The 63,979-nt window shown below is 39.0% G+C and overlaps 2 protein-coding genes across 6 annotated transcripts; both read left to right on the top strand.

The window, feature by feature from the left end:
- The first annotated feature begins 15,481 nt into the window (after nt 1–15,481).
- Nucleotides 15,482–42,008, top strand: LOC119653610 (vacuole membrane protein 1-like). 5 transcript variants are annotated; one of them, XM_038058373.1, is made up of 6 exons: nt 15,482–15,986; nt 23,016–23,347; nt 35,823–36,097; nt 36,160–36,441; nt 36,499–36,802; nt 40,006–42,008. In XM_038058373.1, the coding sequence occupies exons 2-6, from the start codon at nt 23,018–23,020 to the stop codon at nt 40,441–40,443; spliced, it is 1,629 nt and encodes a 542-aa protein (XP_037914301.1). In that variant the 5' UTR covers nt 15,482–15,986; nt 23,016–23,017; the 3' UTR covers nt 40,444–42,008. The 5 variants fall into 5 exon arrangements, with proteins under 5 accessions (XP_037914301.1, XP_037914300.1, XP_037914304.1 ...); XM_038058372.1 differs by having other exon boundaries at nt 23,012–23,347; XM_038058376.1 differs by lacking the exon at nt 23,016–23,347 and having other exon boundaries at nt 15,484–15,986.
- Nucleotides 42,009–52,439: 10,431 nt separating this feature from the next.
- LOC119653389 (60S ribosomal protein L22) lies at nt 52,440–55,447 on the top strand. The gene is made up of 3 exons (XM_038057940.1): nt 52,440–52,549; nt 52,807–53,391; nt 55,083–55,447. The coding sequence occupies exons 1-3, from the start codon at nt 52,538–52,540 to the stop codon at nt 55,347–55,349; spliced, it is 864 nt and encodes a 287-aa protein (XP_037913868.1). The 5' UTR covers nt 52,440–52,537; the 3' UTR covers nt 55,350–55,447.
- Nucleotides 55,448–63,979: the final 8,532 nt, after the last annotated feature.

Genomic DNA, 63,979 nt, shown 5'->3' with positions numbered 1-63,979 from the left:
TATCAGTTCGGAAAGTATCCGAGACCTTTACTTTGATACCCCACATGGCTTTATCCTGTGAAAAAGTGGGATTTCATAGTTCCCATCTGTCCACTAAATTTCGTACGGATCGGTTTAGCCATTTTGGAGAAAATTGCGTGTGACAGACAGACAGAAAAATACTGAATCGATTTTAATAAGGCTTTGTTTTACACAAAACCTTAAAAACAAGTTTTGTTTTTATTGTTTTTTATATCAAAAATTCTGGTAATTACATTATTTTGATCATAGCTCCGTTATTATTTATCCCACTCACTTCTATCCATTTTAATGAGCTTTTCAAGCACTTTAAAAGAGTTTTAGATCGATTTCCACCAAAAGTTACTCATTTTGCGTTATTCGACCTTGAATATATCAATTTTTTTTTTTACATTTCGAATTTACGTTTGAAGAGCCGCTCTGTCCATATTGTACCTACAAAAAATAAAAAGATTCATGTTTTTTTGTTATTTAATTGTTTTGCTTCTACTTAGTATCATTTCTGTATGAAATGCATGGTATTTTGAGTTATTTGCGAAAAACCGTTGAAAAAAATACAAACGACATGTTTGAACTTAATAACTCGCTTAGAATCGAAATTCCCGGTTAGCCAAGTCTGCGCTCTAGTATCTGAGAGGGGCGTATTCCAACCCAAATTAGTTGCTGAAAGGGATTATATGTTAAATTTTCCCCGCACAATTACGAGGGCCACAAAGCCAACAGAATCCCTGGCCACCTCATTAAGCTCTTACCGATTAGTCTGAGATGATTTCAAAAATGGGAGATCCCTTTTGAACTGGAGCTTTTCGGAACCTGGATACCATTACAAGCAAGCACCGATGTTAAAAACTAGTCAATCACTTGCTCGGCAAACGAGACGGAAAACTTCATAATTAGCTCCACCATACCCATCTCGTTCGATTTACACTTGCGCAGTCGAAAATACCCTGCTGAGAATACAATCAATGTCATGAACCATTTATATCGCCTCCTGTTCGTCATCTAGGCTTAATATGAGATCGTCCACGTAGAATGACGAGGGAATAGCATCTCCTACGGCTAGGCTCAAATATGCCACGCGCTCCAAGAGCGCACTGCTGCAATGCTCGGATCACATTGTATGGACCTGAGGCAATTCCATGCACAGTGATCGCCAACTAATAATTTTTTAGAGGATCTTTTCGGTATTTTCTCCAAACGATTTGCTGACAGTCTCGATGTTCAGGTTTCACCCAAGCCTAGCCAAGCATCTTCGCGATGTTTGCGGATATTGCCACACGAAATTGGATCGGATCGGAGGATAATGTGAAGTAGAGACTGACGGATCGTGGGCCCACACCACTTCACGTTGTTCGATGAATTGCCATTGGACATTGATGCCGAGGCGTTGAAAACAACTCGAAGCCTCTGCTACACAGTGTGGTGTGGGATGTAGTAACCAGGAGCCTGCTCTGGAAGTGAATCGATACGCAACATGTGCTGTAAGTCCTCATACTCCCTCATAAAAGCTACGTACTTCTTCCGAAGCTCGCGGCTAGAAGCCAAACGCCGCTTCAGATTATAAAATTGCCTTAATGTTGTCCAATTCAATTGGATTGGATTATTGCGGCAAAGCTTATTATTATTATTATTATTATTAATGTTGTATGCCGTAAGCCACCTAAGTTGGGCACTTCTGCTCGGAATGGCAACCGTACAACGTAGCTAACATCATCATTGCGAAAATGGGTGTCGGTAGAGATGGGCACAGTGATGTTCTCCTCGTGATAGCCAACATCAGCCTTGAAAAAGATCATCGATGCGTAACTCCTTGTCACTAAAGTGCACAGTAAGCGACTGCGCGAGCGTCTGTGTTGTTGGTATTGCAGAAGCTGGGCCTAACGTCATTCGGATAAATCGAGTTGCCTGTGCGCAAAGTTCGCCGGGCTAACCGATGAGAAGACCAGAATCCATGACGAGAACCCAAATATCTGTTTCGAGAAGGACGTTCATTCTTGCTGATTCCCCGAATGTTAGGTCGGTCAACTAAAGTCCTTGAAGATCAAGATTGACAATAAACTCCGACTATAGTAAAAGGAAAAAGAGGTTAACCAAGCTAAATGAGCGAACCAGGTGTTGCTCCAACGTCTATCACATTCATATATTGCTGCCCCATTTCTGCCAATCACGTAGATTCGAGCTGTATCCAAGAGGACTGCTGCATAATCCCTCGTCATAGAGAAAATCAAAGGCTTCCCTGATGGAAACGGAATCCGTCAAATCGGATTCGTGGATACGCCCTGCTGCCGCTCGACGATATTGACTTCTGGAACCTGTTGTTGTGCTGGAGATGGGGTGTGGCAGAATATCATATGATAGCGTTTCCCGCTCCGCGAGCAGCCACCTGCTCAACACCCTTTGTATGGATGACCCGATCTGATTCGGTTAAAGCAAAGGTTTAGAGTTTGGAGTTCTCCGAACCCCTGCGCCATCGTTCTGCCTTCCAAACGCTGATAGCGATTAATCCGGTGGGAACCTTGGTTGAAGGTGCAGAAAGAGGGCTCTCCTAGCGCCAACGTAGTAGTGTTCCGCCGATGAAAGCTGGTTGAATGATAGTATTACTATTTCTGAAACGAGACTATGGGCATCCCAAAAACTCGATAACTTAGCAACAATGATTGTGACCGCTAACGCGTCCCACCGGAAGATCAATGACTGGCAGAGCACCAAATGTAGCCTACACCACATCAGTCACCACCAATAATAACCGGAGCAACCCCTATCTCGCCGCCTTTATGTTGAGGAATCGCGTAAGGTAGAAAACTGTGGTGAACATATCCTTAAACACCAGCCAGTTGTGCAGTACCCTGTCAAAGGGAGAAATTGCCCGCGGATGAAGCTTAATATCCTGACACCCAGATGTGTGTGGACTCTGCTGAGGACACCGCCAAAGCTTCCAGTGCTCGGCGAAACATAACTCGCAGCCGAGTATACTGTGACTCCTCATGGGCCTTCATCTCCTTCTCGTCTATTCCCTCTGATTAGCATTTTCACTTGAGCACAAGACAAACCCGACTCCAAAACGTAAAGGAAAGTTAATTTTCTTTGCGCGTAAACGGACGCAAAAACTATATAGGTTAGTAGGTCACTCGTGATAGTGACTTTGGCAAGAATTAATGTTTCAAGCAATTTCGTAGCCTACATAACGACGAAATTTATAAACGAACACAAAGTAGATTTCCAAATGTGCGTATATTCCTCGACAACGATACTGAATTGTATTCTAAAGTAAATCGAAATAAGATGGTAGAAACCTGAGCAGAACATCCTATTCCATTCTTCTGCGTCATATACCATTAAAGCGACTGACCTATCAACATCGTATGCCTATGAATTTCATTGCATGACATAGCCAGCAATGCAATAATGCATGCCCTTTCTCAATACGTGCCCAATTCACTACTACTTCTGAATGTTAACGACAGTCAACGGAGAGCTTTCAAATTAAAGTGTTCATCAGCTTCCATGTGCTGCTCCAAGGATTTTTTACGCTCCAAGAAACTTTGGCAATCTCAAATTGATGCCGATATTGAGGCATTTGCAATTTGAAATTTTAGACAAAATAGGGAAGGTAGATATTTTTTTTGGGAGTAGGGTATGCATTTACGCAAAGAGTGTTGGACTCCCGCAACAGTACGCTGTCGGACTACCAACTAAACACCTCCCTGTCATCAGAGAACTAGCCTGGAACCATTTGACACATTACTTCGGGCTAGCCCTCCCGCTCTCCAGGCTTTGGGAGCCTTCAAGTCAGGGAATCCCTTTCACCAACGGGAGGGGAGGGGAGGAAGGGGGTTGTTAGTTCAGGAAACCCCTTACTATTCGATCCCTCCACCGGTCGACTTCAATCTTCTTCGCAATAAAAAGAGTCCGAACATAATACGCAACACGATTCCAGCTACTAGCGCTCTTCGGCATCTCTTTGACAATGTTGCCTGGAGAGGTCATCCCTGTGTCTGTATAAAGCTCGTCCCACCTCTCGCAAGAGAAAAAGGTGTGTTTAGCGTCGTCCGCCACTCTATTGCAGAACACACAATCAGGAGTTCGCGCCTTCCCAATCCTGTGCAGGTAAGACTCCACGCCCGCTTAGAAGTTGAGTAAAGAAGTAATCAATCTCACTATGCATTCGATTCAATCACGGGTCTAAATTGCCGATGAGCCGTGCAGTCCATCTGCCCCTTGGCTCATATTGCCAAGAGAGTTGCCACTCGGTAAGGGTGCGTTGACATCCATTCACTGTGGATCTTCCTGCTCTGAACCCTAACTGGCTTGGGGATAAGTCCCCGGCAACGAATCTACCCCTGATGAACTTCTCGAGCACTTTCCCGGCCATGTTAAGCATACACAGCGATCGGTACGCAGACGAGAGCTCCGGGTCCGCTTTACCCTTGTTGATCAGCCCGAGTCTGGCCACTTTACAGCGACAAAGAAAAATGCCCTCCTTTCAAGCAAGTGTTCAACGTCTCAAGCAGCAATTCTAGCCGTTGGCGGAACACCAGTTTGTAAACTTCCGCCGGGATGCCAGCAGGGCCTGGCGTCTTCTTGTTCTTCATAGTGAAAACAGCTTCTTCGAGCTCTCTCATTGCGAAAACGGGTCAATCCTCGACACTTTCCGCGCTATTTACATAAACCCGTACAGGATGTCTGGGGAACAATGCTCGTACAATGCTGTCCATCTAATCGATACTTAATACGCAGGACCTCCGCCAAGTCCCCACGGGTCCTCATTCACCTCGTTGATAAGGTTCTGCCAGCCGCAAACTTTGCTTTTATTTATAGCGCTGTGGAGTCTCCTTTTTGCTGATCTATACTGTGCCTTCATGGCACATGCCTCTTCGTTGGCGTGCAAACTTTGTACCGAAGGGCGGAGCTAATGACACTAACTTCGTAGGTCGGCAATTTCTGCCGTCCACCAGTACACGCCGTCGTTATCAGGTTCATCACTGAATTTACGACGGTGTCAGCTGCGACGAAAGTAGATATAGCACTGTTAATGCGATAATTGATCAAAGCCTTCAATACTTCAATGCAGATATGAAGAGTTCGGTTACCATATAGACTGACGACCTTAATTTTGTTGATATTTATCTTCTCAAGTTGCTTTCTTCTCCAAATCCAGAACTATTTGGCCAATGCCCGTGTCGCAATGAGAATGCAAAGGGATATCATCAGCGTAGTCGAAGTATTTGAAGAAAGAACTCGGATTGCGAGAGCGGCTGTATTTAGGTTAGAAGGTCAATGCAGAACAACCTCACAAGCGAAAGTAAACAACCATCAAGTGATTAAATGTGGTCAGTTGAAATCTAATTGAACGTATGGCAGACCTTAAGCTGAAGAAAGCTACAAACCCCTCACCGTTGTCGATACGGTCCCATCACAGGTCTGAACAAGGTAATACCAGAGGCCACATTGGCATTCAGATCACCCATTACAATCGGAATATCATCTTAGGAAGTCTCTTCTAGACCACATTGAGTTGCTAATAAATGGAATCCTACTCCTCTTTAACGGAAGCCTCTATTGCTGCATAGGAATGTAACAAATGAGATGTCCTTCATTTTGAACCGGTACTTGCAGTCAATATCCTGTCTAATTTTCGTTCCCAGAATATAAAGGCGAATCTTGCATTAGCATTAATCTGACGCCAGATGCATGCGACAGGATTTATGAAGTAGTTTTTCATCATTTCACAGGAGGAGGAGCCACCTTCCTAGTCCTTCTGGGGTTAGGGTTGAAAATTCAACCTTTACCACAAAATGCAACAAAAAAATAATTCGTATAATTTGGTCTTCCCCTACTTCCTCCACAGGAATTCAAAAATCCATTATTTCAGAGTAACTAGGCTAGTAACTACAAAGATTTTCCCCGGGGTCCCCGATTTTGATCACCATCCATAAACATAACTTGTTCACCTAATTCTCAACCAATTACTCGTGTCTTTCATTCTCTGACGACTAGGATTTTAGGACATGTAACCAAGATTAATCACAAACAAGCAACACCCTTTCTTCAAAAAAAGAAACAAATAATATGAACCGATCCTAATAATTCTATGATGTCAGATGAAAATGATCCATCTTGGCATCGTTTTCGTTATCATTATTTTACTACGGTTAGTTCACTTTCTCAGTGACCACTTTTAACCCTCTGTTAAAAGACTGTTTCTAGTCTAACAAAACCTAAATGAGCGTTCAGGTGATTACATCCGCATACCTGCCACACAACCTATCTTATAAATTTAAGAATTCCAATGTATCTTTTTGCCTCCACTAAGTAGAAAGGCATTTCATTTTCCTCGAATTAATGAAACCGTATTGTAGAGGTACATGAGGGTTGATTTTTACAACCCTCGTCTGATTTTGCTTTACTTCTCCACAGAAATTTCATGAAATGTGCAATAAAAGTTTTGCAATTAAGCAGCTCAGGGGTTCCAATTGTTAGGTGAGTATTTGTCTTCCAAGAAGGTAATTATCTGTACATAGTTTAGGAGTTCAGAGCACCTAAAATATACCAGACGATTTCCATGAGAAAAATACACTAGTTTCTATATTAGACCTCGCCAAGGATTATTTATAATCATGAATACTTTTGAGGGCTGTTACGGGGTTGATGGCGGAAGTAATGTCGATCGATGTATATGATGCCGAAAGTCTTCAGACGGAGTATTAATTAGTTATTTTTAAAATCAGTTTGCTGTCCATTTGTCTGTCTGGCTGCCATACCCACTACCTCAGTTACTAACATCGCCCTACGTTGAGTTTAGGGGTCCAATACATGTTTTGTTACCACCGAATATAGTCATGTGAAGTATCAAATGGAGGGTCTCAATTAGTACTTTTTGAAGCGGATATTAATTTTGACATTACAAAGGGAAGGAGTGCGGGGTCCGAAATGGGTCAATTATTTCAAGGACCCATTCTCAGAAACTACACAAACGGAAAGTCTGGAAAAAAGCATGGTGGTCGGTAGGCCTAATAATACTCCCCATTATACGTATTTTGAAAATTTACTGGGAACCCCCTTAAGTTCGTCATAGATCCGCTAAATTGCAGCATCGAGTAGCCAACTATTCTTACATAAAAAATCAACGAAACCTTTCATACCTGAAGCGCCAAGCTTCCGGTTTTCGACTTGTTTTGACTTTTTAATGTCATTATTACGATTTTTAGCTCTGCCCGGATTTAATTTTTGCCTACGAAAATAAAGTTTCTTTTGGTATTCGCCCTTATCAAAGGTTTTATTTTATCCTTTTTCCTTGATTTTCTTTACATTGTATTCAACAAACGGTACCCGTACGTTACACTCTTGTAAAAAAATAAAGCAATGATAATTCTTTTCACCGCCTGTCTGAACACTTACGTTTTCCATAAAATGGTGTCCGGATTCCCATTTCGGTAACTGCATGTTGTATAGATATAATTATAATTTCAACAAGAGATACGCACTAGAATACACTCTTGCAAGAGTCCAGATTGGCCATATCGTTGCTTCGTATGTATAGTTAGTATTATTATTCTGTTAAGGAAAAGTCGCACCGCGTCTTTAAAGAACTATTGTGCCGCTTTTACTGGTTATAGTGTACATATTGATCATAGTATCTCAAGCAGGCCTGTAAACGTCAGGAGCTTTAGTATCTTCCCTACTTCCAGACCTTTCAGCTTTACATCTGGTATCAAGTGTTCTCCCAGATGCCTCGACCTACTTTGCACAAGCGCCGACACTGTCCCAGGACGTATATAGAGGTTTCGTGATACTCCTCACGAAGCCTGCAAGCAATGTTCGCAGTTATCCCTAGCTTCCCTAGGTGATAGTTTAGCCGACAATGACCAGTGAAAATTCCCGCTATGATTCTGAGGTTCTTTTTGGTGAGATTTAAGCAACCCTTTGTGCGCATAGGTTCGTATCCCCCAATAAGCACCCTGGACTTCTCCATCCCTGGTAGGCCCGCCCAGTATAGCTTATTCAACCGTTCCTCTTCATTTCTTAGAATTATAACCGCTTCCAACTCCACAGAAGGGTTTTGGCTTGTGTAAAGGCGTCCCTGCTCCTTTCTTGGCTAGTTCGTCCACTACCTCGTTGCCTTCCAACCCAGCATGGCCTAGAACCCAAAGTATCCAGACCTTGTTGGACGAGCGGAGTGTATTCAGTCTCTCAAGGTATTCCCACGCCAGTTTAGAGTTCACCTGGTTGGACCTTAGTGCCTTGATCGCTGCTTAGCTATCGGTGAGAATAGCTATGTTCTGCCCCCTGTAGTTCCTTTCCAGATTAAAGGAGGCACTTTTGTCTATGGCGTATATTTCCGCCTGGAATATGCTGGTGTACCTGCCCATTGGCTCAAAGTACATTTTCCTTACACCAATGACACCGGCACCCGCTCCCTCTGCTGTGAGAGATTCGTGAGTGTACCAAGTAATCTGTTGCTGGTTTAAACCGTATGTCGCAGCCACGCTCTCCCAATTTGCCTTGTTACCCTAACGTGTTTCAAACTTCTTATCGAAGTGAAACCTCGTTGTCATGTTATCCCTTGATATCAGTAATTCGGGATACTGCCTAGAAAGAATATCAATCTTCCTTCGATTTAGGCAGCTCTTCGCCTCACTCATACTACCGGCCATCCTGAATATGGCCCTCCTTGCCTGCATATGTATGTGCAGATGGGGAGGGGTTAATCCCAGAAGAACCTCCAGGGATGCCGTTGGGCATGTCCTCATTGCCTCACTGATACACACGCAAGCCAGCCTTTGGAGCTTATGTAATTCCCTGTCTGAGTTCGGTTCTTTCTGCTCAGATTACCGCTCCATAGGTAATCATTGGCCTTACTATTGCAATATATATCCAAAGTAGTATCTTCGGGCTGTAACCCCATTTTTTTCCTACTATGGTAGATCCAAGTCATCAAAGCCCTCGTGACTATGTATGTATGTATAGTTAAAGACAAAAGTGCTCATATATGAACCAGAAAATTCAGAACCCCAGAAACCCACTTTTATTAGGAAAGAATAAAATAAAACTCATTTTTAAGGTCTTGTATAAAACATAACAAAGGCTTTTTCAAATCGATTCACTATCTATACTTTTTCTCTAAAACAACTAAACCGATCCGAACGAAATTTGATGGAACTATGAAATGCCAGGCATACAGTGAGTGACATGAATTTACGTGGTGTTTAAAGGGGGATGTGGAACATTTTTTCACCAATTATAGTTATGTGGGGTATCAAATGAAAGGTCTCGATTACACGAATTGAATAGTGAGTCAGGAGTCTAAATATGCATATTTAAAGTGAGATAGGACTCATTCTCGAAAACTACCCAACCCAAAAATCCCAAATATGGTCATATGGGGTATCAGATTAAAGGGATCGATTAGTACTTTCCGAAAATGATCTTTTTAGTGATATTAGGTGAAATATAGCGGAGTGAAAGCTCAAAATGTGTGTCAGAGTGAAATTATGCGGTGTTTCCAACGATTAATTAATTGAAGTAATAAAAACTTGTTGTTTCTTTTTCGTTGGTGTGGGTATTTATTCTTGCAAATACCGAAGTATTATAAATATTTATTCTTGCAAATACCGAAAATACCGATATTTCGGTATTTGCAAGAATAAATACCCACACCAACGAAAAAGAAACAACAAGTTTTTATTACTTCAATCAAAATGTGTGTCTCACAAAGTGCAACAGGTTTCGTTCTCAGAACCTATCCAACTGAAAACTCTGAAAAAAATTACGGGGGTGCATCTATAAGATCTCCGATATCTGCACAAATAAAGGTAATAATAGTAAATTACAATATTTTGAAAATTTACCCGAAAACGCCAATTAATTTCGTCCTAACATCAGTTTTGTCGATAATATAAGACATAATTCTGGAAAGTGTGAAAGTAATCCAATCCAACTATTATTAACAAAGTTATTGAAAATCAAAGTAATGCACTTCATGAAGACTTATTGCACTCTAGGCCATCTATGATGTCATCATCATGTGTATAAAGTGAACTTATATGAACGGAAGGGTCCATGGAGACTCTTTCGTTTTTATTTTGTAGCTTTCTTTAGTTATTTGAATATTAGTATCAATTACTGGAAACAGGCATGTGTATATGTATATGTTAATGAAATTTGCGAATAGGGTTCAAAAGGATAAAAGAGTGTGTACATATGTATTCTTTCGTGCACAAAGTAAAGTGGAAATGCGTGAAGATGCTTTAGATCAATTTTTTGCACATTATTTATGTCTTTAATATGTATGTACATATGCATATTCTGATATTATGACGGAATATTTTGTATTCTTAACTATGTACGAATGGAAAATTGAGTGCTGCTCATATAAGATGAACACAAAACCTTTATACCTGAAACGGCGAGCTTCCGGTATTTCAACTTGTTTATCCATATTGATATTCGAAAATTCAAAAACAACGATATTTCACTAAGAACAATAGAACAAGAAAAAAGAAAGATAAAAAAAAGATACAAAAAAAAAAACATACGTGGTATACCCAAGGATAGTGTAAAAATATTAAAAACAAGTCGGGAAACCGGAAGCTGGGCGCTTCAGGTATGAAAGATTTTGTCTATTTCTTTTATAAAAACATTTGAGTGGACATTTGTCCCATTAGAACCTGGCACGTAATATATCCATATGTTATATGAGAATATCCATTTTCGGGTGATACTTACATTCGAAGTCTTGAATTTGTAAAGAAGCGGCAACTTTGACCTATTATAACTTTGTTAGTAATAGTGCGATTTCCCCAAACTGGGGGGGGGGGGGGGGGGAACTTAAGGGGGGTTTTGCAGTTAATTACTAAAAATTATAGTAATATACTATTATTAACTTAATCTGAACAGATATCGGTATGAGTATTTCAGACCCTAGGCACCATTTAGTGGCAACCTTTTTTCAGATTTTTTCGGTTGGCTAATTTCTGAAAATGGGTTCGTGAAAAAATGATAAACTTTTGAATCCCGCACTCCCTACCTTTCCAACAAATATCAAAACTAAGCTATTAAAACTATTACTTCGGAAAGTACTGACCGAGACCTTTCATTTGATATTTGACGAAAAAAATATTTACAGCCGCCTTATGCATGTGTGGGAACCCCCCTTAAATTCGACGTAGAATGATAAAGGTCACTGTATGCCTTAGAGTTCACAGTTCCCACCTCCCCACCAAATTTGGTATCAATCGCTGTAACCGTTTCTGAGAAAAATGCGTGTGACAGACAGACAGGCAGTAAACCGATTTTAATAAGGTGACGGTCACGGAACCTTGAAAAACCATAAGACAACATTAATGTAGTCATTGCGGCATCACTAAAACTAGACTTTCAATTTCTTCTGATGAAATTTCGGCCATTATTCACGCGAAGTATCTTTTAAAGATTACTTGCGGCTCACTTTTTGTTTTGTAATTTTATGCTTCAAAAGTTCCTAGCATTGGAATTGCGGAGACAGGTAAAGCTTTTTTGGTGTATAATAAAGTAGCCAGTCCTTCACATTATGTGCAGTATGCTCCAGATAATCGTCTTCTTGGAGAATCCACTGCTCTCCAATTCATTATAACTTCAATAAAAGCGAATCGAAAAAACTCACTGATTGCTAGATTCTCGGAAACCATAACATAACCTCTATTATGCTTTACAGTTGGAAGAAGATTTTCCGATAGCATTGCTGAGCGTACCAAAGAGGCTTCACTCCAGGCAAATCAGCAACAGATTAGATTTTCTCTCTGCGGCAGGCGATGGAAAAACTGTTGGAATATGGACAACAGTTGCACCACCTGATCATCGACTTTAAAGCCGCCTATGATAGCATAGCCAGGGTAAAACTGTACACGGCCATGAGAGAATTCGGTATCCCGACGAAATTGATAAGACTGAGTAGGCTGACTCTGACCAATGTATGAGGCCAGATAAAAGCAGCAGGATCACTTTCAAGACCATTCGACATCAACAACGGTCTACGACAAGGGGATGCGCTATCATGCGTCCTCTTTAACCTGGCCCTCGAGAAAGTGATCCGTGATGCTGAGGTGAATGCAAGAGGTACGATCCTCTTCAAGTCCACCCAACTACTGGCCTATGCTGACGATATCAACATCATGGGAAGAACCACCCAAGACGTACAAACTGCCTTCATCCAGATCGAGCAGGCGGTGCGAGATCTTGGGCTGCACATCAATAAAGCCAAGACAAAATATATGGTGGCAACGTCAGCACCGAAGACGAATCAACCAACAACATCAAACCGCACTGGTCAAACACAAACACGAACAAGAATAAGGATAGGAGACTACAACTTTGAGACCGTTGACAATTTCTCCTATCTAGGGTCGAAAGTCACAACCGATAACAACTACGATGATGAAATCCGCGCACGGTTGTTGTCAGCCAACAGAGCCTATTTCAGCTTACAAAGACTGTTCCGCTCGAAACGTCTCACCATAGGGTCAAAGCTCTTACTGTACAAGACTATGATCTTGCCAGTCCTCATGTATTCCTCGGAAACTTGGGTTCTTAGCAAGAAAAATTGCGAACTCTTGGCCGCGTTCGAGAGAAGAATCCTCCGAAGAATTTTTGGCCCCCTACATGAGGATGGACGATTCCGTAGCCTACACAATGACGAAATCTATGAGCGATACCATGACCGTCCGGTTGTGGATAAAATCCGGCTCAATAGGTTACGGTGGGTGGGTCACTTAATCCGTATGGATGAAGATGATCCCACCCGGAAAGTCTATAAGGGCAATATCTATGGTAGGAAAAGAAGATGAGGCAGACCCTGCCTAAGATGGAGCGATGGCGTGGGCCAGGACGCCAGACAGCTGTTAGGGATATCGAATTGGTGGACCTCGGCGCAAAACCGGAATGTCTGGAATTCCTTATTAAGGCAGGCCTAGACCGGATACCGGTTGTTGCGCCGTTGATGATGATGATTGCTGACCGTGGTTTAATTATCATTTTCGAAGAAATTTACTTGAGTTTCATCTGTGAATAAGACTTGCAACAATTATGCAAAATCTATGCTGGGCTTCCTGTTCCTTCCTACTAATAAATGATTTTGTGCAAGGTATTCTACTATTATAACCCCCAGAATGAATAATTCTATGAATGATTTTCGAATAAATAGCTTTCGCCACGCGTTGTGGCTGCTATTATACAGCAATTCTCTGATTTTTACCCAAAATGATTCTACATTCTCGACTAAAAAGATCTTTTGGCAGAGCGCTTTTCGCTTCATTTCCCCTGTATTTTATATTTCGTAATGATACGTTAGGTGGATGAACCTTGTTTTAATCAACTAAACCACCAATTCCACGATGAGATTTCCCAATTTTATATTGTTAATGAATGAAATCTTTAATTTCCATATTGATTTCTATCAATACGGAAATTAAAAAAATACGAACATTCAACTTTTGGGATAGTGCTAAATATTTATTAATTTTTTTATAGAAATGGGGCGTATAACAGCTTTTGTCCTGAACTGTATATCAGTACTTGGAAATCTAAGTTTTGCTTGCTCTTGATGTGCAGAAGGTCACGGTAACGGAAGGTAACGATAAAAAATATATCCGGTTATGGTTTTACACAGGGTTGTATTTGATGTTGAAATTGCCTTTTTTATATTCTAGACAAAACCTTGTTAGAATCGATTCAATGTCAGTCTGTTCGTCCGTCCGTCTGTCTGTTTCTCTATGTGTCTGTCTGCCTGCGTATCTACCACACCTGATTTATTCAAACACAAAATTTGGTAAGATGTGGTCTCTGAATCCCTTCACATACAGCAAGTGGCGCCATTTGGAGTTGTGCAACTTCCCATACATGCAAAAGGGGTGTGTAATTTTTGTTTTCACAGTATGTGGTCATGTGGAGTATCATATGAAATTAAAGTAAAACTGATATTATTTTTGACAGATGAAACATAGGGGAGTGAGGGGTCAAAATGTATCCTCCGAAAAGTGTAAAAGGTCTCGTTCAAATTACAATGGTGTGCCTATACAAAGTCTAGGCCTCAAAAACATCTTATTCCAATACCTGCTCAAATAAAATTAATAACTGCTATTTCCTTAAGTTCATCCTGGAAGTACATGGTACCATCATAGGTAATAACATGATACACAAAAATACAACTATTATTAACAAAGTTATAGAAGATCAAAATTATGTATTTCACGTGAATTTATCGCGATCTAAGACATGAATGACGCCATGATCACATAAAGTCAACTCATAGGAACAGCGGAGTTGGATATATCAAGGAATATTATAAAAGCTATGTATGAATGGAAAAACGTGCATACGAAATTTCTCACACAAGATGAACACAAAATCTTTATACCCGAAAAGTCCAGCTTCCGCTATTTGACTTGTTAAGACTTAATCTGGCGTTATGGCGGGAACCTGAACGGAATCGGTTGAACAATAAAATTTTGTCCAATTTCAAAAGTTAAATTTTAAAATCGTCTTAATTTTTCTACTTAAGCTATCGAAAAAACTTACTTAATCTCAATAAATCTCAGAAATCCTAATTCAAGCCGTATAGCCATAGCTGAGTATAACGATCATTTTGAAAGAAACATGATTAAATTCGGTCCGGTAGTTTGCAAGATAAATGAGGGGAAGTTTTGGAAAACGTGATTTCGAGGTAAACGCGTCCAAAGTTTCAAAAGGTGTTTGCGACCATTCAGAATGTAAAACCCTGTTAAGTTTAAATGCAGTTTTTTTAAAAATTAGTCTAGAGATTAAAACAGGAAAAGAGTCAAGCAAATCGGATTAAAAAAAGCGCCAATACAGTTCATATGATAAATGTGCTGTTTTGTGTTTTCTCGTTAGTTAGTTTTTGTATAAAATTTCCTGACTTGCATTCACGAAAAAAAACTAGTTTCGACTTGAAATTTTGAAGGATGATTCTTCAAACTACATTATATCAAATAAGCAAAACAACAACAAAAAAGCAAAGAAAGTCTGAGTGTCCCCTTAAATAAGTAAATGTAATTATGAATTTAAAAAATAATCAATAGTTATTCTCCGCAACGTGATATTTTTAGGTGATTAGACTAACAATTTTGCATATCTGTAATTACTTATTTGTTCTACATATACCGATACTGTGTTTCCCCTTTTAGAACACAACTTAAATAAGTTGAAAGCAAGTTACAATGAGAGCATGGTTTATAAAATCTCAACATCAAATTATTCCTTTCAAACCAGCGCTCTTAGCATGAGCCTATCGATAATGAGCTCATTTTCTCGAAATTTATATTATCACTAAACGATTAACATTTTCGAAGACCACAACCAATATCAATGGTCAGTCATAACCAAAGTGAAATTTCCTAGGGAAATTTCCCACTCATCGGCGCCAGAAGCGGCAAAACACGCGAACTACGGCTGTCAAACACATCATCCGACATTCGCTTTCATTAACGACCACAAGGAGTGGGAGGCAACAGTGACACAGTGTAGAAAACGGTCGATTGACGGGAAGTGATGTCGCGACTTCTGTGAAGGGAAAGGGTGGACGCTTTAAGGCATTCAATTGTTAAATTGTTCACTGGAAAACGACGACCCCAGACCTAGTAGTGGGTGCTCACATAAGCTCAAAATTTTAGTGGTAAATTGAACATTTTCGAGGTTGTTTTGTGCGAAACATTATTGTTGCCCAGAAGGTTGTGCGCGTGCCTCTTTCGGAAGAATGAACTTCGATCGAATGCGGATGCGGGTCGTGTTTTGACAGAAAGTGCGTTATCAGCAGCAGACACGAAGCAGTTTCTAGTTTCATTGTCATCTGCCTGCATTTAATCGGGCAGCAGTAATCGGAAGGTTGCCGTTCATTGCCGCCAGCGAGAAGACAAAGACGGCATTGGCACGAGTAACAAAAATCGAGTGGTGATAGGAAAGTTGCGCGTCCGAGATAGGTGAGTTGTCACAAACTGCAGCCGGGTGCATTTGCTGGGCTTCCAGGCCAACGCAATGACGGCGCCCCCGTACCAGGAAGTATCAATCGCGGCACTCGCTTTTAGAGCCTCGCATTAAAGCGAGGGCTTTCTAGGCCTACGGCGATCAGGTGATCGCAACGACGGATACATCCGCTGTCAGACGTCGTCTTCAATTTACAATGCAGGCCTCTTGTTTGGCGTCACTAGAAAGTAATCGCCATTAACTGGATCGTGTGAACTATTAATCAAGGCATCAACCTAGTTTTCTAGTGTGTTCACACTTGCAATTTTCGAATCAGTTGAAAAGCTAAAGCAAGAGTAGATTTATTGAATTTCGAAAAGTAATATAATGAGCACTCGTGAGTGCTTTGACCCCAGAAACTAAAGTGGAAAACATATTAGACGAGAAACGAAAAACAAATCGCATCGGCAATTTAGAGAATCCTTCGTTATTCTCTATTCGCCTATTAATTGAAAAATCATTGTATTTTCAGATTACTTGATACTAAACTGATTCACATCTGAAAATTGTGTTAACCCCCGGAATCTGTCGCTCCTTCTCGATGTTAACTCTCCTCTGCTTATACTTGTAATGTTGGGCTGCTTAGCATTTGCCAGTAAACCATCCTTTTTTAAACCCATAAAACCAACTTTCTGGCAGGCTACAAACTAATCCACATTATATCTGAAAGATCTTTTCGTTATTCCTTCGAGTACATCAAACAAGTAATCGAGGATTACTTTGAGACGATATGCGTCTCGCTATAATCTCAATGGAATGCAAGGGACCCAGTGAAATGTCTAATTCTCCACCAATAAATTCTACACTAGACTATGGAAGTACCGAATCTTATATTTGAGGCAAAATTGTATTCATGAGGAATTCTTCTGTTTGTTTACCCAAATCCAAATTGAAATTCTTTCGCACTTTAACCAATTCTTTCAGTTCTGCATGGTAACACCGATTTCCCCCTAAGCGGCTTGATGATTTCAATGCTTTGGAAATCCTTTATAAGTGTTTCGTCTCGTATCGGGTGTAGCAATAGCTAATATTTCGCATCGTAAATTATTATATATTCTCGATGCACAATAAAATTGTACATACGTTTTAACTAATTTCCACACCATCTGAACATTTTATTCATTCATTGCAACAGATCACAACGATATCCTACAATTTGAATGTCGATTAAAAACACAACTTAAAACATGCAAGGTTTTGTTTTCACTTCACTCCTGCAATTTCCTTTCCCAACCGTCTCGATTCTGCGATCATACTCTCTAGTTGACAAAATCTAGTATAGTTTTGCTGAATATTTGCCGCTTGCTATATGGGATACACTAGAGTCTTCTTTTCCTGAGAACTTACATGAAAGACTTTTGATAAACTATATTTTTGATTCTTATCTTGTTACATACAAGTATCTTAAAGGCAGTAAGACTATATAGAGGAGGTTCAATTCCCAGCGACTTCTTGCAAGTTTTATAGCGAAGGAAAGTCTTGCACATGTTCAACCGCGACAGGAGTTGCGTGGCCAAAATTCCGCGCATAAGCGCTGGTGTTAGTGTCGTGTGTGGGATGCAGTGCATTGATGTTCGCCCACGTGGTTGCGAGTGCATGGCTACAAGTTGCTCTGAACACGTGGCATCATGTGTCATAACAACGGATATTCCACAGCTGTTTATGGCTTTCCACATCCCAGCGGGAACCAAAGGCAGTGCTTAGTTAAAGATTCATTTCGAATTAACTGGATTAATGAATCTTAATGGAATCACTGAGCAAATGACGCTTAAAAATTCATCTGTGGAAACTAGGTGGAAACAAACACGTGTAATATTCTCGGATAAGGTGAAGAAACGCACATGAGAAAACCATCTAGGCGACATCGACACATCAATACCACCCGAAAGGTGCACAATAAGATTCCATGCCCCTTTGCCGCCGAAGTTGCTCCTCCTGTGTATAGTCTTCTTTCGTAGAAGCATACAACCATTCTATAGGGAGAAATCCAATGATTTTAAAGTGGTTAGCGGTAGCGATAAGTTGATTGAACTGTGATATTTCCAGTTACATCTTCACTGTCATGGAACATGTGGTGAAAAGTGTCGCTATATTGTTAGGGGCCGATAGTTTCAAATCCTCGTTGATCAAAGTCCTCATTTTGGGTCTATCATTTCTGATATGCAAAATCGAGCATTCTCCGTCATAACTGATAATTAGAAATCATTCAGGTGGTGTAGTATAATAAACACAAGCTGAGGAGCAACCTGTTTGGACTGAGCAGATAATTGGCGAAAAATTTAATCATTTGTTTCTGGAGCGTTGTACGGCTGATGTATTCCAGACGTTGTGTGTGATTGACCGTATTAAAATACTCTGACATGTCAAACGCCAACAAAATCTTTCAATAGCAAGGACGTGTGAAATATAGGGCATCCATACAGTCTCGGATTCCAATGACTGTGCTTCAGTTTCATTATTATCTTAAGTGCTGTTCAAGTAATAAGCCCACACCAGCGGGACAGTATAAATATCAACACAAACATCCAAGGCAACCGGCATTTGAACCCGGGGTAACGAGATCAAGAAGCTGGCGCTCAACCATCCAGACCACCGCGCCCCTGTGAATTTAGGATATTGTAATAGCTTATGAAGCCGTAGAGGCTCTTTTTTATCCTCTGGAATCCATGTTGATCATGGAAGAGATGATATTGGTCACAAATATCGGGAGGTACAGCGCTCCAAACGTTTTGTCACCAGGCGATAATAAGATAATTGGCATTAAAATGGAAATTACCTTTCGATCATCTTTTCTGAACCGCACGCATGCAGTTGAAGTCATACGCCGTCGAAAAAATGTCGATTCTCTTACTATCGCAAACGATCCTTAATTTCAATAAAGCTTTCGTACGACTGACAGCAGTTGCGCCTGTTTCACAAAGCTCGGTCATTAGAAAATGTTTAATTAAAATCGTGTTGCATGAAGCGATCTTTCCTCTTCCGGACAAGTTGCTTTGAGAAAAATATTTTGAGCTTTGTATCGGGTGCTAGACGCTGGATGTCCTGTGTAATAGTGCCCATGAACACTGACAAGAACTCAGAGCCGTTTGTATATACTTGCAACATTTTGAGCTTCGCAATAAGGCCTCTAATTCATGTTTTCTTTGCAAAACTTCAACCGTCGTTTAAGGTGAACTTCTTTTAAGCGCGATAAAATCTGCATTTTGCTCCTTCCAACTTTCGGTGGAATTTTTTCGTAGATATCGACAGCCGCAATTGAAGATTGCTTTTGGGGTATCCACGAGTTCTGATTTTTCGTAATTTTTTTTATTATTATCTATTGATCTCTATTTTTCACCTTTTCAACCTCCGCTCTCTGAAGGTCGCTTAGCTTTTTTTCCAACAAAACATACTTTACCTTCCTTGTGTGATTTGAACTACGTGGGAACACGAAAGATCTTTTCGGAAAGTATTCATTGAGACCTTTCATTTAGTATCTTGCATATTATAAATAAACAATTCACAAAGTCGGAGGGGCTCGATTAACGCTATTCAAAATTATGATGCCCATTCTGTGTAGACTTTCAGTGTTAATGCTTCCAACAAATTATTTGACAAAAAATACAATTATTTTCGTGTATTTGGGTGTAGAAAACAGGTAGGGAATCGATTTAAATACAGTTTTGTTTTAAGCAATACCTTGAAAAGCTTGATTTTTCGGTTATGGGTTTAAACCCATTATCTAACTTAGTGAATCAAGAATATTGTTAAAGAGCACCGCGATCCTTTACAAAACAAATTGTTGAAAGTACAACGTGCTTTAGAGTTCGCATAAGTCATTTTTTTCTGTCAATTTAAATCGAAAGTATACAATCGATTTCATCGAGTTAATCTAAATAATATTGAGTAACAAGGATTCATCGAGTTTCCCTAAAAATCTACAAATAGGTCCAATTTCATTATTTCATAACTATATTCACGTCCAATCAATCGTGCACGTTCTTTTTTAAAAAGAAAAATCATTTGCTATTGAGGAGAGTATAAATTGTTGTCATCCGGTAGGCAACTATTTCTAGGACATGTTTCCAATTAATTTAACTTGACTTCATCGTTTACTAGTGCAGTGGATTCCCAGACGAAATTTAATTAATTTAAGCGTATAAAAAATCAATAGAAATAACCACCAACAAAACTGTAACAAGTTTAGACTCGTCATTAGACTGGGTTCCATACCATGGAATTATGTTGTTATGTTTTCGCAGCTGTATTAGGACGGGTAAAGTGCCCTAGTTGAGGCTACAAGTTGCGTTCGTAGCCACATTTATGTACTTGCTTTTCTGTGACCTTTTTAATTTATACATATGGGTGTATACTCCGAACTCACATCTGTAATGCTGCAATGATTACCTAGTGCACTTTGCAGAGGAATTAGGGTTGTGAATTAAGATTTACTTTCGTAAATCCTTCCAAGTTACGAACATAATATAACGCCATGCATGTGACGATTTCTAATTTAGAACAGAAATGGAAAGATGTTAATTATCGAAATAATTCTACATGCAATTTTAAGCTACTGAATGCAATAATGACATGTAAACAGTGAAAAGTCTGAGACAAAATGAGATTTATTATTCATGTAGTTTTCAATATGTGTAATACGCAGTTTTTATACTATAAGAAAATTACTTTTGCCACAAAAATACTTGAGAAATATTTACGCAAAACATACCACATTTTACAATGTCACTTATCGTGAGTAAATTCATTGAGTTTACTTGCAAATTGTTTCTTGCTTCTAATTTGCATGACCACTTTGTATAACTTCTGAATGTCATAAAAATGTCTACATTTTTTCGTTTACATGTTTCTATATTGAAGGTTACATAACAGCCCAATCAATTCAAATGATCGAAGTAGGTATTTAAGAATTGACCAATTATTTCTGATCAGCGTAGGGATTGGCTGAGTTTTACTTGAACGGATCGATTCAAGTTAATCATCTTGTGCGAATCTGTCTGTTGTACTGTTTAAAATATTACAGCGATTAATTAATTAGCAACTGCAATACAAGACAAGAATTAAACAATTGTCTGGAAACATAATCCTTAATGGGGTTGCTAACACCTAAACAATTCGATATTTTTGTCTCGTTCCACACAATGAATGGAGTTAAATACTTTCGGAATAGAATATGATTAGAAAATATGTATAGTACAAATGAAAGGATTTAAAGTACTGATTAACTTACAGCAAAAAAAAAGAAATTGTAAGTCGAATGACCGACGAGTTGATCGCCCCAGGAACACATGGCATGTTTTTTAGTCATTGAACTATATTTGGATTTATTTTAATGAGTTTATCGCAAACCATCGAAATTTGGATAAAAATACTTCAATGCAGCATCATGATTGCCATTGCAAACCATAGTTTCCGTTCCTTTCCAAGCGCTCTTAATAAGCGATGCTGAATTCAATTTTACAGAACAAATGATGAGCTAGACCGATGTGATCTGATGTATGCGTTCAATGGAAAATATAATGGTAGACTAACCGTTTCGGAACCTTAACCAGCCCTTATAGGTCCAGCATATTTCTTTCTATGATTACGTTTCAGAATGTCCTTCTTTGGCCCGGCCCCTTCTTTCGGTCGTTAACTTGTTACAAGTGAATTCGAGGACCATTTTATCCAAAGGATGGCTTTTATTCTGCAATACTTGTGATTCACACTCATTTCCTTAATTGGCTGCACTTTTATAACTCTGAGATCACCTTTAGAAAACATTTTGCTTCGCATTCTGCTGTCTTCGGGAACGGTCTGAAGTTTTGCCGGAGCTACAACCGGGTCATGAATTGCCATTCCTTTTCTCATGACGATTCCTGACTTTACCACGATGCTAAAGTTTCAAATTAAGCGGAGAAAAATACGCAGTTTTATCACAGCGCCTGGTGACGCCACTGGATGAGTGGTTTGAAAATATGCCTTGTCAAGTTAAATTAATATAAACTTTTTTTGGGAATAGTAGACCACTTAATCGAATCGAACCGAAGTCTTTCGATAAATAAATATATAAAATATGTACTTTTAGGTAGTTTGATAAATCCTATTCTGCCATACATCCAATAGTCTTAATTCTTTGAAGTTAAATGAACACTTTAGAAAAAATGGTTCAAATCTCATTTGTGTGTGCTCTTTTTTATGCTATCCCGCTCCTGCAGGTTTTTTACTTGCACATTCCAGATGAAATAAAAAAAAAATACGAAAAGAGATATGAGACATACAAGCGTTTAGACAATGTTCTCCCAATGAAGTTAGAAGTTAAAAGATTGAAATTAAAATTGAAACTAACTTATTTGATTACAAGCAGAACTAAAAATATATTTTTATATTTATCTGTGACTTATTACTGGTTGGGTTCACAACCGTTGATCGTTCCTTCTAATCTGGACTAAATGGATCATTTATTCCAATAATAAATGACGAATTGTTTTTTTTTTTTTCAAGTAAATAAAGAAAATCGCATCACAAAATTCATATATTACTAAAGTAAAAGAATATTTCCGTAGTAATGAACTAACGAATATAATTGAAAAGAGTGGCAGACATCAATCTTTGTTAAGTGTGGGTTTTCCACTGAATCAAAAGTCTCTCCAACGCCTCTACGTATTACAAACAATTAGGAAGCCAACATTACAGGAGAGATTTCTCTATATGTTTTTCATTTAATTTGATGTATTGAATGCCTAACCAGTCAAAGTTTACTGAATAAAACTGGTGGAGCGTCGCTTAACTATTTTGTATTTGGTGTTTGTCTTCGAATAACTTTATGAATTTTATGGAACCAATAATTGTTAATCAATTTGAAAACTTACTATAAGGATTATCTGCCAGTGGGAATAACAAAATAGAATCTATCCAAATTTTCTTACACTATATTCATTTATCCTCTCAAACTTATCCCTCAATAAATCTATTAATAATTTATTTCTGTTTCCCAATTAACCAGTAAGATATGCCATCAAAACGTCGCCTACGTCATACATCCTCCAGTAATGCACCACCACAAGTTCTTCTAAACAGTGCAAAATCGGGTTCGCTCTCGGGACCAGCGACACCAACTTCATCCACCCTGTCGATGACGTTAACAACAGCAGCGACCACAAATCAAATTCCCAAGTCGAACTCCTCGCCAAATAATGTTTCGGGTGGCGACTCATCAAATGATGGTGGCCTAACTGAGAAGCAATTAAGAAACGCGTATCTATTGACACTAACTAAAGAACAACTGAGGGCAGAGTGTCGTAAACGTGGACAAAAAACGACTGGGAATCGTACTGAGCTGGTAACAATTTGCTTGATGTGAAAAATGCTCATGATTTGATTTTGATTGGCGTTTTTGGTTGGCATTTTGTTACTTTTTGTTATTTTTGGCATTTTTGAGTTTGGTTTCACGTTGTCGAGCATATTGGTTTTTCCTTATGTAGAACTGCAATAATTCTTCATTTTACAACAGTAGTGAACTTTAATTCAGACTCATGTTTCTGAGATTGCTTAACTTATAATATTTTCAAAATTGTAGATTGAAGGTGGAATTCATTACACAACATCTGGCGTGCAAGCAAGCTAAACATCGGAAAACATTTGTCGACAGATGCTTTACTTAACGAATTAATGTTGTATACTTGATTGCAATTTAATTTAATGATCAGTTGCCCAACAGTCCAATGGGTCAACTGATGGGCTACAAAGCCAAGAATTTGTATGCTACTTAATTTGTTAAGAGCAACTGTACCTAACAATCCTTGTTTATATCGAGAATAATAATCTTCGCATAGAATTTCTACTCGGTTCCACATGGCTATCAACCAAATGACCAAAATTTAGACATTCAATCAAACACTTTAAATTGATTATATAACACCCCATTGACAATATATATATATCTTTGACTACTCCACAACTGTTACCTATAGAATTGCGCAAGGAATTTTTAGTGGTAAGTTTCAGAGATGCCTATAATATGCGTAATATATTTCACAACTACGGCCATTCCGATTCGCCGTTGTTTAATGCAATAAATCCTTTCCTGCATATCAAGTCTGGTTGTCCGAGACGATATGAATTAAATACTCATTGCTTTCTCTGGAATGTACAAGAACGTGGTTATCCTAATCTTTGTAAAAGGAAAGTATCGTCAATGTTCCTTGTTGACCTGGCATTGCTTTTAACTTAGAAAATCCTACATCTTCCAACTTCATAATTTAATGAGTTGGAAATAATAAATATCACCCCACTTTATTTGATTATCCTGGTAGTCAGTCGCCTTTCCCTTCTGGGCTGATTATGATTCAAGCAACAGTTTTAGGGTCTATATAAGTAAGTCTGATGATCCAATATAATTATTTGAGTGCACTTCAGTGGGCAGGTGTTTGACGATTTTTACGTATTTTCTATTTGAATCAGGGAACAGACAAGTCTAGCCGACCGATGTAGCTTTTGCAAATAATATTTAGCGTGAGTCGCCAGTATTTTGTCACTTGATTTGTTCAATGAATCACTAGGCGGTTAAAGCGATTTAGTTCTTAGTCACATCGAAGCCAACGTAATAAGTCAATATCGAAACTAAATTGAAATTTATTTTATTTCACTGAATTTGCATTCTTTATCATTTGCTCAGATATTTTTCGCCTCTGAATTCTTCAGCGCCTTATTTATAATTGGCAAACACTTAAATTACATACATAATGGCATAATTGGCATAATTTTGCTAGTAACAATGACCAATGGCAGTGATTGAAAGGGTAGATCGGTCGGTAACTTCCGAAAAACAACTCTATATGAATATGTATATGTGGCCTACCTACATTACACCATGGTTTGATTTGTTGCAACATCTTCCAACGTGGCAGCGAGATAATGAAGTGGCTTTCGGAGTAACACTTCCGACAGCATGTGAAAGGCTGGAACAGTATCTCTTTATGGCGTAAACAAGAAACTGTTTTTAATATGACGCGGGACTACAAAACAGCGGGCTAGACCTGCAGCTGGTGTCAATATTTGCGACGATTAGACTGGGAGGTGTTGTAGATGAAAATCGTGCTTTTTTTCGAATACATTTAGCATACTGATGTGAAAAATAAACAAAAGGACACAATCTCATTTTCTTTAATCGTTGAACCACTAGGCTCGAATAGGTGGTATATTTAACTCTAATTTCCGACAGGGTAGGAGCATTACCACAGATTTTAACATTTGGAAAGACTTCTCTTCTAACAGCAATAATAAGGGGCCTTTATCTTTCACAAACTGTGATCTCATCAACTTCTATCCGTTGAGACACCTTGTCGGTTGGAGGAAACCTCTTTTTCTATAAAACGGCTACACCAATTCAAACGAATATGGGAACTATGAAATGCCACGCATACAGTGAGTGACGTAAATTTCCATGGAGTCTCATATATTCCCTATATATGCAAAAAGTTTTTCCACCTAATGCACCATGTGGAGTATCAAATGAAAGACCTCATTTAGTACTTCCGCAAGCAAGTTTTAATTCTGATATATATTACAAAATGTCCAACTGAAGGGTTAAAATGTGCAATCTTAAAGTGAGGCAGGACTCATTTTAGAAAGTATCCAACCTAAAAATCCGAGTGATGCGCTTATATGAAATCTAGGCCTCAAATCCTGTTCCGATATCTGCTCAAATAAACTTACTAATGGTATATTACCAATTTTCTGAAATTGACTCGAAGCCTCCTTAAGTTCATCCTAAGAGCATCAAATTTAAATAGTATCGCGCATAAGTTTCGTGAAAATTCGACAATCAATCTACTGCATCTAAAATCCTGCAAATAAGATGCTGACGTCATAATTAACGAGAATAATTGACATTCGAGTGAAATACATATAGAAGTTCCATTTATGAAGAATCTACTTGTCCCCAGCGCTTTTTAAGGTTTGTGTGGAACAAAACCTTATTAGAATCACACCCAATTTGGAAACGGCTGAGGATATTCTCACGAAATTTGCTCAGAACATGTCGTCTGTGAATCCCTTTACATACAGCAAGTGGTCTCATTTTCTGTTGAGTTTAAGGGGGGGCTTCCCGTACATGTAAAAGGGGCGTTTAACATATTTTTCCAGAATCTGGTCATGTAGAGTATCAAATGAAAGTGACAATGATCTTATTTCTGCTATTATGTGAACCAGGGGGGAGCGCTCAGAATTCGTACCCTGAAAAGTGAGCCTATCCAACCGAAAAATCTGAAAAAATTCATAATGGTGCACCTATACAAAATTGTCGCCTCACAATACATCCCATTCCGATATCCGCTCCAATAGAGCTAATAATAGCTTATTACCATATTCTAGAAATTTACTCGAAAACCCCCTTTAGGTTCATCAGAACACAATTTAGTACCATCATAAGTTATAATACACAATTTTGGAATGTTTGAAGAAAATGCACCTATTATTAATAAAGTTATAGAATATCAAAATTTTATATTTCACATGAATTTATCGCAACCTGAGATGTGTATGACGTCATCATCACATAAAGTGAACTCATATGAACGGCGCAGTTGGATATATCTAGAAATATTTTGAATTTTTAGTTATTTACGAATTGGAAAATGTGCATAGGAAACTTCCCACACAAGATGAGCACAAAACCTTTATACCCGAAGCGTCCAGCTTCTGGCATTCCGACTTTAGCGAAGCATATGAGGTTGACTATTATCAATATAGTGCTCTCCAGATCAATTAATTTGCATAATTGGCTGTTTGAAATATAGAGCGCAATTGAAATTGTAACTTTGTAAGCACGGAACTGCCATGCACTCATCGTTCCTAACATAAGGAAACACGAAACCTTGTATACCTGAAGCGTCTAGTTTCCGGTTTCTCGACTAGTTTTTATTTAACTGTTGACAACCACAACTTCAATGTTTATGAACAGACATATTTTCCGGCAACAAAATAATTTACCTTTTTCAACTGGTCAAAAGCGAGGTAAGTTGTTGAAACCGCGGAGGATATTGAAACAAATGATATTTCTATTCCTTCTGTTAGTATTGAGCCCCATTATTCCTCGATGGGTTCAGCAAATAAAAGTGAATAGAAATTACTTCGCAAAATTTACTAGAGTTGCAATCTGTGATTCCTGACCAACATTAGGTTTTATTTTTATCACCTAGTTTGTAAAAAGAAGATTCATTTCTTATTTGGTTGCAACTTAAAATGATTTCTTCTCCAACATTTCTGCCGCAAAATTTTCAATGTCTATTTAACGCAAAAATATTTTTGAATCAGTGAAAACAGGTGGTTATGGTTGAAACTAACATTAGCGAGAAGTTCCCTTCTCTGCTATTTTGAACTGTGATGGTTATATCAAGTGAAATAACTTTTGCTTCTTACGTTGATCAAAGCATGATATTGAGAACTGCGATGCCTGTTGAACAAAGTTGGGTAAACGAAGTTATATGAAAGGCTCTGCGACATATTTATCATTTTTGTTTGCTATGGCAGCTGATTTTAATGGTAATGTTCACACTGGCTAGGGAAGAAATCACATCTTTTCTAGATTATTTCATGTTACCAAATAAGATACCAATGAAATTGCATATTTTTGGTAATATATAATATCAGGTGCTCAGCAATATAAGGGAATTCAACTTTGGAAAAGAGAGAAAGAGATGATCACTGAATAATTCGTAAATTAAGCTCTCAAAGGAAAAATAGGAATCTAATAAGAGATCCTCCCATTAGCTTCACTCCCATTCATCAGGTTCACGATACACTTCCCTGCAACTGTGTCAAAATTTACTTTTACGTATTTCCGTGCAACTGCAAGCGCTTATAGCGCTCAGGAGGAAAATCCGCGAAAACAAGTTTGCTTTGTGCTTTTTGCGATAGTAGCCACTGAATAAATAGATTCATTATCCATACGAAGTTAAAGGAGCTTATTTTTGTTGTTGTTTTCAGCTTCATTTAGCAAAGGAATACAGAATATCTCATACTTCTATATTTCGCCAGTCCAAACCGACTTATATGAAAATACATCATTAGTAACGAGTTACTTACTCGCATTTTCAATGGCGTATATTTTTCGTTTGAATAGATATTTTTATCTGTATGCTTGCGTTCCGTAGTAAATAAAATTGTTCATAATCTAGAAATATATTCACTTGAATTTTATAGTGTGTAATAAATTTTTGAAATGCATTCGGGAATTTATGGCATCTTATCTAATAGGAAACCTCAGCCACATACCACTTCAAGTAACTTGAGTTTCAACTGATAACTCGCAAACGACTTTTTTTTACATCTACCCTCTATCACTTCTGAACTATATTTCCAAATCAAATGAAGTTATATTTTCGCTGCCTTCAGTAGCGACGAAAATACTGGACAGTTCATTCTACAACACAAGAGGCCACAATATGCTGTTGACGCACGCAATGTCCACATGATAAGAGTTAATTGTACACATGAAAATTCCTAAATAATTGACTGCAAAGTGAAATGTACCTAAATCGAATACACATGAAATCTAAAACGTCATAAGTTTTCCAGTATTTCAATATGAATATGCTGAGTCATTTAATTTGGGAGTCCCCTGCAATAAACGATTTTTACTGATTAAACAAACCATGGGGAAAAATTATACAATGTTGGCCTAGACCGCATGGAGTTAACCGAAGATGATCAGACAAATAGACATAAAATATGCGGGCAATTTTGCACATTTCATGGATCCGTCCTTTGCTCATATTTTTTATGCAAATTTTCTAATATAAATTGCTATTCGGATTTAATGCTCTCGGTTTCTTTATTTTTATTATATATCTGGTCTATTAAGTATTTTCTTTTCTACAGGATTCTCACGATCACTATTATATTAAATGGGCTATGGCCTGACCAGTACGGTCCAGGGATTGTCTATTCCATCTTTTTCTATGCGATTTTATCTCTAATAAATTCCAATCATTTAATCTGGTTAATAACTTGTATTTGCATGTTTACTGATTTCCAAATGCCCGCTGGAAGCCCCTTATCTGAGTTGTCATGCGCGCCACGAATCCATTCTAAATGATAGTGACGCTCTAAACAGAACAATTTAAGATCACCCATTCTGCAGTACTCTCTGTTCAACTTCTATGTAGTGCAGTTACACACGTTTCAGTGACAGAATAAAGGTATGTTGCAATAGATTTCAAGTTCTAGAAATTCTTCACGAAGATGGCATTGAAAACGAGCGCCAACCATCAAGGAACACGTAGTACGTAGCTAATTAGATATTGTAATCGTCATCGTTCCTTGTCATTGCCAAAAGAACTTGTTCTTATATTGGTCTAATAATATCACACACGTTTTCATTTAGCGCGAAATACTCAACTCGATAATATGTGGCGTGATGTCTACACCTGCTTACGAGATAAAGAACAAAAAACTTTCACTACAAGGCTCTTGAGGGGGTGATTGTTCAGATAGCACTAATCGCTTAGTATCTGGTGTGGTGTCTAGATAAAAACGAGATGATAATATTCGTTGTATGAAACGTGTTTCGCTAGTTCGTCATAACTCATTTCTTTAGCAGACTTATTGCACTTCCTATCAGGCTGTGGATTGTTGTGTGTAAAGTTCTTTCTGCAATGTCTAAAAGTATAATTATGTGGCAGCCTATGCTTTAAAATTACATTGAAAAAGAAAATTGTGATTGCCAAGATCACGCGGAGTTCAAGACATTGTTTTATTTTTAAACGAAGCAAAATGATGGGCGCAAATTTAATACTCAGACTGAAATCAGTAAGTCAAAGACACATTTTCAAATCGTGACATGCCTAACATCAGCTAAAAATTTCCTAATTGGATTTTAGCCTTGTCGTTGTGATTAACTCGCTTTCCACGAAAACTGAAACTACAAAATATTTGAAAACGCTTTAAATGATACCTAATTTATTTATTTTTTTGTTTTTGTAATTATCCAAAAAGTGGGAAATAATGGATCATTCTATAAAACTTTCGCAAATTATAAGTGGCTGAGGTTTAATCGCTGATTAATGAATATGCACTTTTATGCCTATTATATATTAACTCTCAATTTCCAATCTGTTACTGCATCACTGAGAATATAGGTATTAACAAATTTTGGGCAGATATCAACCCAGAGCTTAACACGGCATTCGGAAATGGGGTTTGTTTTTGGGTGATCAAGTGCCTGCAGACAATCGAATATTTTAATGGGTCTCTCTCAGACAAAATTATATTATGGGAAATTGAAGAAGTATACGTTAACTTCTCATAAAAAAATCTTATCAAATAATTACTGCAATATGAGTATTGTAGAAACAAACTGACATATATTCAGACACTAAATACAAATGGGAGGTGCTCGATTTTGTAGCCTAGAAATAAATGTTACAAGCAAATTTCAGAGTCAATGCTTCCCGTTGTAAAACTTTTTATAATGACATATTGTTGAATAGATCAGAGACTGGTTCTTTTATGTTAATTTTTCAAGAAAATTTCGATACGCAAGTAATCAAAAATGCTATTTCATGCATTTTAACCACTTATTCTCGATTCTCGAAGCGCGGCACCGCTATTTTTAAGAATTTGCATTGTTAAAATAATCCCAATGTCAATCCTTGCGTCTGCCTGTTACATCCAATTTTTCTTGTTTGGCTTTTGTTCCATTTAGAAGCGGGGTCGGCTGGTCTAGATCGGTTTTCTTATTTTTCTCGGTCACAGGTTTTCTCGGGGTGAAGCAAAGTGACTCCCATATCACTCTCTAACGTATCAAGCCAATACTGTATTGATCGACCTTTGGGCTCGCGAATGTGTTCACGTGTTATTATTCTGTTAAGGGAAGTTGCACTGCGTCCTAAAAGAACATCTACGCATCTTACACCACTAATGGCAACATCTTCATCTGAACTGCCACGAATGAACGACACTACTGTAGATTTTGAATTTGAAATGTGTTCATTGATATGTCAATCCATCAGCATGGTTTAGTATCAGTTGAACATCTTCTGAAAATTATTTATTAATGTTTTTTTTTCATTTATGTACATTATTAAGCATTATTTTCAGAATATCAGGCAAAACATTCGTAAAAAAATATGGAGAATTAAGCCAGTGGAAGTGGTGAGAACAGAGGCGCCTAAAAAAAGTTTTCATCCGGTAGTCAGGATAACTCCTGATTGCTGAATCCTTTACAGATATCAATTGGCGGCATTTTTGGTTGAGTTAGGCAAACTCCAAGGTTTCATTCGCCATATGACGACTGCGTACCACCTGCAATCCAATGGGATGCTGAAAGCCTCTATAATTGCATATGATGACTCTTCGTGATCACAAGTCCTGCCTTTCGTTCAACTTGACTTGAGGAGAACTTCAGACTCTCTAGCGACCCTGGGCCAGTATGGCAATGTAGGGTATCAAATGAAAGGTGCAGCTTTACGAAATCTGGGCCCCAAAATACATTCCATACATCAAAACCCCCCTGAGTCCACTTAGAAGTACAAAATTTGGAACCCTTATAAATGCATAATATATAGGCAATTTTAGAAAGTTTGAACGAAATCCAACTATTATTAAAACAAAACCTTTATACCCGAAGTGCCCAGCTTCTGGTTTTCCGGCCTGTTTTTGATTAAAAAAATAAGTTGTAATTGAAAAAAATAGGTCTTTCGTACATGGAAAAAATAAGTGCTTTGTTCAGGATCGAGTATTTAGTATGGGCAAAGTTTAAGCGAAATCGGTCCAAGGCTTTTCGAGAAATTTTGACTACGGACTCAAATAACGTGTAGAGAAAAATTTAACTGCATAATCCAAAGCATCCTTTTATTTCATCCTACGATAAATTCTCGCTGTTTGGGTAGCAGTCTGAGTTTTGCGTTCTGCTTTCGATATGCGATTCTCGTGTTTTTAATAATGAACGCACGTAGATTCAATTATCTATAACTCAAAAAGTTTTGCTCCTAATAACGTCAAATTGTCAATGGGAGAGTTGTGCTCTCAAATATTATTCAAATTTTTTCATCAGGGGTTGTCCAGTTCAGAAGCGAGGTTGGGCTAATTTTGTCCGTTGTGCCATTTTTTTCTGTCAAAGGTCTGATCTGAATGCAATCGCAAAGCTTTCAGATCACCATTCGAGGAATGGATATTTTTCAACGACTGGCTTGCTACAAGATTTTTTTTTATCAATTCAATCATAATATATTAACTTTTCGCCACTAGTCACAATACGATGCAAAAAACCTTTCCGATTTTGTCATTCGAGCAACAGTTTTTACATGAGTTCTTCTCACGTGTCTTGGCTTTAATTCATACAATACCCGTTTGCCCTGTTTTCGGACCATGCCTAGTGAATTTAGGCGTTTAGAAATGGCTTAAGCAAGAGCTTCCTGTTTGGCCCGAATCTTCTCGAAGTAATACCTCCAATTCTTCATCTTGGAATTTGTTCGGTGATCCAAGAAGTTTTTTGTCTTTCATATCAAATCACTTTTATTAAACTATTCTAGCCGATGGAGCACTTTTACCAGAAGCTGCAGAGTAAACGAAGGTTTCCCGTTGCGTTTTCCTTTATGTAAAATTTATAGTAACATTCCCCGCAAATGTTGATTTCTTTCGTGGATACTTTCTTATTTTGTATCGATCCAATTGATAAAGGCTCGATCATGAATTTTATTTACATTTAACGATTTCTCTCGTGAAAAAAACCTCTCTTAACTAAAATATTTGTTGCTTAGTTTCGAACTCTTACGAATACATTGGAATTTTATTACCTGTTGCGATACTAGATACAACACGCCCGCTAGCAATGGAATTACCGCCCCTCCTTAATACCCGACGGGTAACTGACCTGTGCGCCAAACAAATTCTTTATTCGAAATAGTATGCAGCAAGTCTACCCCGATTATATGTCGCAGACAAATCTTGACGAAGTCCTAAAGTTTTTGTAACAGTGAAGGTCACTTTCCATGTGCTACTTCCATATAGCCATCTTCTTTTGGAGGAGCAATCCGTAATCCATATGTTACGGTAACTAGCTATTTCATCCACAAAAGACGTAACTTCACCGGATGTAATACCCTTAAAAACCGTGGTGAAGTGTTCCTTCCACGTCTTTAGCGAGGCGTCCCCACGTACTTGAGGAGTGAAGCCGCTTTTGCCACGATGCCTCTCCGGAGGTTATCCGATACCGTGGAAACCAAGGGATTTGCTGTCGGCTCGGTTATTTGCGGTTAGCGCCCTTGTTGGAGGTTATGATGGTTGTGCCCATATCATGGAGGAAGCTCCCTATGGGCTCAAGTATGGGTTGTGTTATCCAACTCGGACGCCGCACCCCTTAATTGCGGTAGGGGGGTTCGATAGGGGTCACATCTACTGGTGTAGATGCTTAGGTTGCACTCAATATAAACTAGTATCACTGTGCTAGCGACCGCGGGCTTTGATTGTGGTCTCCAAATCAATCCATGTCCGGAGAAGAGGATTAGCCTATACTGCTGATATTCAGAGAAAAGAGCATTTTTAAGGGAGGCCCAATGCTCATCGACATTCTCAGGTGGATTACTTAGGGTATCCGCCGTTCAATCAGCAAGATGGCATTACCACTGTCGAGCAACAACTAGATCATATAAACGATCAATGATGAACTTGTAGGATCGCAGCTTCCGAACTCCCCGTTCGGGATCGGCCAGCTGAAAAATAACTGACCTTATGGCACGACGAGGCGTTCGAAGCTGCAAACATCTAAAAACTTCACAATATCAACATTACCGTGCCCAAGCAAAATATCGTGAGAACCCACCATGGCATTCAGATCACCCATCGCGATCAATGTCGCTTTTAACAAACCTCTCCTGAACTGCTTATAATTGCTCATAGAATAGCATGCTTCTCCACTCTATCGGAGTATTCGAGGAGGGAAATCAGACCTGAATCAACAAGGGACTCACCTGAAGTAGTTCTAGCCACGAAACCTCCGATAGTTTCTGGTATCGTGAGAGCCGACATCGACATCGGTACCAATTAGCTTTCGAGGGTGCAAAAAACCCCTTGTCGCAAGAGGGAGAGGAGGGCTCCATAGTCAGATTATATCGATGGAATTTTCGCTCCAATTGGACAAAAGGTCGTAGCTGTGAGGTCAATCCCTATCGGGGTCATGGTTGAGGTTTCGTTAACAGTACGACAAGCAGGAAAGACTTTGAATGTATTCTTAAACCCTAATTCACAAAGCAATAAATACGATGCCAATTACATATTTCATTTAACCGTCCTAATACAATGGAATAATAAATGCACTAGACTCAAATGTAATACTAAAGGCGTTTCTCATTTATTTTCCGTGGGAATTGAAAAATCGAGACTATATTGATCAAGTCAACTAACACATCATGACCACTATGTGGTTTGTTCTTTCATCGAGTCAAATGGCGTTGAGTTTCGAAAAAGAAGCAAAGATGTTCGGACTTCAGATTCACACTCATAAAACACAATTTTTCAAGCCATCACATTTCTATCTCACTTGATGGCCATAATATTTAAATCGTTTCCGGTTTCGAATGGAGACGCTCACTTCAGCCATAATGTTTGCTCTTCTTTGGTTCTAGCGAGAGATTCTCTAGGATTTCGTTCTGACACGATTCTAACTTCAGATAGCGTAGCAGGTTCATAAAATGCAAACTATTCCTCGATAAATATCTGGCAAATCCGGTCCCTCTCTGCCTAAGAATTCCATTTGTAAATTTATTACCGCTCTTCAGATTTATTGAACAACGAGCTCTTTGATAATTTTCTGATTTAAATAGAATAAATGCTATAGTGTCTGGATGGCTCAAGTGGGTAGAGCGCTTGGCTGTCGTAGCAGAAGATCGCGGTTCAAACCTTACTGGTGGCTGAGGGATTTGTTATGGTGATTGGATGTCGGGTACCAGTCGACTCAGCTGTGAATGAGCACCTGAGTCAAATGAAGATACTAATCTAGGGCGAGCGCAATGCTGACCACATTGCCTCCTACAGTGTACTGTAGTGTACCGTTACGGTCTTGAATTAAGCGCTCTAAGACACTTCAAGGCCCTGATCCAATATGGATTTTTGCGCCAACGATTATTATTATTATTAATTGCTATATTGCATAGTTGAATGGAGTAGCCAACAATAATTTTCTATATCAAATTAGATCAAATCACATAGAATTCATCAAACTCGCCTAGAGCAAGCACTTTATAATCATGCTGTTCTCTAATCTAATTAGGCCACTGTGCCCCCACAGATCTCTTTTCTGGATATTTTTTTCTCGAAATCAGCGAATTCAAATTTTTTGCCAATATACAACATACAAAAATAGTTCCCCTTTTTAATCTTCAATATAACGAATATAATCTTGTCGTTACGCAAATTAATTTACGAGGAACTTTATCTGCAGATTCACAAGGTAACTCTTGAAGAGTATTAATTGACGTTGATAACGTGCCTCTAATACGTCAAGCATTTTTTATAAAGAAATTATTGAAAATCGTTTGAAATATCTTAATGAACGACGTAACAAATGATTACTAGGCACTTTCTGTTATGTTTCATTTTGATTTGGGTGGTTATGAATCAATATTTGTGCTGCTAATACTACCTGAAATGAATTAATTTTGTTTGATTTCTATAGCAAACTCAGTGTTTTATTTTATTCTATGTTGCTGATAGTAAATACTTTATTTATGCTTACTAGTGTTCACCTTTTGAACTGACCGTTTTAATGTAGATATTAGATTACAACCGCTTTCACTAACTTATTCATTCTTTTGCAGCTTCAACGGTTGGGCGTCAAAATGTCTCAACTCAACAAACAAGATTCGTCCGAAGCAAGTAATATGCGCAAAGTACAAAAGCCAACAGCAGTTAAGACATCGCCAAATTCATACAACGGATCAACACCGGGATCCATTGCGAAGAAAATCTCACCTAAAACAAAAGAACGAGAGCGGGAAGAACGAAAGAAAATCGTTTTGTGGCGTAGACCTCTGCAAACAATTAAATATTGTTCGTTAGAATGTTCAGAACTAGCGCAAACTTATGGAAAGAAGTAAGTTGGACATTCCAGTTGAGTTTTCTCTGACTAATTTGTAATTGATTTCTTCTCCGCAGATTAACGCAAAATCGTAGTATATTAGGGGGAATTTTAGTATTATTAGCAATTTTAGGGCTTTTCTATAAAATTCCTGGGCGTCATCAACAAATAATTGATTTGGTACGTGCTAATACATGGTTCGTAGTGTATTGGGTAGGTCTTGGAGTGTTGTCCTCAGTGGGTTTAGGAACTGGGCTACATACGTTCCTTTTGTATCTGGGGCCGCATATTGCCAGTGTTACGTTAGCAGCTTACGAATGCAATTCGTTGAACTTTCCAAAACCACCGTATCCAGATGAGTAAGTTGAACAATAGAAAAAACAACACAGAAATAAATTATATCATTCTATTTGCAGTATAATTTGTCCTGAAATTTCCGATGGGAAAATTCCAAACCTTTGGAGCATCATGTCGAAAGTTCGGCTGGAGGCATTCCTTTGGGGGGCAGGAACTGCTCTAGGGGAACTACCTCCTTACTTCATGGCGAGAGCGGCTAGGTTATCAGGATATGATCCAGACGATGCAGAAGATCTTCAAGAATTTGAAGAACTGCAAAAAAAGGCTCAAACGGGTGATCTTAATATGCTCGATAGAGGGAAAATTTTCATGGAACGTGTTGTGGAACGTGTGGGATTTTTAGGAATTTTGGCATGTGCTAGTGTAAGTATATATTAATTGATTATTTAATTCTTAAGGAGCAATCTCACGGCAATGAGGTATTATACGACTGAAATGAACAAAATTTTCTTTGCTACCAATGAGGGTTACGCTTTGCATTCACGCAATTGTCAAGTGGTGAGAGAAGAAACAGTTAGCTCCTACACACATAACACCAAAATAGGTTGTTCACGCTCTCTGTAATATAAACCAAGTTGTTTACAGCAAATTCGAATGACGACAATTTTTATTGTAAAGTCATCCCTCCGAGCCAAAACGCATCACATCAGTCTTGAAAGAGTAGTGTAACCATTATCGATATTTTGTTCGGGAATTCCACCTTACCGCGGTTGCTTAGGTTATATGAATGGAGATGCCCCTTTTATTTGAACCCTATTGGGAATTAGGAATAAAATGAGTCCTCAAATGAAAGGGAGATTTATCTCATACTCACAATCCAAGCTGAGAGTACGACGTATACCAAATGTGAAATTACACTGGCAACAAATTCAATCATTAAATAAAATAATAAGTGTGCTCCACGTATATCGTTGATGTTGCTATTTCCTATAATGACAATATTGAGCGGAAATACTGGGAGAAGAAGGTGAATTAATTGCCACTGGCTCCCGATGGCCTTGGACTCTCACAATATAGTTCAAACCATGCAGAAGTAAACCACTCTGCAAACTAAACTCCCAATAATTTACCATCGCCCGTCACCACGAAAGCTCGAGTCCGAGCATAATTATTTTGCTCTATCGTAATGATTGTACCGATTCCAAAAATGTTATATTGAGCAATTGTGATCCAATACAAAAAGTGTTGATGAAGAAACTTCAACCTCCTGTGAATAAATTATATAATAGTCGTTGGTGCAACAATCCATATTGGATCAGGGCCTTGAAGTGTGTTAAAGCACTTCATTCAAGACCGTAACGGTACACTACAGTACACTGTAGGAGGCAATGCTGTGCAAAAAAGTTCAAACATCCATGACGATCGAAGGCTGGCGTTCAAACCACCAGCCGTAGTACGTACCGCTTTTGAAAAAACAATCATACATTTAAGTTACGGTGTTTCTCCGGCAAAATTCGAAGATATAATAGTATACTGTTATTGATTTAATGGGTATGAAGTAAATTTTGTTGATTAGATTTCATATAGAGGCTTCATCATATTTTCCAGTTTGGTAGTTTCCAGAAATAAGCCATTTCTCACTTCAGACAGATGTCAAATCTGAGATATCCTCTGCAAAGTACTAATCAAGATCTTTCATTGATTACCCCACAAACTCATATTCGTATGTATATTGTGGGCTTTAAAATCTAAACAATGTGATACCTTTGAATATGTGCATAGGATTTCATAATCTGCATAAGTCCAACAAATTTCATCCCATTAAGTGCAAGAGAACAGTAACATACTTGTGACAGACGTACCGACAAACAGTAAATCAATTTTAAAAAGGTTCTTCGTTTGATGCATCTTAGGCCAGGCGCCCAATGGCACAACCTAGACGTAATTCACTTTCCAAGTGTTTCTCCTATATAGTAACACAAGTTGAACATTTGCGACTTGTTGTTGAGATATATGCATTTCCAGATTTTGAACAAAACAATAAATGTGAATATATTCATTTAGCCAAGATGGGAAATATGACTCCCTTTCGTTGAGTCGACTCTATTCGATTCACTCACGTTGTGGAGTCGATACAAAAGAGTCAGCACTGTTTTTACCTTACCTATAGCAGTATTACTAGCAATGAGTAAATTTCTCCTTGAAACATTAAAAAACAGATATAACTTAAATTCACGGTCAGATTTCATCAGTCCACCATAAGTTAATCCGTCAAAAATGGGTTTAGAAAAACTAATGCGCTGACATGTTACCATAAACAAATCGACAATCGACATGGATTCAAACAACCGAACCATTCGGAAGTCATGTTTCCACTAAGAACACAATGGCAACTGCAATACACTCAGCCTACCATCAGTCCAGCCGGACTGACAGACTTTATTTAAAAAATCAAATATCAGTCAGTGCCATAAACGATCAATTTGGCATAATTTTGTCATTCTTATGAAGTACTGATCGCCTAAGGTAGGTCACTGAGTTGGATGTGTTGCATGCTCATGGTGTCGTTGAGTTTGTCTATTCAATTGAATCGGTTCGATTTCACCGACCTAAGGGTCGACTTAAGAGTCGACTTACCTCTTTTGGGATGAGCCGCATCACTCACATGAATGAACTGAGTGGCACATATGGAGTCTAAATATTTGAGAAATTGTAGAGTCCCTTGAGCTTCTCGACATTCTACAGCCTAGGCAGCATAAAGGGGTTCACCAATAAGGAGTTTTCTTTTCCTTTTGACTTAGGCTTTATGCATCGCCATATGTCGTTCTGATAATAGCTATTAATTTCTCTGAAAATCCCTTCAGTGTAGGACACTGCAGATACGCTCTCTGCTGGCGCTGTTGAAAGTCTCAATACGCAGGGTAGGTGAAGCGAACTAAACTTGTATATTAGTCCTCAAAATTTCGAAAAATCCGGAGCGGAGAACAGCCTATTTGCTGTCAATCAGCCACTGGGGAATTCTTTGATAAGTCCCAGAATTATCTTTGCAAGAGAAGGATGTACAAAAATGCCCTTCAATTTTCGCTATCAAAACCACGACGAGCGAATTCTTTAACACTAGCTCCTGTTTCTTTTTTTCTCAATTTTTCTTTGGTAGAAATTATTTCGCTCCAAAGAACCCCGATGATACGACGGAGACAGCGCGGAAGAACGTGAAGCATCTGCATTTCTAGATTCTGGACAAAAAAAAAGCGGATCTAGTACTGTTAAAGCATCAGGTAGCATTGATTTCATTGCCATCATCAGTGAGAAAAGCGCCATAGAATAGACATGAGAGAATGAGAATCTTAATTTTATTGGTATTTATCCCTGTTTGCCTCCTTCTGGTAGGCGAAGGTCCATGACGCGGTAAGAAGACTAGCAGATCTTTTCAGCGTAGTCGAGGTGTTGCAAGAACAATATCATGGTTCATTGAACCCCTCCACGTCCCCCGGACAAGATGGAGTATACCATCGATAATGGAAAAGCGACAAACATACACACTTAGCGATTTAACTTCTTCGAATATTTTCCCCAGTACTTTGAAATATGATGTAATTAATCCGATATCTTTTTATTCTTTTCAGATCCCGAATCCTTTGTTTGATTTAGCCGGGATAACGTGCGGCCACTTTTTGGTTCCATTTTGGACATTCTTCGGTGCAACACTAATTGGGAAGGCCATCATTAAGATGCACATCCAAAAAATTTTCGTAATAATTGCCTTCAATGAAGCTCTTATAGAACGTGCTGTTGACTTCCTAGGAAGTATTCCTTTATTTGGACGCCGTTTACAGGAACCGTTCAAAACCTTCTTAGAAAATCAGAAAATTAAACTCCATAGACAAAGTAGTGTCCCTCCATCCGAATCGGGAAATGTTTTAGCGAAATTCTTCGAAAAATTTGTCGTAGCTATGATTTGTTATTTCGTCATTTCAATAGTAAATTCCTTAGCGCAAAGCTATCATAAAAGATTGCATAAACGGAATGACAGAGTTTCGAAAAAAGTAGGAAAAGATGATTAGGTAGCTGCATGTCTCTATAGCGGTTTTGAATTAATCTACACTCGTTCTTCAACATTTTACGTTTATTTTGAATTCATTCGAAAAAGGGAAAGACATTTGTGATTGTTGTGTGTAATGTATAAATTTTCTGAAGATCAAGTACTATTATTACTCAGGTCCGAATAAAAATTGCAAATTATTACAAAATCAGAAAAGATTTTGGCGAATTGCATTTTAACAATAAAAAAGCATTTTTAGAAGAAAAGTTTCGAAAAATTAAAAAAATATCTAAATTGTAACGTTATTTGTTTGGCAAACGCAGAACTGAAAATGAGATATATTTGATAGGAAAATTGAATATGTATGTATATACGAGAATATGTATAGTTAAGAGTTATGCAAATGTTTTGATTTCCATTTCAGTCCACGTGATTGACCCTATATGTAATAATTCTGATCTAGTCCAGATGAAAGTACTAACCGATTGTTCACAAAACTCCAAAAGAGCTGTTACTTTGCCCGCTCCATTTCGGGAAGAACTCCTTCCTTGTATTCCTATTGTACATATGTCTTCTAAGTTGTTTGTGCAGCTATGTTTCGTAGTTCTCGGTAAATCATAAAATTGCATTAGCGATCAAAATGGAAATGTGGAAAAAAAAATTCCCACAAAAATGGAAACGTTCCAGTCGCCTACCATTCCTCAATCATAATCTGGGTAACAGATATCAATATTTTAACCTACGTTGTCCGCGACTTCATGAGCCGGAATATTGCCAAGTTGGGTTGTCATATTCATACCAAAAAGTGCTTGTAACTTCTCGTCGTTAATGGCTAGCGAAATTTCATGTCTCGAAATTGTGTACACATATTATCAATGTGGAAATCACTTTACACAGAAAAACATATTGTTTTTGGGAAAATGAATCCGCATCGCACATTGTCGTCTAATTTTAGAATATCTAACTTCACATTGAAATTTCAACGGGTCCGTTGCTCCCCCACAGAAACCGCAGCGAGGAAATTGGGGATAATGGATATCTGGATTATCATCTTGTAGAACTGTAAATTGTCCAATATTAAATGTTGTGCCCGTAGTGCTGATATTACTGCAATGATTACTGAGCGATTCATTTTGGGGAAGGCAATTGCAAAAACAATATGTGACGCTAGAGAAATATTCGAATATAAGTAACAAAACAAATGATACACGGAACTGTTGTGACATACATAATATTATACATTTAGCGCTATACACAAAATACATATTTGTATTATCTATAGGTGATATTTATAACAATACTACATATTGAAGAACCAGCGATATGATGATGAATCTTAGCCTTAAGCAATTGTGTGAATGGGTAAAAATATTGATGCTCAGCCTGTTTATTATATTTACATTCTGTAAATTTATGATACATTAGTAAAATGTTGTATTTGTTGATGAATTGCAATGATAAAAACAAAATATAAGAAATAGGAGAAATTTTAGTCGTAGTGAGTTGATCTGATTTTACATTCAAATAATGAAAAATGGAAAAAATAAAGCAATGTTGCAATAAGTTTGTCTATGGGCTTAGAAAAAATCCTGTCTTTTGAATTACTTTTCCCAAGGAGAGTGAGATAATTGTTGAACGTACAGATTTCGAACTAAAGCTGAACAAATCAGGTAGTGTTGCAGGGTTGTGTTTCTCTAGTTCTGTAAAATCACTGCTTTGATTGGGAAGCGTCGGAGAAATGCCAAGGCGTTCACCTCGGTCGATATCAGGACGTAAGCAAATTAATCCGAGCTACGCAAACCCATGACTATAGGCTAAATACACCCTCCAAACTTCACTGCTTTGGTAGCCCACATTCTCAATATGGTGCCGGCATTGGCATCTCTAAGGGTCTCGCATGATTTATTCCTTCGCTGCATACAACAGACAGGTCGACTCACTGCCGAGAAAGGCCGCCCTCAGACAACCACTCGACAAAAGCACACTGGCTCATCGCCAATTAAATGGTGGAAAATTCGCGGGAAAAAAGAAGAAATGTTCACTTGCTCGATTGGCGACTGAAGTCAACTGAAAATGTGATCACCAAACCCGTAGTAAGCGGTTCATCAATCGAGATACTTGGCTTTGGAATAACGATATCCATCCCTTTCGAACACTTCTGTTGCGTTAGCGGCAAGAACGGTCCTTTGCTCACCGATTGTCGACAAGCGACGGACAGATGATGGGAATGGTTCCAGCAGATTTCAAACGAAAAATTTGCTCATCCATTAGCGCTCCACTAGAACTGGAGACATGCGATATAATTCCACCGTTTAGCAAGACAAAAGTTGAAGAAGCAATCAAACGAATGAATGTTCAAATTACTATCCGATTCGGTTGTTATCATATCCTATATTATGAAGATTTTTGAGAACCGCATTTGCGACATTGTTCAAATAGCTGTGAACCAGCCCAGTTTTTCAAAAACCACGAAACTACTGACGCAATGGACACTACGATTACTCATGGAAAACACTATAAGAAGCATCGCCATCCAAAAATGAAATGATTGAATAATGTAACGGGAACTGTCAGTGGCAGTCAGTGTACACAGCCTAAACAAGGTAATATCAGTACGAAACGTCAAATTGTTGATGACGTCACTTGGACCGATATAATGTATAGTGAAATTTAATGAACATTTTGTTTCTGTGGAAATATGGCTAAAGAAAAATTATGAATTAAGATTTGAAGGTCACATCTTTATGAATAAAGTCGATATCTATGAAAATCGGTAGATCAGTCTCAGAGATATTCGATTTCAAAATTTCAATTTGGTAAGATGATCACAGATTTGTTAATACTGCAACCAAATATGAAGTCATCACTAAAATTTATTGTTAGTAAATTCAATCTTGCATTCAATTACGAACAATAGAACACCTCACTTTCAGAAATTCAAAGAAAAAATTGCAAAATTCATTTATAATGAAATCAATCAATCACGTTTATGTTCAATAAAGAACATAAACATAATATTAATAAATAGTTTTAATTTCTTAGTATCGGCACTGCTACTTTTCTCTTGTATGGACGCCTATATGCTCGAGCAGAGTAATGAGAAATCGCAGAAGAAATATCCTTACTACTCCAACACATCTTTTTATTCGAATTTCTCATTTTCCGAATTTGACTATTCGAAAAAACACCCTTGAATGAAGAAATAGTACGTTCTGCTATTTGTAGACTTCTAAGTATTTTTTTATTGCGAATTTTGAGTTGCCTGTTTTCTCGTTGTAGCTCTAATATTTCCAATTTTTTGTTACAATCGTGATTTTCAAAGAATTTATTTAGATCCCTGGTTCATGGGCAAGTACCCAATGAAAAACAAGTCGGGAAACCGGAAGCTAGACGCTTCAATTACGAAAGATTTTGTGTATTTCTTAGTACGTAGCACGTAATATATGCATATATTATGTGAGAGTATCCACTTTGGGATGATATTGACATTCATAGTCTTCAATTTTCAAAGAAGCAACAACTTTGACGTATTATAACTTAGTAATAGTAATAGTGCGATTTTCACCAAACTTGGTAACATCATGCTCTACATTATAGCCTACATCACTGCAATTTCGTGGTGCTAGGATGAATTTAAAGGGGCGGGGGGTTTCCAGCCAATTACAAAAAATTACAGTAATATACTATTATTAACTTGGAAGGTATTTCAGAGCACAGGCACCATATAGTGGCAGCCCCCTGTTTTTTCAGATTTTTCGGTTTGGTAGTTTCTGAGAATGGCCCCCTTAAAGAAATAATCGCTTTCATTCCCCCGCACCTCCCCACCCCAACAAATGTCAAAACTAAGCCACCCCCCTTTTGCATGTATGGGGGCCTCCCTTAAATTCGGCGTAACAGGCGTTCAAAGTTCCCACCTTTGTACAAAATGTGGTGTCAATCGCTATAATCATCTCCGAGAAAAATGCGTGTGACGGACAGACAGACAGAGAGAGTTTTTGTATTCTTCATGTAATTGCTCGTATCCAGATCGGTTTCTATTTCGCTGACTGTGCCTTCTGGCCTTGAGGCATTCTCCGATTTCAGAATTCCGCCAAACGTTCGGAACTCGCTTCTGCGATACAACATACAGTACAGTAAACCGATTTTAATAAGGATTTGTGTTTACACAAAGCCTTAAAAAAGAGGAAAAAGGCTAGACAGTTTCGTTCAAGAAGGAGGCACAGAGATAAGCAGAATATAATACCTGACTACTGTTTGTCGGTCACGCTGCTGACAAGATGGAGGCCTCCATCTAGAATGACAGTATCTAACCTCTTCCTATTTTTTAAATTTCATCTTCAAATTGAATGAATGATGAATGATACAGAATCTTGTACCACCTTTTTTTCTCTCCTGAGCTTTACTCAACGAGATGCGAGTCGACTCATTTGGTAAAGCGATATTGATGCGGTGTACTGTGCTTAGTGGATATACTTCCGTTTTGCAAATGAGGCCATATTTATTGTGAGTATGTATGTAGATAGGTATGTTTACAGGGCGATATTGTACGGTGCATGTCGAAACAATAATTTAAAGGTTATAAGGTGAAATGTGATATAAACAAAATGTTTTCAAATTTCAATATGAAATGAAGTAACATGAATATTCATAGTTTCGACATCTAAGCGATATTTTAGCAAATCGAAAATATAATTACAACAACAGATCAATTTTTCGCATGAGGTTATCACGTTTTAGTGAACAAGATTTAGTGTACAATATGTACATACATGCTTGCATTGTCGGAAGCAGGAGCTATGTAAGTTATGAAGCCTCGAATGAAACAACTTGAATTTCAGCATTGAATATTTTTCTATTCACGGTTTGAATATAACTAATTGTAATTTCGCAGCGGAAGTGCAAAGGTGTGCATTTAAAAGAGGAAACCACATTAGGGGGTTTTCAGAACCGACTCTTTTTTTATTGCATAGATGGTTAGCCTAGCTATCCCAGAATACGCTGCAGGAATTTGAAAGAGAAATTTGTGGTGCTTCAGATTTTATGGGGTTACAGGTTCAGCGTCCACCCTAAAACGACATTTTTCACGTTTGTGGGAATTCTAGCTGAAAAGGTAATAAATCGTTCATTATGAAATTTAGAGGAACGATTCCTCACAAAATCACTAAGAATATGAACCAACATGTGGGATGAAATCATATTTTTAAAGGTGCCTGTTTTTGAGTAATTAGTGAAAAAAAGAAACAATGAAAATCGAACTATTTTTTGAATATCTGTAAAATTTTTGATTTTAAAGATATTCAACTGGATTGAGGTTCGTATTCTTAGAAAATAAGTAAGTGATATAAAGTTGGTTTCAGATAAAAATCGGAGCAGCTACACGTCCGGCAATTAGAAAACTCCAGTTACGAACTTTGGCAGAATATTGTCGTGTAATTCTTTTATTTTTAGCTTAAACTTTTCAAAAAAAAATTTCCAAAGTTGAGATATTATAGCGATTGACATCAAATTCGGTGCTAAGATATATATAATTATGTAGTGCATCAAATGGTACTTTAGAACTTTCCGAAGCCGGTCTTAGTTTTGACATTTGATGGAAAGGGGGGTCGAAAGTGAGAATTTCTTTAAGGAATTACCAAACCGAAAAATCGGAATCGTTGCCACTATATGGTGCCTAGGCTCCGAAATTCCCTCCATACCGATATCTGTTCAAATAAAGTTAACAATAGTATATTACTATAATTGTTAGTAATTGGCTGCAGCCTTAAGTTCATCCTAAAACCACGAAATTTGACAGCAGGGTAAAGCTCATGATACATGATCCTAACAAATTTGGTAGAAATCGCACTATTACTAGGTCAAATTTGTGGCTTCTTTGCAAATTAAAGACTTTGAATGTCAATATCACGCGAAAGTGGATATTCTCACATAAGATATAAATATATTACGTGTAAGGTACTAATGAAACAAATCATCATCATCATCAACGGCGCAAGAACCGGTATCCGGTCTAAGTCTGCCTTAATAAGGAACTCCAGACACCCCCGCTTTGCGCCGAGGTCCACCAATTCGGTATCCCTAAAAGCTCTCTGGCGTCCTGACCTACGCCATCGCTCCATCTTAGGCAGGGTCTGCCTCGCCCCGTCTTCTTTTTCTACCATAGATATTACCCTTATAGACTTTCCGGGCTGGATCGTCCTCATCCATACGGATTAAGTGACCCGCCCACCGTAACCTATTGAGCGGGATTTTATCCACAACCGGATGGTCATGGTATCGCTCATAGATTTCGTCGTTACGTAGACTACGGAATCGTCCATCCTCATGTAAGGGGCCAAAAATTCTTCGGAGGATTCTTCCCTCGAACGCGGCCAAGAGTTCGCAATTCTTCTTGCTAAGAACCCAAGTCTCCGCTCATAGATTTCGTCGCTATGTAGACTACGGAATCGTCCATCCTCATGTAAGGGGCCAAAAATTCTTCGGAGGATTCTTCCCTCGAACGCGGCCAAGAGTTCGCAATTCTTCTTGCTAAGAACCCAAGTCTCCGAGGAATACATGAGAACTGGCAAGATCATAGTCTTGTACAGTAAGAGCTTTGACCCTATGGGGAGACGTTTCGAGTGGAACAGTTTTTGTAAGCTGAAATAGGCTCTGTTGGCTGACAACAACCGTGCGCGCATTTCATCATCGTAGCTGTTATCGGTTGTGATTTTCTACCATAAATAGGAGAAATTATCAACGGTCTCAAAGTTGTAGTCTCCTTTCTTTATTCTTGCCGTTTGACCAGTGCGATTTGATATTGCTGGTTGGTTGGTTTTCGGTGCTGACGTTGCCACCATATATTTTGTTTTGCCTTCATTGATGGATGATCTGGATGAAGGCAGTTTGTACGTCTCGGGTCGTTCTTCCCATGATGTCGATATTGTCAGCATAGGCCAGTAGTTGCGTGGGCCTAAAGAGAATCGTACCCGTTGCATTTACCTCAACATCACGGATCACTTTCTCGAGGGCCAGGTTAAAGAGGACGGATGATAGGGCATCCCTTGTCGTAGACCGTTGTTGATGTCGAATGGTTTTGAGAGTGATCCTGGTGCTTTTATCTGGCCTCGCACATTGGTCAGTTTACCCTGGCTGTGCTATCATAGGCGGCTTTAAAGTCAATGAACAAATGGTGCAACTGTTGTCCATATTCCAACAGTTTTTCCATCGCTTGCCGCACAGAGAAAATCTGATTTGTTGCTGATTTGCCTGGAGTGAAGCCTCTTTGGTATGGGCCAATGATGTTCTGGGCGTATGGGACTATCCGGCCAAGCAAGATAGCAGAGTATATCTTATATATGGTACTCAACAACGTGATATCTCTATAATTGCTGCACTGTGTGATATCTCCCTTTTTATGTATGAGACAGATAATGCCTCGTTGCCAATCGTCAAGCATTGATTCGCTGTCCCATACCTTGAGCACAAGTTGATGAACCGCTTGGTGTAACTGGTCGCCTCCATATTTAACCAATTCGGCTGTAATTCCATCGGCTCCTGGCGACTTATGATTTTTTAGTCGATGAATTGCACGGACTGTTTATCGTAAACTTGCTAGTGGCAGTATTTGTCCGTCGTCTTCCGTTGGCGGGACCTCCAACTCGTCGATGTTCTGGTTGTTCAGTAGCTGATCAAAGTACTCAACCCATCGCTCCAATATGCCCATTCTGTCGGAAATCAGATTTGCCTCTTTGTCTCGGCAGGATGAGCATCGAGGTATATAAGGCTTCATCCTCCTGACCTGTCGATAAAACTTCCGCGCCTGGTGCAGTTGCTCCCTGCATTTTTTTAGTTCACAGACTTGTTGGTTCTCCCAGGCTTCCTTTTTTCGTCTGTGAAGTCGCTTCTCCGCTCGACGGAGTTCGCGATAAGTCTCCGCGCGTGCCCACGTTCTTTGAGAATGCAACATTACTCGGTATGCAGAATTCTTCCATTCCATTACTAGCTTACATTCATCGTCAAACCAGCCGTTCCAACCCTTTTTGCGGCTGAGGCCAAGGATCTTTGTGGCCGTATCAATGATCACGTTCTTCAGGTGGTAATAAAGATCATTTGTTGATGCTTCATCTCCAGGACCTCTCTTGACTGCAGTTATTGCGGCATCCATTTCCCTCTTATAGGTGTCGCGGACGGCTGTGTTGTGGATGGCTTCAGTATTCACTCTCACCTGATTGTCAGAGGGGATTTTAGGTGGTGTCGTAATTCGAGCTCGGAGCACCATGCCAACGAGTTAGCGGTCCGAGTCTATATGTTCTGACATTCATCAAGGCTGAGAGGTGGCGGTTGAAAGTGGTGCCGCCTTGAGAGGCCCACGTATGTTTATGAACCACTTTCCGCGCAAACCAGGTACTTCGAACAACCATTTCGTGCGATACTGCTAACTGGATAATGCGCAATCCATTATCATTCATCATCATCATCAACGGCGCAACAACCGGTATCCGGTCTAGGCCTGCCTTAATAAGAAACTCCAGACATCCCAGTTTTGCGCCGAGGTCCACCAATTCGACCTGCGCCATCGCTCCATCTTAGGCAGGGTCTGCCTCGTCTTCTTTTTCTATCATAGATATTGCCCTTATAGACTTTCCGGGCGGGATCATCCTCATCCATACGGATTAAGTGACCCGCCCACCGTAACCTATTGAGCCAGGTTTTATCCACAAGCGGATGGTCATGATATCGCTCATAGATTTCGTCATTGTGTAGGCTACGGAATCGTCCATCCCCATGTAAGGGGCCAAAAATTCTTCGGAGGATTCTTCTCTCAAACGCGGCCAAGAGTTCGCAATTCGCAATTCATTATCATTGGTATCCCTATGTAAGGTTTGGGAGCCGACGTAGCGCCTGAATAGGGGCTCCGTCCCTACTTGACTGTTGAAATCTCCAAGTATGATTTTGATATCATACTTGGGACAGGCTTCGAAGGTTTGTTCTTCTCTGTAGGGGCGTGAACGTTAATAAGGCTTATATTTCTAAATTTGCCTCGCACGGCTGATTAAGGAACCTACTCCGAGCGCATGGTTTACTGGATGGCCGCTATAATATATGGTGTAGCGGCTCTTCTCCAGGAAACCGGTCCCTGTTCATCGCATCTCTTGCAACTCTGTTACATCCGCCTTATATTGGGACAGGATATCGGCTAGCTGCTCAGCAGCATTCGGTCTGTACAGGGAGCGCAAGTTACGTATACAAATCCCTCAACGGTTATTGAAGACCTCCTAGATGATGTAAACAACCGTCTTAGATTATCAAGTAGTATCTGCCTAGACAATATTCTTAGATCAGGCAAACAATTGTCTCCAATTATCAACAACAACAGATAAAATTATTTCATAGGAATTGCAACCGAATGCAATTCAGCATTAATTACTAGATAAATAGACTTTGTATACGTAGCAGCTCAGTCAATCGTTTGCAGGATTTCAAGTCGTCACGCTGTCCAAAAGATCGAATAATCTACTTTAAACTAATCTACAATAAACTTTGTTTTGTTTTGTTAAATTCACGCTCCAGTCTTTCAGTGGAACCAAGAGTTCATCTTTTTTTTTAAAAGAGTACTACCCAGTTACGAAACTCGGACGTTCCATGAGAAAATGCGCAAATCGTTAATCCGTTGTCGTTGCCGGGTTCGTCGTTGTAAGATCCATCCTGTCCGAGGCTCCTTTCGTGGCTCCGTAACATCGGTTTTCCGAGTAAGGTTGTCAGCCCTACCCAACCCCCAACTTGGAGGACCCACACTTAAATGTTTGTACATATAAAACCTTTCCTACCTGAAGCGTCCAGCTTCCGGTTTGCTAACTTGTTATTCCATTATTACCATGCTTAGCGACAATTAGGGCTTCTATCAACTGTATCTTATTCGTTGTATTTTTATTGAAAATTTTTATGTTTTTCGTTGGCATCCAGTAGCTGAGTGGTTAAATCACAAGGCTGTCGTACGGTAGTGATTGATTGATATCAAACAATAATTTGTTTATTTAAGTTGTCATTATCAATCAGATTTTTTATCACAGAAATTTTGCGCGAAAGAGATCTTCATTTTTTTCATAGTAAAACTAAAAATATAAACATACACTACAGTTATCTGTGCCATGCCTAAATTATTTGTTCTTCACATGACCCTGTAAAAATCATAAAACTCTAATTAATCAACCTTAACCTTGATTTTGAGATTAAATCAATGGAGAAAACGTGAACATCCAAAAACTATTCTATCGCAAAATGGCAATGTTCACTATAAACTTCGTTCAAAAATATATTGTCACAAACCCATCTTTCAAAGACAATATTAACGGCAACTAAATAATACATTTTTAATATGAAAAAAATCATATTCTTAAGATGTGAGATGAAAAATGTGAATGGTTTTAAAATTTTGCCACCCTGTAATTTCCGACGTCTGAATAGTTTTTGTACCTACTGTATCGTTCAACTTGCATTGACTTTCTGGTGAAAGTCAAGGTAATTGGTATTAGACTTGTGAAGTACATTTTTATATAAAAAGACTAACGAATCTCTACTCTCTCTCAGAAAGTGCCAACAATGACAATATGTTTCCAATCTAAGAGAAAATTAAAAATATCTTCCCTCATCCTTAATTTAATCCTTTTCATTGCTCTACATTTTGATTGCCGACGTGTGTGGCGTGTGTGACGTAGCCTTCGAGGTGATCTTGTGAGAGATGTCTCACACTTCGATAATAAACGACGAACAACGAAACGTTCGAACGAAACCAACGTCAGAGGGCCAATTGCTGAGCAGTTAAATGTTCCTTGTCAGAACTCAATGCTTAGCGTCTGCCCATGCTGGTCCCCTGTTCGATTTCGTAGATTTCAGGACAGGCATTTTATTTCTTAACGTTCCTCCCGCCTTTCGTTTTACCCCCCGTAAACACCTACTCCTACCCAATATTCATTCCTTCATTTAAGATGGATTTTCTCAGAAACACACCTTGTTTCTTAGGCCATCTATCGATTATTTTCAAATTCGAAATGCTGCTAGCATAAACAAAAACCGTCGTCGACAACTTTATGCGTATAGATGGCACAAAATTGCCAAATAACCATGGTTGCAATTCTACTATAAATTTGTAGATTCTAGAAAAACCAAAATTGTTCCATTTAAGTTTGTGAGCGGTTTATTGTTCCAAATGTACATTTCAGTAGCAGCTAGCTACCTTCATCAGTAACCCACTGTCCTTTCTATAAAACAGACAGCCGGCTCCATTTAATATTGTACATTCTGTATATTCTGTAAAATTGCGTACAATTGCTTCGTCATTGAATCCTAAAAGGCCTTTTCATAAATCAATCTATAACAAATTGACTGATGAAAAACTGATGCACTGAGTGCAAACAAGACGACAAAAAAGAGTTGTTGTCGCGTAGAGTTTGTTTCGACGAGCATTACACTTAGCCTTAACACTCCAGCCAGACTGACAGATTTTAAGTCCTTTGCCATAAACACGCTCGTTTGTCACAATTTTATCATTCTGGTAAAGGGACTGTGTTGTGTAAAGTAGGTATTTATGAAAATCTGAAAAAAAATCCTAGTATTTGATATTTTGCCATAAAAACGGATAACTACCCTTATGGGTACAATACTCGTCCTGAAAGCGGGCATTACATTACATTACATACCTGAAATTCGGATTTGTTCTTTACCTGAAAATATCTTTAAAATAAAAAATGTTGTTACAATTTCTCAGTAGTGAAACTGTAACCTTTGGAAGTTTATACATTTTGGTTGCTACAGATGTTCGTTGCGAATTGAAGATTTCAAGTTAGACTATATTCTTTCATGTGTACCCGAAACATTCGCTTGATTAGTATATTTTTAATGATTTTAATTGAATTTTAAATAATCTATAATTCTATAATAGAAACCAAACATTAATTACTTTGGGTGGATTGCGTCCTGGATAATATTGGAAATCCAAAAGCTTTCCCTTTTGGAGCGCCAGTACACTGTTATTCGATTTGGTATCAAGTCACAACTCACCAACTCTCCAGTGTCAATGCGGAATATTACCAACTGTGGGATCGTTGGGTTCTTTCTGAAAGTGCTGTCAACGAGTGAACATGGCACCTACTGTAAGTGCGGTGAATTCTTCTGAAAATTGCAATCATTTCGAGATATTTTCGTGAAAATGTTAACACAAAACTGTTCTTAACGAGTTTTTAAATAAAGTTTTTATGAAATTGAATGCGCGAGTTAAAAGATGCTTATAATTTTTAAAGATTGAGTAGTGCGTTCAACGGGTGTAAATAAATGAGCGGAAATTAAGATTGCGATTTTCTAGGAAATGCTATTGAAGAAAAGATGTGATGTTAATTGAGTATCATTGCAGGCTAAACCAACTAAAAAACCTGACGCCAAGCCAGCGGCTAAGCCTGCTGAGAAGGCGAAAGCTGCCGACAAACCCGCCAAGGGCAAAGTTGAGAAGCCAGCTAAGGCTGAACCAAAATCTGCTCCAGCCAAGGATGTGAAGAAAACCGCAGCTGCTGCTGCAGCTAAGGACGCAAAGGCCGCACCGGCTAAAAAGGCTGAACCTGCGAAGAAGGCCGAACCCGCAAAGAAAGCCGCTGAACCAGCCAAGAAGCAGGCTGCTGCCAAGGATGCCAAGAAGGAAGCACCAAAGGCCGCCCCTGCTAAGAAGCCTGCAGCTGAAAAGCCAGCCGAAAAGGTGGAGAAGCCAGCTGCTGACGCCGCCGCTAAGCCCGCCAAACCCCATAAGGCTGTTGCTAAGCCAGCAGCCCCCAAGGCACAGAAGAAGGGTGTCGTAGCTGCTGCCGCTTCCGCTACCGGCAAGGGCCGCGTTAGCAAGAAGCAATTGTTGCGCGGAAAGGGGCTGAAGAAGAAGAAGGTTCAGTTGCGATTCGGAATCGATTGCACAAATATCGTTGAAGACAACATCATGGACGTGGCTGACTTTGTAAGTATTTATGTCTTGTTTTTACGCATGAAGGTGGAGGGTGACGGTTCTTTTGAACGTTTACCATTTAACTGTTTAAACAATAGACTTAGCTCGGTGGTTGGACATTTAGGATAATACAGGAAGCACGTGCGCTATTTGGTTTGTGCGCGCGTTCGCCGGCGATTATGAAAATCAGCGCAGTCATCTATCGTGTTCACTATCAATCGCTTTGCAGAAATTACCTGTATTCGAGTCGCATCCTGAAACGTTCTGCCCAACTCTCCCCACTAAAATGTAGGGTCAGATCGTGGCTCTGTGGTGACTAAATGATAGCGTTTTTTGTACTTTCCTTGGGTCATTTACTTCCGTAAAAAACAGCGTTGATTTCTTCTACTTTGACTACATTTTGCCATCGTTCGGTGACCTTCACATTGTCTTTATTTTCGAAAAAAAGGGAAGAAGGTACTGATTCACCACCGCCTCGCATTTAACATTATTCGATTCAAGATAGCGAAACAAATAGAAGTCTGGCGGGGGTGCTGGGTTGTCCGTACATTCCATCGAAGCTCCAATAATTGTTGATAGGTCACCAAAAATGTTTGTGGTCTTCCATTATTTTCTCGCAGCACAACGTCTTTGCTGTCTAGTTGCCGACAATAGTCCTCTTCCTGCGTTGCGCGTTCCAATAAACAATCCACTTATCAGCAGTTATCATCGTTTTAAAAAAAAGGATGGCTTTCTTGACATTCCAGCATTTCGTTTGTAATAAGCGGCATCAGTTCCTCGAGTTTGTAAAGAGTCAAAATGTTTATTTACGTACCTCTAAGCTTCTTCAGATGAACGTGAGCACTTTTTTGATAAACTCAATGCCTCGCGTGGTGTAACGAGGATTTGACTTGGTCACTGCCACCATTTTGTCGCTATCGATCTCATTTTTGTATTGAAATTCCCAACACTTTTTCGAAGCACTATCACCTCAAACTTCTTCTAGGGAGTTTTTCACGGACTTCACTTACATTCCTTCCCTTCATAAAAATAAAAGAGTAAAATATGGCGAAAATGGGCAGTTTAGTTTTCCATTTTCAACTTGTTTTGAAATTTCTGAGACAAATCGCTCAATTTTGGATAAAGAAAAAAGCTTAAAGCGTTAACTGTCAAACAATATGACAAATATATATACGAACGCTTCGAGGGAATTGGTGCCAAAATTGTATCAATACCTTTTGTTGTAAAAAAACTAAACTAAAAAAAAGAAGAATCGGTGGCTTCCCTTTTCACTCTGGGTTCTTCAGTTGGATCAGAAATCTATTTTTGTGTTTGGTATCATTGACGGTGGAGTACGTTTCGTTAATTAGTTAATATTTGAAATTATCATGTGGAACTAACTTGGAATTAGGTGCCCGATTTGTGACGTTCTGATCCTTTCATCCTAAAATTTGGAAACTTCGTTGCTTCGATTTTAATATTCATGACTTCACGAAAATTCGGTGCGCAGATCATCCCACTACAGATTTGTACTGTTAGCCATCCAAAGGCCATCAGTGCAGTGTACTCAGTGGGAAACTAATAATTGGTTATATTTATACCTGTTCGATGTATGTGATCGTTCAGTTTAACAGTACCCAAAACATTTGATTGTCCAAATTGTTCTTTTCTAAAACATAGCCACTGTGATTTGACTAATTTGGAACAACTCTTTCGTTTTGCAGGAAAAGTACCTGAAGAGCCGCATTAAGGTTAACGGAAAGGTGAACAATTTGGGCAACAATGTCACCTTGGAGAGACAAAAGATGAAAGTGTTCATCAATTCAGACGTACACTTTGCCAAGCGTTATTTGAAATACCTGACAAAGAAATACTTGAAGAAGAACAGTCTGCGAGATTGGATCCGTGTTGTTGCTAATGACAAAGATTCGTATGAACTCCGTTACTTCAGGATAAGCTCGAACGATGACGAAGATGAAGATGCAGAGTAAGCGGCGAAGGAAGTCTTTTAAACATTCAAGGATAGTGTTGTGTAGTTTTCTCGACTGAAATAAAGGAAAATTTGCGCGGCGCTGTTTTTATACACATACGTCATGGGTTTTCATTCAACGTTTGCTAATCGTGAAGACCAGAGATGGAGGGACGTGGAAGAAGTGACAGCCTCATTGGATATCAACAGGGTAGGCACTGACCGGTTACAAGTTCCACCCGGACGTAGCCCAGTGTTGCAACTGTTTTGCATATCCTTTCGTGTGCTGATCACGTCTACGGGGAATCGAGAACTTCAATCTAGCATGCAGCAGATGCGACGTGAAGCCTTGTTTGTTGACATGCTGCAACGAAACCTGTGTTAATCCGCCCTTAAGAGAATATACCGTTCTACCCAAGAAGCGAAGAAAGTAGTATTAACGAGATCACCCCAAACGTTTGGAAGAGCGGTTATTATTGAAGATTCAACTATATTCTATGTACTGGTGATATCTTGATGATTTATGCCACTGGAATGATGTTACAAAGCTGACTACACGGATCGTAATAAAAATCGGTTGAAAATTGTATGATGGATCAACTGCTGACCTAAATCATACACAAAACGTGGCATGGAGCCCTTTGAGATGAAATATGTTCTGTGAAGTTCGATTGTTCAAGATTACTTGTTTTATGTTAACTTCTGTTAGCAGAAGACTTTTTCGCGTTACAAGAAAAAAGTGATCAATATGGGGCGTTAGCCCTTACAGGGAATACCTCTATTTTCGATTTAGATCTGCATATGGGGTCAATTCACCCGAACAATTTTCAAATCCCTAATAACGCGGAAATTATTCGTCATTTGAAAACGATTGTAGAAACATGTTTGTAATTATGACGAAGATCCGTGTAGATCGAAACGATGTCTAAGAAAATGTAAGGTGTTGGAAAATTAATTTCACAAGAGAATCCTTGCGATTTTTATAAAGGATTACCCTATCCAGGATCCTTAAGTTTTTAAGAAAACATTTATTTTATGAAGAAGGAAGTCAGTTTCAAGTTATCGATTTTACTCGCGCCTACTTTAGAAAGAAAGACATTTGAGTTGTCTTTGCATACGACGGAATTCAATTTACTAATTGCGTATGTTGAAAGATGGAATTGTATTGAAATTGAAAATTGACTGGCTGTTTCGTCGACAAATAGATCACTACCTGTCAGCACTTTCGGTCACGCTGCTCCCAGGGCCTCAGCCCTGGACGAAACCTTCAGTCAATTTTGTTGTTTAGCTTGGTTGCCTGTCGTGTCTTTCGGCAAGAAAAGTAACTTCTAAAATTAATGCAATTGGCAACCAATGGGTATCTTCAGAGGAACTTGGAGAGGTGAATGATATGCATATTACTTCGAAATTTTCTAGAGGGGAACTGTTCTGTTCGAGCTAATTAGAATTGATATTTTTAGCCAGTATGAAAAATTCTACTATTAACCAGAGCTTGATAAAATATCCAAAAGAAAGATCTCATTGGCCATTTTATCTAATGTGACGCTGACATGACCATATAATGTTCACGCAACGTTGATTTTCCACATTACTAGTAAACATCGGTATTATTCTAAAACTTGGGCACGTTCTGATAATTCAGTCTGTTTGATATAAAGGCTCTTTAGATGAGAGATATTATAAATAATACTGCAACTAGTAGGAGCATTAGCGCTGATCTACCCTAACACCAATGCAAATATATAAGGAATTGAAAAATCAATAAATACCAAATAAGGTTTGGCATTGTTTAAAGTGGTGAGTTTCCACCCGTCATCAGGCTCGTCTTTTATGTACATTCCATAACTACATTTGCCTCGAAAACTTAACTGCTTGTGCAGCAATTTTGTCGAGTATAGCTATCGGTACAATTACCTGTAATTCGAAATTTGCATTTTACTGGCCTAAGTCCTTCTCTTATCCGTCTTTTATGACAAGCATAGATTGGGTGGATTCTCGATCCCGAATTCGCGAGGGACTATTTCAGTGACGTATCTACTTTGCGGCTTAACTGGATTTGCATCGTGATTGGATATTCAGATACGATGACTTGACTGTGGCGGAGTCTTCTTCAGCTCTTGTCCCGTTCAACAGGAACGTCGGCTCGTCTTCATCGGTTGCGTTGCATTTTCTTGGGTCAAAGGGCTAATCTGGATGGGAGTCACGAGGGTTTCAAATCAACGTATTAAGTCATCGTTATTTCGGACAGCCTATTGGCCACTTCCTATCGACCTTGATATTCAGACCAATTTTGGCAAGTGAATTCTCGCAAGCGCGAATTACATGACCGGCGAAGACTTGCAACGATTGGTACAACTCCATATCGATCACGGATATCATCCTCACTTGGGATGATCAAGGCATATGACGTCATTGGTACAACGCAACATCTTCGCTTCCATTCGCGGGACGCTGTTTGTTGACTTTTATAGTTGCACATACTCGAAACGAAAGAGGGCGACAGGTGATACGTCGATCACAAGGAACACTAGTTGTGGAACGCCACTTCATTCAAGTTGTGTCGATGCGTGAAGCAATTTCACAACGCAATTCAACATTAATTGGCAGCTTCGATCGTTCAATTCCGGGCAGGTCACTGGCAGTGATGGTATCTGTTTCATTGGGATGTCTCAACAAGAATTCTTATAAGGCGATCGTTATATTATTCAGCAAGTTGAGCATACCAGATGAGTTCATGTGGTACACCATCAAACATCTCCAGATACAGAAATGCTATGTAAAGAGAGCGATGATTTTCACGGTGTTTCGCCATAAATAATCGCACAGCGTTTATTGGGAATAGGTACTTTAGTTAAATTAGGATAATAAATACAAGCGAATGCAATGCTGATCACATTGTCACCTACAGGGTATCATAGTCCTGTAGTTTACCATTATGGTCTTAAATGAAACGCTCTAACACCCTTCAAGGTCCAGATCCAATTGAATTGTCGATGAGATGCTTATATGTATATAATAACACAGTACCAAAGTGATGGTAACATTGCTTCTGTGAAAGGTAATATTTTAATAGCGTGATATTACAAAACATCACCGCACTACGTAGTACAAGTGGCGGCGGCCGTTGTCGGGTGCTGAAATGATGCCGTCGCCGAATACCGCTTGCGAATTTACTGTTGTATTGATCACCTGTTTTTTTGGTTGGCTTGGGTTAGAAAATGATTTCAAATGCATGGGAATATGGGAATGCAGATTTTGGCTTTAAGTAATTGATTTGTAAGCTCATTGCTTGGTATGAATGTCGGTTGTTACTTGATGTGTGTATGGTGTAGATCTACGTAATATTTCCTAGAACAAGTGGCCGAGGAATCCATAGAGTGCTTGTGTGAAAAATGATTTTGATTTTCTGCGTGATGGGCAGACTCAATAAGTCTGCCAAGCAAAGATAACTTCTAAGTAATGCTCCTTCGCAAAAATCATATTCCCTGTTCCTTGCATGAAAATTTGTATTATCTAATATCTTATAAAGACAATAAAAGGAGAAGAGCGGTTTTTTTTCTTTCTCTGGCATGAAAGGTTCATCCATTCTTCATTGATATCTATTTGGCCGCGCCGTACATTTACTTTACGCTATGAATGTAATAAATGCAGGGCAAATTACTCTAGTGACAAGTATTATTTGGTAACATGAGTTGTGGAGTATTAATATTCGATGTTGATATAACATATATATGTACGGTTAGGACAATTATATATCACTGCTCGGAAAAATTGATATAGTATATTACCTAATAAGGTGATGTTTCCTGCACTTCTATAAGGAATTGTTCTATAGCCTTTCTTGCTTGACTATAGCTCTCAGATCAATGTGATTGGCGTTACCAATGCACATACGCTATGATAACTTGTTATAATAAGAGTTCGATACAAGTCGAGGAGTATGAAATGTTGTCTAATTCTGGGGTGTCTTGTGCAGTGTGCGTGGACACTTTAAGCTTGCTGCTTGTGAATATAAATTCCCACATGGGAATATATGAAAGTGTACTTTTGTGTCTACTACGCTAACTGCTGAATCGTGTAAATGTGCTGTGGAGGACACGCTCCGTGCTGGATACGAAATGCCTGTCGCTGGATAGTATGGATACTCATAGTAAATATATGGAAGGATGCAGGATCATGTAATAGACTGAATATTAACGGTACTTTATTTTTAACTATTTTGCCCAGTTGCAAATTGAGCCGCATTGATAGGAATGCCTTGTAGTTTAAACGTATTCACACAAATTAAGCCGAAAAGTTGCGAAAATTTTAAGAATTAACAAGTCTACTGTGCACGGTTAGTAACACAGAAAGAAACTCGAATAAGACAACCTCTATCAACAAAGGTAGAAGGTCATTCAAAACCAATGACACGGAAGCCCGTCACGTTGGCTGTTTGCTATGTAGCGGGGCGGTGAAAAGTCTAGAAGAAGCTTCTGGACTAGTGCATTACTTACAAAAATGTATTTATAATTTCCTACAATATCCTTATATGTACAGATCATTTGGTCGGATAAGGCAATCATTAATTGATTCGAGTCAGGCACGGTATTGGGAAGGGCCCTCTATGGAAACTGGCAAAATAAGAAACAATGAAGCACGGTGGCAGATCTTTGATAGTGTGGGAGTGTATTATCCCGAAAAGAGTTGACCCACACTGTGGGATTGACGATGTAATGCGAAAGAAAGATTACCTGACCATTTTAAAAGAAAATTTTCCTACAGCCGTTGATAAAATGGAAATAGCAGGAGAAAAGGTTATTTGCCAACACGATAACGATCCGAAAAATACATAAAAAATTGTCAATGAATGGATCACAAAGCAAAAATTTGAAGTTATCAAATGGCGGACACAGAACTCAGACCTAAATCCGATCGAGAATTGCTGGGCATGTTTAAAGCAAAGTCTAACGCCACTAAAGGACATTAGCCAGTTGTGGGACCGCATGCAAAGTACTTGCCGCAGATATCGCCCCAATATGTTGCTAAACTGTACGATTTCATGCGAAATACGATGAAGCAATAAAAAAAATCAAAAGGGTATTGAAATAAATACTTGTTTGTGTGACAAACAAACTGGTGTAAAACTGCCCTTATATATATGCCAATGCCCTTATATATATTTATTTGATAAGGGATGAAATTAGCATGACTTTTTGTTTTTTTTTTTTAAATACTGTAAGGATGTTAGTTTGAAAAAATAAAATTAACATAATACGTTCTAACAGTATGCATTTTAGTTTTATTTTTCAGAATTTGTTGTCCCGTTTTGCACCCTACTGTATGTAAGGAAGGGAAGTAATTTTTTCATTCGTTGATAGACGATAAATTTACCAGTCAGTAGTAAGCGTTTAAATTTAGAAGTGATTCTACTTAAGACACATCTGAAGATCCTATTATATATGTACACGAAAGGAACTTAAATGATTGTTAAGTTTGGAAGAACCGAACCCCTTGATAATGGAAGAAAAATTGACACATTTTCATCAAGTTCTGGCGAACATATCCGCGGAAGAACAACACCCGCTTATAATCTACAACACAACGACGCCTCGTACAAAGATAGCGACGTCAGTAGCACCCATGTCCTTAAAAACTCGATGTCAAATTCAGCTCAATTTAGTAGAAACTGTCCGAATAACTGAGTGGTTAGAACAAGAGGCTGTCGTACGGAAGGTCGCGGTTCGAATCTCACTAATGGCAGTGAGATTTGTGTCGTGATTTGACGTCGGATACCAGTCGTCTCAGCTGTGAATGCGTACCTGCGTCAAGTCGGGGTAATAATCTCGGGCAAGTGCAATGCTAATCAAATATGGATTGTTGTGTCAATGATTATTATTATTATTAGTAGAAAACAAGCCATCAAAAAACATTTGTGTATATAAAACCGTCAGTATCATACGAAATACTCGGGGAAAATATAGAAAACGAAGAATTGGTATGACGCCAGACAGTTTTCAGGCATATCGAATTGGTGGACCTCGACGCAAAATCGGGATGTCTGGAGCTCCTTGTTAAGGCAGGCCTAGACCGGATACCGGTTGTTGCGTCGTTGATGATGATGAAATCCCCGTAGAAAATGGTGGGTGCCTACCACTTCTGAAGTAGAGTGGAATATGTGATGACAAAAAAATCGTACAAGATCTGCCATAAAAGGTCTGCGTTAAGAACGTAAAGCATATGAGAAAAAGTTATTACAATGCCGGAAATGTGGTTAATTTAGCCACAAGGAAAAGTGATTTAACATCGCAGACATCTGCCTATACTATGGATAATCTCCAAAAAAGTGTTTGTTCTGTGATAGAACTCTTCACATAGCAAACGATGCCGCATGTCGAAACTAAGAAAGAGATTAAAAACTTGAAGCATCTGAAGATCTTAACTGTAATGAGCACCTATATGAATTTGAATTTCCCGCTCTAATATCATATATGACTCATATGAACATTCGGAATAACTTTTGAAAAATTGACAAATCAATTACTTAGAATCAAGTGCATTTTTCAACGTCTCCTTGAAGCCGGTCTAATACTTAACGTTAAAAAGTGCAAATTTTTACAATCGCAGGTGAGATTTCTCGACCACCTTATTACCCTTGGAGGCATCCAATCGGACCCAGTCACGGTGCAAGTGATTTCGAGCTTCCCACTTCCAAAAAATGCTAAACTTCTATCGTTATTTCTTGCCCAAGACTGTATACCATCAATCGAAATTTAACGCCGTAGGTGCTGCTCTTCACCAAAAAGGAAAACAAATCTGGCAACCGTTGAGCTTCTTCTCCAAGAAGGAAATAGAGCACGTATGATAGTGAGCTATCAGGCAGGTACTTTGCAAATAAATACGATATCTCCTTGAAGGCAAGCTGTTTACATTGTTCACCTTCCATAAGCCAACCACTTTTGCTTAGAACAAGAGCACTTGAGCTTTATCAGTTAGTTTACTTCCGACATTCAACACGTGTCTGGAAAAGATAACGTGGTTGCCGACGGTTTGTCACGTGTTGCAGGGGTTCAAATCCCCGCCACCGTCGATTTTCCGGCAATCGTCGAGGCGTTGAAGGACATCGTAGTTCTTCAGAGCCTTAGGATCAACACCAAATACACATTTAGAGAGTTTCCTATGTTCGGTTTAACATTCAATATATACTGCGAAACCTCAGACGAGCGACCAAGACCATATATTTTGACGAGACTCGCCCGGTTTCAGATATTGTTTCACAATCATCGATAAGTTCACGCGGTGGCCTGAGGCGATACCTCTGAAAGACATTACTTCACAATATTGTGCTGAAGCCCTCTGTCGAGAATGGATTCCACCGTTTTATGCCGGCAATTATAATCACCGACCAAGGAATGCAGCTTGAGTCCTCCTTTTTCCCAGGGTTGGACAAACTCCTCAGCTTTAAGGGGGTCATCCCGTGTGAAGGCCGTTTTTTTTGGCATTTTTTAGAAATTGAATTGAATTGATGAACTGGATGAAACAAATACGAATTTCACCATAGATTTGTTAACGTCTTGAGCGTGCATAGTAATTTTCCCAGCCCGATCGCATAGTTCGTTATTAAAATACAGAGCAATTTATACACCCATCTCCAAAAAAGGTGTTTTTCTGCTGCCACACTAGAGAGCGCCGTGATCATCTTATAGAAAAAAAGTAAACGGAATTTTAACGTACAAACTTAACTACAGTGCGCAAACTAGGATTATTAAAAAATATTAAAAACTAAATTTTTCAATATTATAATAATAAAACTTCGCCGAAGCCGGTCCCAAGCCCGGTTGTGAAAGGAGGAGGGATGGATAGCTTCAGTCTGAATAGCTGTACGCCACCGCAACGTCTCAGGGGGTAGGTAAGGAAAGTGCAAGAATTTTGCAGTCTTGCAGATTACTCACTAAGGAAGCTATCTCAACACCTGGCAGCTAGGGATAAAATGCACCACCAAAAATGAGAAGAAGGAGAAATTTAAGGTCCGGTACGGATAACTGGCGGGAGTCGTCTGACTTGATGACTGGGTCGGGCTCTCGTAATGGACAGCACGGCGTCGAAACCGCTAGTCGGGGGGCGGTTCGACGTCTAGGAGCACAGCTCCGCCTGCTGCAGCTGTTTCGCCACAATCTGTGGCGATCACTTCAGCAGGTTCGCGTAGGAAGCGGATGAAATGGACTGAAGAAATGAACCTCTTCATCATCCGCTCCTACTACGAAATAAGGGTGGGGGCGGGTACAACATCTTACCGCCCCTTGTTGCACCAGAGATTCGTCGAGCGTTTCCCGCAATTCGCGCACGTGACTGTGCAGCGAGTCGCAGACCAGTACCGCTTTGTTACTCGCAGCGACAGAATCCCGGCCACCACCAGGGAGCGTGTTCGACTTGAAGTCATCGGGGAAACTGGTGACCGAGAGTCGGTGGAGGCATAGGCGGCGGCATCAACAACACCACGCCGCACTGCAGGTAACAGTTTCAGTACTCGCCGAAGCACTCTTCTCCACTGTCCAGCTGACGTTCGGGACGAATTCCAAAGAGCGTGTATAGAATTCTCGGATATGGATACTTTGCATAGACCAGGTAATCCCAGGCTCTATGCATCTCCAGCAACTCCGGGAATTCTATCTT

Source organism: Hermetia illucens, chromosome 4 (assembly GCF_905115235.1).
Source record: "Hermetia illucens chromosome 4, iHerIll2.2.curated.20191125, whole genome shotgun sequence".
In the NCBI taxonomy this organism is placed as follows: domain Eukaryota; kingdom Metazoa; phylum Arthropoda; class Insecta; order Diptera; family Stratiomyidae; genus Hermetia; species Hermetia illucens.
This window is presented reverse-complemented; position numbering and strand designations above follow the sequence as displayed.

Coding starts and splice junctions, on each gene's coding strand:
- LOC119653389 (XM_038057940.1), top strand. Junction 53,392..55,082: donor TCATGGACGTGGCTGACTTT/GTAAGTATTTAT, acceptor TTCGTTTTGCAG/GAAAAGTACCTGAAGAGCCG.
- LOC119653610 (XM_038058373.1), top strand. CDS start 23,018: ATGCCATCAAAACGTCGCCTACGTCATACATCCTCCAGTAATGCACCA. Junction 36,098..36,159: donor GCGCAAACTTATGGAAAGAA/GTAAGTTGGACA, acceptor TCTTCTCCGCAG/ATTAACGCAAAATCGTAGTA. Junction 36,803..40,005: donor GAATTTTGGCATGTGCTAGT/GTAAGTATATAT, acceptor TATTCTTTTCAG/ATCCCGAATCCTTTGTTTGA.